Source organism: Bombina bombina, chromosome 4, assembly GCF_027579735.1.
Source record: "Bombina bombina isolate aBomBom1 chromosome 4, aBomBom1.pri, whole genome shotgun sequence".
Taxonomy (NCBI): Eukaryota; Metazoa; Chordata; class Amphibia; order Anura; family Bombinatoridae; genus Bombina; species Bombina bombina.
The window spans coordinates 587,496,589-587,553,875 of NC_069502.1; the positions used below are offsets into that span (position 1 = coordinate 587,496,589).

The window sequence follows — 57,287 nt, forward strand, 5'->3', positions numbered from 1 at the left end:
CCATAAATCAATAGCATATAAAAAAAAAAATATATTAGAAGTTTATGTTCATAGAAGTAGGTATTTTCTTTTAATTAACAGACCTTCTAAAGCGTACCCCCTATCCCAATATCTATAAGGAAAAAGATCAATACAGATGCTCCTTTAAAACTGCTGGAGATTGTTGATCTAAAATCACTACTCTGTAAATACCATCTATCTCATGATTCTAGTACCTTTGTATTAATATGGAACACACCGACATCCTAGTACCTTCTGTCTTCTATCTAGCCCTTTAAACATTTCTAAGTGCTGGATTTATTATTAGGTAAGGTGGGCAACTGCATAGGGACAGATTTTCTTTGAGTAATAATACCTGGGTGGTGAAGTGATAAGTCACCAGATATTCTGTGTTTTGCACATCAGACTGCTCTGGACAATCAGTGACTATATTCAGGAATGTAAAAACACTTTATTTATACAGATATATCTTTGTAGGCTAATGGTACTTGGAGAACAATCTAGTTGTGACATCGCCTAGCACTGTCTAGTTACACCAGCAGTGTAAATTCATTCCTGGGCCTAACTACCACAAAGTTCTTCCTATAACTGTCTTTTGCAAACGTCATTTTGTACATTGTCCAACCAGAACCGTTGTCAACCTCTTTGTACAGCAACATAGAGATTTATTGCCAAAACTGTAAGGGGATTTGTGTAAAGCCTTCACGTTATATAGCTCAGTTTATCTATTGTTAAGATGTATTATTTTTGCCTATATATTTTCAAAATGATCAAGCTTAGCGCATGCACTATAAACTATATCTCACTTCTGAAAATGATCACTATTTAAATACCCCTTACCACATTATCATCAGCTTGTTAGAATAAATAACATTTTTATGTCTTCTGCGTCATTTCATATTGAACCTGCCTTAGTTTTTGTCAGATGTTACACAGCGAGTTTCAAAATGTGTCTTAAGAGAACAATAATTAATTTGCTGAATATATTGTTTAATTTTTGGGGAACAAAAACATGCATAAATAAATTGACACACAAAACAAGTTCACATATGTATGAATAAATAATGTATAAGATGAACATTACCTTTTTATGGTCTTTACCCGGCACCACATACAATTTAAAAATAAACCAATGTGGCCCTTTACCAAGCGATATCATATACATATATAATTCGGGTGACATATTTTGTCTTAATTCCCAAGATGTATGACATACTACATATATTTCACAGCAACAGTGTAACGTCACACCGTCATTTAACCTTACATGTATATTGCACAAGTCAAGTATTTTTACATTAGATGGAACACTCTGTGTTACACCTGAATATCTATTCTATTATCTTTTGGATTTTACAAAATGGCAGCAATAGGCACTTTGCATAATATGCAAAAGAGAACTATTTTAAATCTGGAAATATATTTCTACTTAAACTATATATTTGGAATGGGTTGTTTGAATCATTCTCCTGCACACTTTTTTCTGGTGTTAGAGATGTTTGCAAATAAAACATACCAGAGGCCAGTAAATAGGTTAAAATAATTAAAAGCTTTTAGGGGAAGGGTGGACACTCCCTATATATATATATAAAAGTTCCTATAACTAGCTTTGGTGAACCATTTAGTGGCACTACTATTAAAAAGGGACAGTAAACACCATGAGGTTTTTCTTTAAAAATGTTTAGTCAATCCTAGCAAAATAGCTTTTCAATATTCTTTCATTATTTATTTTGTCCCCTTTTCATTTAATTTAGCTCTGCTACATATCTTTCCCTAAGTGGCTTTAACTGATGAGAACTGCAAAAAAATCCACTTTATACTACATTATTACCATGGCTAGCCTTGTCTGCATACTGAAGCCCAGATTGTTTTCAAATAAGGCAAGCGGTGGGTAGAATTTACCTATTGAAAATATTCCAGCAAAGAAAAGGTTAATTTCTTTTAAAATGTTTTAGACTGGGCTGATAAGTTATTCTACAGCAATACAACAGAAATGTCTTGTAATTACAATGCGTTTACTGCCTCTTTAATAATGCAGATTTGTTCTCACACTAATTACTAGATCTTTATTGTAAAATCTAACTTGACTGTGACAAAATGAACAAATATGCACCTTTCCTCAGTGAAAGTGATGATCACTATTAGGAATTCAACAAACGGGAAACTCCAATATGGAGGCAGGATAGTCTCTGCTGGCACGTGCACAACAGCCCTTCACACTTCACTATGCAGGGATCATCATCAGACTTGTTCACACAGAAGATTCTGCAGAGTGAGGCTGCTCCTTGTCATCATGTGACCCCATATCTGGAGCCTGCTCCTCAGCCCCGGCCTTCACCGCATGCAATGCATAGTTTATGCTTGTGTCACCAATCCAGCTCCAGTTGCCTGACAGTGGGTTGAACAGCATTCCCCTCAGTGTGTCTACCACAAAGCCATCTGAGGGTAAAGGAAGATGAATTAATACCTATTGTACGGATTGCCTCACTCACTAGGATTTATGCATTACGTTAGGTTTTTAAGTTAAGATACCTAGAAATAATGGCTAAAGTAACTGAAGCTTTACATAACCAGCACACAAATCCCCAGTATATACAACATGCGACCAAGAAGATAAAGGACAATGTTACTTCTCTTTGGAGCTTATGTGTATAAGTGGCAGAATGCAAATCAATTACACTGTGCTCTCGTTTGATTAGCTAGCAGGATTGGTTGTGGTACATTGTTTTTTTTACATTGCATGCTCAGTCTGAATGATGAAAGTTTAATTTTTATTTTCATGTCTCTTTAAAGGCCAATTGCACTTCCTGTTCTCTTCAAAATCTAAATTAGAGAGCTTTAACATAAACCTTTTACGCAAAAATATATTGCGTAAATACTGCTCTTTCATGCGCATTATAGATTTGTTGTTTGTTTTTTTTCTGTCCCTTTAATTCTTTAAAGGAAATTACTGCTACATGAAACCATTCTTCTTTTTCCCCCCATCAATTAAGCACATAAATAGACCTATAGAACTAGGTGTAAACCTCCATTTAAAGGGACAGTCAACACCAGAATTGTTGTTGTTTAAAAAGATAGATAATCCCTTTATTACCCATTCCCCAGTTTTGCAAAACCAACACTTATATTAATACACTTTTTACTTCTGTGACAAACTTGTATCTAAGCATCTTCTGACCGCCCCCAATCACATGACTTTTAGTTATCTATTGACTTGCATTTTAGCCAATTAGTGCAGTGTCTGCCACTAGCCACGGGCGTGATCACAATGCTATCTATATGGCCTACATGAGCTTGCTCTCCCCTGCTGTGAAAAGTACATAAAATAGAGGCAGTCTTCAAGGACTTAGAAATTATCATATGCGCCTCCCTAGGTTTGCTTTCAACTAGAATACCAAGAGAACAAAGCAAAATTGTTGCTAAAAGTAAATTGGAAAGTGGTTTAAAATTACATGCCCTATTGGAAAAATGAAAGGTTTTTTTGGACTTGACTATCCCTTTAATACTTGAATTGAACTAGTTTTACTGCCCTAGGGGATCAAGGAATGTTACACTTATTTAAGAACTGCTAGCACTATGTGCAGAATTATATAACTTTATTTTGTAGGTATTACTGCCCCTTTAAGCCGTTATATAGTTTTGTTTTTTTTAATATTTTTTATTTTTATTAAGATATGTGAAATACATATACAATAATATAGATAACACAATAATGCCAGAGAGCTATTATCAACAGAGAGTCCATTACACGAAAGGTGTTTCAGCGAACCCAGTCTATGGTTTACAACAACCCTAAGCCCATTAGCTAGGTAGGGTCCAGCGTCCTTAGTTAGCATCAAGAAAGAAATGTTTATGCTCAATGACAATGTAAGGTTATGACAAATGTAAAACAGCAAGCATGTAACAGAGTCATTGTAAAACACCAGAATTAGCATGTGGTATACAAACTTATCTCAAACAAGTAGCAGTAAAATCTATAAATACTTCAGTATCTGCAATCGACCAATGGTTATTGATCGAAGAGGGATTATCGAATGTCAAGGTATCGCTGAGTGAAGAAAAGAGAAAGGAGGAGGAAAAAAAAAAAAGGGTGGGGGAAGGGGTGAGGAGAGAGGGAAAGCAGCCGCAGGGACATAATTGGTACATGGCATGTCCATGTGGTACAGAGAATTGTTTAGTCTGGGGTGTTATATATATTCGTGGTACAGTGCTGAATTGCTTTCTGCCATAGGGGACTGATTATCGGACAAGTCCACCATATGTGTAGTGGAGTGCCCAACGTGTCGCAGCCTCTCCAGCATTTGGGAGAGTTCGTGTGTGAGATTTTGAACAAGCGGACAGGCGTCATGTGCCATTGTGGTAATACTTTGAAAAACAACTCAGATGGACCGCATTTTTGGTTAAGTGAATCGCAGATTTCCACAACAATGGTTCGTGTGTCATATCAAGGGAGGATTCCCAGTGTTTTACCGGTGGAGACTTATAGAAAAGTGGGGGATGCAGAATATCCTGGTATGAGAGCAACTTTTTGAGGGAGATTTTTTAATCCCACCTCATTTCCCACTTAGTTCTAGGTCTCAACGGGCCCTTATCAAAACCCCAAGACCGGAGAAAACTCTGTAATCTCCAGAATTCAAAGTGTAGGAGTAAAGGCGGGTTAAATCTCTGGATAAAGGTTTGGCAGGTGATTAGATGATTACCTTCATAGAGGTCTACAATATTAGCAATGCCTAAGTCAGACCAGAGAGATGGACGAGTATCTGGTAATTCAAGAAGCAGCCCCTTTATCTTATGGGATGGAGACGGATGTGGAGCAATGGTAGACAATTTATGGATCTTATCCCAGAATTTCAGGTTTGAAGTTATAATGGGATTTAATAGTAGAGCTTGTGGTCTGGAGTGTTTTGGTAACCAAATCAAGTCCCCCAAGGAGTACCCCAGCGGGAGTGAAGCCTGCTCTATCTCTGCCCATCTACTTTACGTAGATATACCCCATTGCGTTACCTGAGATAGCCTAGCAGCCTCGTGGTAGTGGAGTATATTAGGAGCTGTCGCCCCCTCCAGACAATATGGGTAGCTGCAAGGTACTGGTAGCAATTCTAGGGACTTTATTACGCCAGATTAATTTATTGCACTCTTGTTGAAATTTGCTGATCAAGGACTTAGGGATTGGGATAGGTAAAGATCTAAAAAGATAGGTCAATCTGGGGAGGAGACATCTTGAAAGTCGCTATTCGCCCCATCCAGGATAGCGATGGAACATTCCATGCCTCCGTGGACGCTGCGATATCGGACAACAGAGGAGAGAAGTTCATGGCAATTATGGTTGAAATATTGTGCGACAGGTAGATACCAAGATGTTTAATGTGTGATGTGGACCAATGGAATTTATACGCACTCTTGAAAGTGGAGAGGGTGTCCTCAGGTATATGGATGGCATACGCTTCTGTTTTAGAAACATTAAGTTTGTAATAGCTGACTAATGCAAATCTCTCAAGCAGAGAGAAGAGGTGGGGCAGGGAGGCGACAGGGTCTGAAATCAGTACCGTCAGGTCATCTGCAAAAAGGGCTGTGGTCTGGGTTGTGTGATGTAGTTCAACGCCTACTATTTGGGGAGAGGAACGAATGGCTGTAGCTAATGGTTCCATGATGAGAGTGAATATTAGGGGTGACAGAGGGCACCCCTGTCTGGTTCCATTGGTGATTGAGAAAGGTTCAGAGCAGAATTCCAGTCCCTTAACTGTTGCAGAGGAGTTAGAATAGAAGGCCACTACGGAGGTAACGAATGGGGCTGGGAAGCCAAACCGTCAGAGGACAGTGAACATATATTCCCAGTTCACCATGTTGAAGGCCTTTTCAGCGTCCAACAACAGGGTAACACAGGGTAGGCTCAGTCTATGGGTCTCGAAATAGATATTCAATAACCTTCTAGTATTATCGGGTCCCTGGTGTCCCACCGTAAAACCCACTTGATCACTATTAATTAAGGATGGCAGGAGAAGGTTAAGGCGCAAGGCCAAAATTTTGGTGTAAAGCTTAACATCGAGATTTAATAGTGAGATCGGCCTGTAGCTTGTGCATTCAGTGGGATCTTTCCCTTGTTTGGGAAGTGTAATAATGGTTGCCTGTAGAAATTCTGCAGGGAAGGTGCTGTGGGAGCTTGCTAAGGTAAAAAAATCGTAGTAGAAAAAAGGTATAAGCTGTTTCTGAATTTTTTTATAAAAAAGGATCCAGGACTTCCGGTGGGCGGCGCACCAAGATGGCAGCAATAGACTGAAGCTCTGAAACATCTTGTCAGTAATAAGCCTTATGATAGCCTGAATCTATAGCCATCCACACCTCTCTTGACAAATCTGTGTCCGAGAACCTTTGTGGATAGAGACAACACCACCCTCTCTCCCACGGAAGGCATTTTACAAGATATTGGGGAGAAGCGGTCCAAGATGGATTCCCTACTTAAAGAATTAACCACCATCCTCTCACCGCAGCTGGATAACCTTATGAGGTCTTATCTTACACTTTGCGAAGCGATCCGGTCTGCTCAGAAACCCCCCGCGTTGCCAGGTGTCACCCCTGTACTTGCCGGGGAGATTCCTCAACCTCTATGTGCCTCACGTACCTGTACCCCTGGGGAGGCTGCGGGGCCGGAGTGCGACCAGCTTATCCCGGATCAAGGCATGGCTCCATTTCACCCCTCCAACACACCCGCTCAGCTGGATGACAGCCCTCACAACAATCCACTATGCAGCGCCGTGGGGAAGCAGCCGGACTGTACCTCTGAAAAAGAGCGCTCTCTGACACTCCATGGTTTCGACATAAAGAGCATGAGTCTTACCTTACTGAGAAAGGGCAGGCCGCAACACTTCCACAGCGCAGGGGGACTCTTGCCAATGCAGGGAGATGACTCTACACCGCGACTCAGGGAAGGCGTTGGCTGATCTATTAGGTTACTAACAGAGCAGAGCTTACTGCTTCCCCTATGCTTGTCGGTACTCTGGATCACTGATGCCCATTGACTAGGCTGTAAGCTACACAGGCCGAGCAAGCTATTGGGGTGACTATGTCATGTACACAGCATTCAGCAGATCTGACTATGGGTTAAATGCTGGGAACTGTGTATTATTGATTTAACTGATTTTGTCTAATGCACTTATACTTTTCCTTTCCCATACCCCTGTTTACACAGAGATGCCTGGTGTGTAGTTTTATTTTATTGGTCTACTGCACACTTAACGGAACACTACTCTGGGTGATCTAGGGTGTTAAAAATCATAAATGCTGCTCTCCTCAGCACTTCAGTACAGTATTCATTTGCCAGCGCCTGATTATATCTTTCTAGAAAGCACCATGACTAGAAATACATGAAATTAGAGCAGCTTTTTATTAGTGACGGCAGAACTGGCTTTGTAATCCTTCTGCATGTTCTCTTGCATCAGCTATATAGTTGAACACTCTACTATTATAACCATTGAAACATCTAGGACTAAATTGGGATTCTGCAACCTGTTAAATTGGGATTCTGCAACCTGCTATGAATGCTGAAATTCTAGATAACTGTGTGAATGGGATTGGTTGTTTGTTATGCCTTGTTTGACTGATTAATTTGTTTGCTCGGTTTGTGTGTTTGTATTTGTTGTAAGTTAAAAAAGATCCATTAAGGGCAGATTGGTATGGCATTGGGGTGTCAGTCTGTTTTTCTTAGGTTTAAGAGATGTTTGTCTAATCTTCTTGTGGCCCATCTTGTACTTTCCCTCTCTCATTCCCCCACCTGTACTCTCCCTATATCATCCCCCTGCTAAAACAGAAATGCTCTGTGTGCAGCATTATTTTATTTTGTTTTCTAAGCAAGTTGTTTGTTCTACGCTCAACGGACCATTGCTTCGGGTAAACTGGAGTGTGGGCGTCACATACGCTGTTCTCCTCAGCACTTAGACGTAAAGTTTATTTGTCAGCACCTGACTATACTTTCTAGAGAATATCGCTATTAGACACACAAAAAAATTAGAACAGCCTTTTATTAGTGGCGTGACGTCAGATTCCTCCATGTATCTTCTGAATATTCTCTTGTATCACCTATATAGTTGAGAACCCTAATATCGTAGCCAACGGCAAGTAATTAACTCCCTCTGCAAAGCTGTAGTTAGCTTAATCTTGGTTAGCATATATAAGTATGCTCCTACATAACACCGTAACTCCTTATGCTTATATCATTCTACATTAGCCCCTGCTTGAGAGACTGTATGGGGGAAATATCTCATACTATAACTGTGTTGTTCTTGCCCTAATTACATTTTATCTTGTGTTTGAATGAGTCAAATTGTTTCTTTTGCCAGGGTCAGAAAATTATTAATTTTAAACGGGTATGCTGCTCAGGTGGTAGGGCATTAGATATATACCCAGCCGGGTTGCACATGTACTGCTTTGTTACACTGCCCCCTAACATTGGCAGATGCCTTTTGAACTAAATCAATACTTTGCAATCTATTTTAATTATATGAAGCGACACAGTGTTTTTAGAACTGGGCTGGTAGCATAGATATTATAATGGTTGTATATGGCCCACCTACATGGAAAATTACCCAGCCCCTCACTGTGCTACCTCATACCCTGGGGGAATCTATTGGTAATACGGACCTGAACATTAGGCTTAGTCGGGCGGCTACGAGTGCTAAAACTTTAGTTAACTCTGTGGATTGGACTGGTTGTTTGCTATGTCTGGTTTGATTGACGGATTTGTTGGTTTGGTTTGTGTGTTATTAGTGGGTGTTTAGAGGGTTCGGGGTTTAGTTGGGGACGAAAATATAAAATGAGAGAGCTGAACATATGTAGATAACAGGACTGTAAATTGTTATAGGTACCCGGGTTATTTGTCATGTATTGATCTCCTGAATTTCTGTTATGCCCTGAACAATGTTACCTCTAAGTAGATTGTGTGACTACTGTATCTTTGGATGTAATCCTTGAGGGATCGAATAGCCGTCTTAACCTCAGGAGGTGGAGATTGGGTCTTGCAGAGACTCTGTTTCTGACAAAGAGGGAAGATTAAGGTTGGCAAGGAAGTCATTTATGGTGTCAGGAGCTGGGGAGGGGGGGTCGCGTTATCTTGTGCCAGATTGTAGAGAGAGATCAATAAAAGTCAGCAAAAGCTGTACCTATAACTCTTGGGTTGGTGATATGTTGGCCCTTTACTCGCAGAGAGTGAATGCGGGCCGCTGCTGTCCGTTGTCGTAGTTACCTATCAGCTTTATTGCCCTTATAGTAATATATCTCCTTAAGCCTGAGAAGTTTGTCAGCTGTTCGTTCAGTTTCCAGCTGGACTATCCTTAACTTAAGGCCTGCGAGCTGCCTAGAGAGTCGAGGTGTAGGGTCAGTTTTATTAAAAGTGGACAATTTACGAAGATTCACCAGCAGTTGAGCTAGAGTCTCCCCTTTGCGTTTCTTTTGTGGCGCTGCTATTTTGATAAAGGATCCCCGTATGTAGGCCTTCAACGAGGCCCATAAAGTGAAATCATCTACCGCACCAGTATCATTTACCTCAAAAAACTCCGCCAAATCTCTAGCAATGGAAACAGCAGTATTCGGATCGGAGAAGATGGTCGACGGGAGCCGCCATGTCGGGGAACATTGTAGTTCCAGTGGTGATTTTAAAGTTATATGGACGGGGTCATGATCTGACCAAGGACACTGAGGAATCCATGATCTGGATACACAATCCAAAAGTCTTGGTTCGCAAAAGAAGAAATCTATTCTCGAGTAGGAGCGGTGGACCGACGAAAAACATAATTTATGCTTACCTGATAAATTTATTTCTCTTGTAGTGTATCCAGTCCACGGATCATCCATTACTTATGGAATATATTCTCCTTCCCAACAGGAAGCTGCAAGAGTCCACCCACAGCAAAGCTGCTATATAGCTCCTCCCCTAACTGCCATATTCAGTCATTCGACCGAAAACATGCAGAGAAAGGAAAAACCATAGGGTGCAGTGGTGACTGTAGTTCAAATGAAAAAATTACCTGCCTTAAAGTGACAGGGCGGGCCGTGGACTGGATACACTACAAGAGAAATACATTTATCAGGTAAGCATAAATTATGTTTTCTCTTGTTAAGTGTATCCAGTCCACGGATCATCCATTACTTATGGAATACCAATACCAAAGCTAAAGTACACGGATAATGGGAGGGACAAGGCAGGTACTTAAACGGAAGTTACCACTGCCTGTAAAAAACCCTTTCTCCCAAAAATAGCCTCCGAAGAAGCAAGGTATCAAATTTGTTAAATTTGAAAAGTATGAAGCGCAGACCAAGACTCCGTCTTGTAAATCTGTTCAACAGAAGCCACATTTAAAAAAAGGCCCAAGTGAAAACCACAGCTCTAGTAGAATGAGCTGTAATCCCATCAGGAGGCTGCTGTCCAGCAGTCTCATAAGCTAAATGAATTATGCTTTTTAACCAAAAAGACAGAGAGGCTGCTGCTGAAGTCTTTTGACCTCTCCTCTGTCCAGAATAGACAACAAACAAGGTGAACGTTTGATGAAAACTGTAGTAGCTTGTAAGTAAAACTTTAAAGCACAAACCACGTCCAATATTGTGTAATAGACGTTCCTTCTTTGAGGAAGGATTAGGATACAAGCATGGAACAACTATCTCTTGAGTGATGTACTTGTTAGATACCACCTTAGGAAAAAACCCAGGTTGGTACGCAGGACTACCTTATCCGTACGAAGGACCAGATAAGGAGAATCACATTGTAACACAGATAACTTGGAGACTCTACGAGTCGAGGAATTAGCTACCCAAAAGGAACTTTCCAAGATAAAGATTGATATCTATGGAACAAAAAAGGTTCAAACGGAACTTCTTGAAGAACCTTAAGAATCAGGTTTAAGCTCCATGGCGGAGCAACAGTTTTAAACACAGGCTTGGATCTAACCAAAGCCTGACCAAATGCCTGAACGTCTAGAATACCTGCCAGACATTTGTGCAAAAAAATAGACAGAGTAAAAATCTGTCCCCTTTTAAGGAATTAGCTGACAACCCTTTTCTCAAAAACATCTTGGAGAAAAGATAATATCCTGGGAATCCAGACTTTACTCCATGAGTAACCCTTGGATTCATAACAATCAGATATTTACACCATATCTATGTTCAATTTTCCTAGAGACAGGCTTTCATGTCTGTATTAAGGTATCAATGACTGACTCGGAGAAGCCATGCTTTGATAACATCAAGCGTTCAGTCTCCAGGCAGTCCATCTCAGATTGATTCTATTTAGATGGTTGAAAGGACCCTGAGGTAGAGGGACCTGTCTCAGAAGCAGAGACCGTGATGGAAAGGATGACATGTCCACCAGATCTGCATACCAGGTCCTGCGTGGCTACGCAGGCGCTGTCAAAAACACCAAAGCCCTCTCCTGCTTGGTCTTGACCTCCGGAGGAAATCCCACTCCCCCGGAAGAAAAGTCTGACGACTTAGAAAATCCACCTCCCAGTTCTCAACACCTGGGATATGGATAGCTAATAGACAAGAGTGAGTCTCTGTCCAGTGAATTATTGTAAGACTTCTAACATCGCTAGGGAACTTCTGTTCCCCCTTGATGGCTGATGTAAGCCACAGTCGTGTATATTGTCCGACTGAGTATGATGTACCTCAGAGTTGCTAACTGAAGCCAAGTCTGAAGAGCATGGAATATCACTCCCAGTTCCAGAATATTTATTAGAAGGAGGGTCTCCTCCTAAGTCCACTATCCCTGAGCCTTCAGGGAGTTTCAGACTGCATCCCAACCTAAAAGGCTGGCATCTATTGTAACAATTGTCCCATCTGACCTGCGGAAGGTCATACCCTTGGACAGATGGACCCGACATAGTCACCAGAGAAGAGAATCTCTGGTCTCTTGGTCCAGGTTTAACAGGGGGACAAATCTGTGTAATCCCCGTTCCTCTGACTGAGCATGCATAGTTGCAGCGGTCTGAAATGTAGACGTGCAAACGGTACTATGTCCCTTGCCGCTACCATTAAGCCGATTTCATTCATGTACTGAGCCACCGAAGGGCGCGGATGGGATGAAAAAACACGGCAGAAATTTAGAAACTTTGACAACCTGGACTCCGTCAGGTAAATTTTCATTTCTACAGAATCTATCAGAGTCCCTAGGAGGGAAACCCTTGAGATTGGGGATAGAGAACTCTTTCCTTGTTCACTTTCCACCCATGTGATCTCAGAAATGCCAGTACTACGTCCGTATGAGACTGGGCAATTTGGATGTTTGACGCCTGTATCAGGATGTCGTCTAAATAAGGGGCCACTTCTATGCCCCGCGGTCTAAGGACCGCCAAAGCGACCCCAGAACCTCCATAAAGATTCTTGGGGCTGTAGATATCCCAAAGGAAAGAGCTACAAACTGGTAATGCCTGTCTAGAAAGGCAAACCTGAAAAACGATGGTGATCTTTATGCATCACAATGTGAGGATAAGCATCCTTCAAATCCATTGTAGTCCTCTATTGACTCTCCTGGATCATAGTTAAGATGGTACAAATAGTTTCCATCTTAAATGACGGAATTCTGAGGAATTTGTTTAAGATCTTTAGATCCAAAATAGGTCTGAAGGTTCCCTCTCCTTGGGAACCACAAACAGATTTGAGTAAAAACTCTGTCCCTGTTCCTCTCTTGGAACTGGATGGATCTCGTACACAATGTAAGAATGCCTCCTTCTTTATCTGGTTTGCAGATAATTGTGAAAGGCGAAATCTCCCCTTTTTTTGGGGGGGAATCTTTGAAATCCAGAAGATATCTCTGGGATATAAATTCCAATGCCTAGGGATCCTGGGCATCTCTTGCCCACGTCTGGGCAAAGAATGAAAGTCTGCCCCCTATAGGATCCGTTACCGGATAGGGGTCCGTTCCTTCATGCTGCCTTAGAGGCAGCAGCAGGCTCCTTGGCCTGCTTATCTTTGTTCCAGGTCCGATTGTCTCCAGACCGCCTTGGACTGAGCAAAAATTCCCTCTTGTTTTGCCTTAGAGGAAGAGGATGCCACACCTGCCCTGAAGTTTTTAAAAAGGTACGAAAATTAGACTTTTTTTTTTTTTTTTTTTGCCCTTGATTTAGACCTATCCTGAGGAAGGGCATGACCTTTTCCTCCAGTGATATAAGCAATAATCTCCTTCAAACCAGGCCCGAATAGGGTCTGCCCCTTGAAGGGAAGTTAAGTAGCTTATTTATTAAAGTCACGACAGCTGACCATGATATAAGCCATAGCGCTCTGCGCGCCAGTATAGTAAAAAACAGAATTCTTAGCCGTTAGTCTAGTCAAATGAACAAGGCATCAGAAAACAAAGGAATTGGCTAGCATAAGCTTGTCAAATATATTCATCCAATGGAGTCGCTTAACTGTAAAGCCTCATCAAGAGACTCAACCCAGAACGCCGCAGCAGCAGTGACAGAAGCAATGTATGCAAGGGGCTGCAGGATAAAACCCTGTTGAATAAACATTTTTTATCCATTGGATCTAAAAAGCACAACTGTCCTCGTCAGAGGTAGTGGTACGCTTAGCTAGAGTAGAAACTCTTCTCTCCACCTTAGGAACTGTCTGCCAGAAGTCCCGTGTGGTGGTAACTATTAGAAAACATTCTTCTAAAAAATAGGAGGGGAAGAGAACGGCACACCTGGTCTATCCCATTCCTTATTAAAAAAATTTTAGTAAACCTCTTTAGGTATTGGAAAAACATCAGTACACACCGGCACTGCATATTATTTATCCAGTCTACACAATTTCTCTGGCCCTGCGATTGTACACATTCATTCAGAGCAGCCAAAGCCTCCCTGAGCAACAAGTGGAGGTTCTCAAGCATAAATTTTAAATGTAGAAATATCAGAATCAGGTTAAATCATCTTCCCTGAGTCAAAAAAAAAAAAATCACCCACAGACTAAGCATATTGTGAGGTAGTATCATACATGGTTCTTAAAGCGTCTGTATGCTCTGTATCTACCCCCAGAGCTAACTGCTTTCCTTTAATTTCAGGTAGTCTGACTAATACTGCTGCCAGAATATTATTCACCACCTTTGCCATGTCTTGTAAAATAAACGCTATGGGCGCCCTTGATGTACTTGGCGCCATTTGAGCGTGAGTCCCTGAAGCCGGAGTCGAAGGGTCTGACACGTGGGGAGAGTTAGTCGGCATAACTACCCCCACGACAGAATCCTCTGGTGATAATGTTTTTAAAGACAAAAAATGATCTTTATTGTTTAACATGAAATCAGTACATCTGGTACACATTCTAAGATGGGGTTCCACCATGGCTTTAAAACATAATGAACACAGAGCTTCCTCTATGTCAGACATGTTAGAACAGACTAATAATGAGACTAGTAAGCTTGGAAAACACTTTAAATCAAGTTAACAAGCAAATATATAAAACGTTACTGTGCCTTTAAGAGAAACAAATTTTGTCAAAATTTGAAAAACAGTGAAAAAAAGGCAGCAAAACAAACAAAATTTTTACAGTACATGTAATAAGGTAACAGAGCATTGCACCCACTTGCAAATGGATGATTAACCCCTTAATGCAAAAAACAGATAAAAAAAAACAAAAAACGACAGACGTTTTTAAAAACAGACACAACAAACTGCCACAGCCAACAGTGGGAAGCTTCAGTTAACTGTTTCTATGCAAAATTTAAGCCAGCCATGTGGAAAAAACTTAGGCCCCAATAAGTTTTATCACCAAACATATGTTAAAAAACGATTAAACATGCCAGCAAACGTTTTAAAACACATTTTTACAAGAGTATGTATCTCTATTAATAAGCCTGATACCAGTCGCTATGGCTGCATTTAAGGCTTTACTTACATTACTTCGGTATCAGCAGTATTTTCTTAGTCAATTCCATTCCTAGAAAAATATTTTACTGCACATACCTTATCTGCAGGAAAACCTGCACGCCATTCCCCCTCTGAAGTACCTCACTCCTCAAAATGTGTGAGAACAGCAAATGGATCTTAGTTACGTCTGCTAAGATCATAGAAAAACGCAGGCAGATTCTTCTTCCAAATACTGCCTGAGATAAACAGCACACTCCGGTGCCATTTAAAAATAACAAACTTTTGATTGAAGAATAAACTAAGTAGAAAGCACCACAGACTCTCACGACCTCCTATCTATGTTGAGGCTTGCAAGAGAATGACTGAATATGGCAGTTAGGGGAGGAGCTATATAGCAGCTTTGCTGTGGGTGGACTCTTGCAGCTTCCTGTTGGGAAGGAGAATATATTCCATAAGTAATGGATGATCCGTGGACTGGATACACTTAACAAGAGAAAGTAGGTATAGTCGCGTGAGGACGCGTTGAGAGCACGCCAAATATCGAACAGATTAAACTGGGACATGAGAGTCTTGAATTTGTGCGAAAGATCAGCCAAAGCCTCATCAGATTTGCGGGATTTATTAGATTTCTTGTCAAGCCGGGGATCGCAAAGAGTGTTGAAATCCCCTGCGATGAGAAGAAAACCTTGGCGCATGCACTCCAGTTTATTCAGGAATTTGCGTAACACTCTAATGTGCTGTTTGTTAGGGCCATAATACGAAGCCAGAGTATAAACAACTCCAAGTCGGCAAATGAGGATAAAGGTATCTACCTTGTGGGTTGGCTTCAACATGAATGTTTTCATAAGCAATATCTTTGTGGATAAGGATAGCAGCCCCTTTCGATTTTTGAGAAAAGCTTGCCGCCTCCACAACTGGGAACTTGGATTGGATGGGAATTTTGGTACCCCTTAACCAGTGGCTTTCTTGTAAAAAAAAAAAAAAAAAAAAAAAAAAAACAGGTGGGCCCTGCTTGGTCGGGAAATTCATCCCCCTAATATTTTGAGTAATACAACTGTATGGCAAGAGGGTTCTATATAAGGCTACTAAAAGGGGGAGGAAAAAAAAAAGAAAAAAAAAAAAAAAGGAGGAGAGAGAAAAGTCAGAGAGGGAGGAAGAGTCAGCGGTCACTCAGCGAGAGTGAAGATAATCGTATTTGTGCGTTATTTGGTAAGATTGTGCGGTACTTGAGGAAGATAAACCTCGTTGGTAGCCTCCAAAATGTAATTCAGAGTACTTTGAAGGGGGGGAAGAGAACAGAAACCAACAAGAGTTGGTAGCTAGATGATAGCAGAAACTATGAAAACAACAACAGAAAAAGAAGTGTGTGGGGGGGGGAAGCCATTGGGCCACAAAACAAATTAGAAGACACAAATCAATCTACATCAATAGGAGACAGAAAGGGAAAAAAAAAAAAAAAAAAAACACACCACACAACACACGAGACAAACACAAGATAGACCAAACAGACAAAACGAACAATAAAATGAAAACCAGACCGGACGACATGGGACTCACATAAAACACAGCAGGGAATTATAAAGAAAAGGACATGTTATATTGAGAGGTATATGGGGTCAATATATCAACAATTGGAAGAGTGGAGCAATCATAGGCATAGAAGTAAGTAGCATTTTATCTGCATATAACTCGGCTCACAGAGCACAATAACAATCGAACAGTAGATGTATATCAGTAAGAAAATTCTGTATGTATGGCCTGACAAACAAGTAAACTTTAACACAATAACAGTCAAACAGTAGATATACATTAGTAAAATAATGCTGGTACATGAACATGACCCACCAAAAACATATGTCCTTTGTTGAGATTCCACATGAGCGGAACTGTCACGCCTTAGTGGCATCAGAGCTAGGACAGTATAAACATTGGTTGATGAAACTAAAGGGATAACCAACAATTCCTGCCATTTCCCCTAGTCCTGGTGTGGCCAGGAGTGCAGCCAGTAAGTGGGCAAGGCCCAGTAAGGGATATAGATATATAAGGGCCTTAGAGTAGAAGTACTGGGTCAATGTATTAGAGTATGGGAGAAACAGTATCACTCTATTTATGGGGTTAGAGGTCACTTTGAGTTTGAGGGGTCAGTACACCCATAACCGCTAGTGGCCATAGAACTAAGGCAGTAGGGGCATAGGTGCTCTACTAACTCCTAAGGAGAACTAATCTAGGTAGACCCACCTCTAGTATCAGACTATCTCTCCGTAGATCCAGGGCCTAATTTAACATACGTAGTGGAAGAGAGACCTGGTCTATGGGAAAGTAGTTCTAAGAGCAAAAAAAAAAAAAACACCCACACACACACACACCGTCTCAGCATAACAGTAACACAGGATATATGGAAACCATACAGTTGTGGGTATCTTACACTCTATTGAGATACCATGGGTATATTGAACAGTTGACAGACATGTTACCCTTGGCATCTTCACTCATTCAGCCATCTCCTTCTTCCCGTGCTGGACTTGTGCCATCAGAAGCATTAGAGGCCCCCCAGTGGAGGCGGGACCGATTGTGGGGCTGATGGATCTAGTGGAATCTGTGAGGAGCTATGTGGCGGTACCTGAGAGTCCCATAGTTTAATGAGACCCTGGCTCTGGTCCAGAGTAGTGATGGTATGCTGTTGCGGGTCCTGAGAAACTTTGTAAAGTCCCCAAATGATTTCCGTTGTTGGAGTGTACGGAAGGTGAGATCCGCAAATACATCAATGTTCTGAAACTGAGCAGGAAAGGTTGGTTTAGAGAGAGATGCTCTCACCAACCTCTCTTTATACGTGTAGAAATGCAATCTCAAAATGACGTCCCTAGGTTTATCAGATGACAAACTTCTGGGGCGCAAAGCCCTGTGGGCCCTATCAATAAGGCCTTCATTTGAGTTGGAAGGAGGAGCCAAACATCCAAAATACTCCATTAGGAACGATAGCAGGTCACCAGGGGCCACACTTTCCGGGATTCCCCGCAACCACACCATATCCACCATTTTATCTTCCAGAATGGTTAGTTGCTCTGCTAGATCTTGAGCATATGATAAGACATTGGCCTGGTCTACTGCCATATCCTCTTGCTTCCTTTCCACAGTATCCAGCCATTCTGAAGTAGAGGTAAGGGCTCTCCGCAAATTCGGCTAGAGAGGCAGTAATTTGGGTTTGGAAAGAGGAGGCATGTGCCTCTAATAATGATTTGAGAGAGTCTAGTATAAAGGCAGGGGTCACATTTAGTGGAGCAGCATCTTGCAGTGTTTGGAAGGTTGTGGCGATGGTATCAGTTGCAGATTGAGACATGGTTAGACCGTCCTGGGAGTCCTTTAGTGTGGAGAGAGGTACGGGATTAAAGTGGTCTGCCACTGTCCTTTTAGGCCCCACAGCTGACGATTTGGGCCTTCTCTTGTTAGGGTGCACCATTGAAACAGGGCCTTCACCAGGCACCAAAACACCAGATAGTGGTAATGGAGTAGGTTCCAATCAAACAGAGTAAGAGAGTGAGTCGGTGAGAAACACACACATAAAAAAAACGAAAGAAAACTCAGTGGCTCGTGGCCCCCCCCCCACCCACCCACCATCAGCACAATTAGAACCACATTTCTTGGGGAAGTAGAGTCATGTAGCCTGCTCTGTATGTAATGAGATCTCAGTATGTTGCAGTCCTGATTAGATGTAGTTATACTGCACCCTGGATAATCTACTGTGTCTTTGGTGTCTCCTGTATCTAAATTGAGAAGCTCAACAGCCAGGCACAATGGGGGGGGGGGGGGGGGGAAGAGGGGGCCCCTTCAAATTATGCAGATCCCAGCCACTATAGAGGGTAGATGCTTGATAGAGGCAGTTTCTTGCTTGTAGATCTATCTAATTGTAATAACAGAGGTTTCTCTCCTGGGGGAAGTGCTCCTTTTGAGCTATGTAAGGGAAAAGGAGGTGGGATATGACCCGTGGGAAAAATGGAAGAAGAGAGACTTGTCACCCCCTTCTCGGCAGAGTGTAGGAGAGGGGAGAAATAATGCTAAAGAAGTGCCTGAAAGTACTTAAAGGGACACTGAACACAGTTTTTTTCTTTCGCGATTCAGATAGAGCATGAAATTTTAAGCAACTTTCTAATTTACTCCTATTATCAAATTTTCTTGGTATCTTTATTTGAAATGCAAAAATGTAAGTTTAGATGCCGGCGCATTTTTGGTGAATAACCTGGGTTGTCCTTGCCGATTGGTCAATACATTCATCCACCAATAAAAAAGTGCTGTCCAGAGGTCTGAACCAATAAAAAAAAAGCTTAGATGTCTTCTTTTTCAAATAAAGATAGCAAGAGAACGTAGAAAAATTGATAATAGGAGTAAATTAGAAAGTTGTTTAAAATTGCTTTTGTATAGGGGATTAGATGGCGTTGACTGGAGTTTAGGCCACAGACAGGTATGGAGCTATATGATATAGTACATGAGGCTGCTGGTGTTTGTAGATTGCAGCTTAGGTGTCTAATGGCCCACAAGGAGATGTCCAGGTTCTATGACCGTATCTGTACAGACCCCCAGGAAGTGAATGTTTATACGGACAAGTTCAGAGAACTTCAGCTCCCAATTTGCCACTCTTATTGCCACGGTGTGACGTCGGCCGCTTAATAAAGTGCCCTGTTGTGACTTATTCCCTAGAGGAGTATATATGGAAAAAAGGGGGGGGGGGAGATCACTCCCTGTACCTTAGCTTTGTGTTCGTGTGGTAGTATTACCTCTGTCTCGGCTTCCTGTTGCGTAGATATAGTGCTGGATGCAGAGCTGGGCTAGCCGCTGGAACCAGGAACCTCCCGACTGATGAACTGTCCGTCTTTAGCATCCAGAGCAATCCAGAGCTGAGCCCTGACTCGCCGGATCGGTAATCAATAGAATGCTGTTCTAGCTGCTCCCAGAAAGAAGATGGGCCAAGATGGCGGCCGTTCGCGCGACTCCATTGGCGCAGAGGTTTCACCAGTCCTTCTCTCAAGCCTCGGTAAGCGGCCGTAGATATCCACGGGAGATCCTTCCCGCAATCAGAGTGTTGATGCTGAGGGATCAATGGATGGCTGACAATTGGAACGATAGTAGGTCAGATTTTCTTGGCTTATGGGAAGATGCAGGTCAGTGGCAGCCGTTGTGCTTGCGAAGAGATCCCCCTCCTGTTCAGGTCTCAGGGTTATTTGCCCTACAGCTGCGATTGCTCCGGAGCGGAGCGCCGACCCTCCTGGGCTGTTAGGTGGTACCAGGACTGCCTGTGTTACTGTCAGTTGTGGCGCACGGCCTGAGTGCCTTGAGCACTGAACACTGGTAGGCAGCCCAAGCCAGCCACATTCAGCTGCAAAGTGCTCCAACGGGCTGATGTGTCGGCACAAAAAAGTGTTGACCCATCAAAAAGTATCAGATAGGGCAACGGAACCAAGTTTCTGAGAGAATAAAAGCTAATTATAACTGTTTTTAGGTAGTGTTCTTGCAGAGCTCTTTTCTCGTGCTGCCGCTTAGATTGGCGGTCAAGTCAAGCTGAAGTAAGCTGGCTGCAGGTTTCTACACAAGGATACAGGTAATGTACTAGATGTTCTCTATTTCAGACTGTGACAAATGACTGTAGGCTGCAATGTATCCACATAAAACAGAATTCATCGTCCGTACAGGACACTCTACACAATAATAGTGACGCTGCACTCCCTGTATCCCGGGCAGTTACACACCTGTTGCTCTTCACATGCCAGAAAATCAAGATTAAGCGATTATTAAAATATTTTTTATCTACACAAATATGGCAGCAGCCTGTGCTCCTTCACCAGCAGCAGATTTTTAGAGACAACAGCATTTTGCATCCGACGATTGCACAGAGCAGAAGAAATTGACCATTTTTTTTAGTTCTAAAAAGCACCTGCAAGTTACCACTGTTTAGATTAGGAGTAAAAATACTTGCTTGATTCAAGCAGTCGCTCTAGTTCCTCAGGAGGGATAAACTTCTCCCAGTCGTGAGTGCCCTCTGGAACAATACCCATTATTTTCTCAGCAAATACAATTCCTAGAGCATAGGAGACCTTGGTTTTGTTGATTGTGGTAATAAAAAGGGAACCACCTGGCTTTTAAAAGAGAATAAAAATGACTCATGTTAGTATGCAGTTTTACCTCATAGCCATTAAAGTCTGGTTTACACATTTTTAAGCAATATAAAGCTGTATCAAAAAGGGATAACAACCAAAACTTATCTTTCATGATTAAAATAGAACATACAATTGTAAGCAACTTTCCGGTTTACTTCTATGATCAAAATGTCTTTGTTTTCTTGTTATCCTTTGTTGAAAATCAGGAAGGTAAGTTCAGGAGTGTGCATGTGTCTGCAGTACTATATGGCAACATTTTGCAATAATGTGCTACATTAGCAAGAGCACTAGATGGCAGCACTGTTCCCTGTCATGTAGTGCTCCAGACGTGCACACTATCTATCTAGATATTTCTTTAAAGAATAACATGAGAAAAAAAAACAAATTTGATAATAAAATTACATTTGAAACTTTGTTAAAGGGACATAATACTCATATGCTAAATCACTTGAAACTGATGCAGTATAACTGTAAAAAGCTGACAGGAAAATACACCTGAGAATCTTTATGTAAAAAAGGAAGATATTTTACCTCACAATTGCCTCTGCTCACCAGAGTAAGTTCTGTGTAAAAAGCTATACTCAGCTGCCCTGGAATGAGCTTTACCTAGCAGCAATCAGAAATCTAACTATTACTGATGAGTTCTAATAAGAGGGTGTGCAGTAATGATTTCTGGATTTGCTGCATTCACCCCATTTGAAGCAAAGAGTTTGAGATGTTGCATATCTTACCCAGAATCCTCTTGTGCATTGGTAACGATGTATATGGAGTTTTAATTGGCAAAGGCAAGTGGGGATACTTGCCTAGATGTGCTAATTGCCTATGCAATAATTTATATTGATTTACTTTTGCGATATGGAGGATTTTAATCACCACCATAATTTTAATGAAAAGACACACAAAATCTGGAAGTTTTAGTCATCTTTGCTTGTAAGTTTTTTTTGTTTTTATATGTTGTTTGACTATAATAATAATCTATTTCGCTTAGCAGTCATCCACAAAAAATAAAAAAAAAAAAAACGAAAAAAATTAAAGACATCCAAGATAAGTTTTTCCCTGTTTGCCTATATGTGTATAACCCTTTGTGGAGGTTAGAGAATATAATATTTGCATTCAAATGTACTTTTAATTTGTTCTATACATCCAGCAAAGTCTGTTTGGTTGCTGCAAGGATAAACCAGTCTCATGTATCTACCATTGACTGGTTTCCTGTTAAAAAGCTACAATGTGACTTTACCTAGGAGTTTAACCCTCTGTGGGGGTTAAACACATAGACATTGTTCACATAATTTGTGTAAACTTTTAGCCAGATTGTTAAAGGGACACGAAACCTAAAAATTTTCTTTCATTATTCAGGTAGAGAATACAATTTTAAACAACATTCCAATTTACTTCCCCACTCTTATCTCTACTCTTTCCTCAAACCCAAAATGTCTGTTCTCCACATTCAATACTCTTCTCCGCCCACCCCCACCTCCCACAACTTTTCTCTCAGCCCACGATTTTGCCAGCTACTTCAACAACAAAATCGACTCCATCAGAAATGAAATCATCTCTCAACATACTACCGGTCTCCTTCCCCCTCAAAAGCTCACAATCATCCAAAACCCACATAGCCATAAATTTAGCTATTTTGCCCCTGTTACAGAGGATGAAGTTTCTGCCCTTATACTATCCTCTCACCTCACTACCTGTCCCCTCGACCCCATCCCCTCAAAACTACTCCCCTCCCTCTCTTCTACCCTTACCCCTATACTCTCACACATCTTCAACCTCTCCTTCAGCACTGGTATAGTTCCCACATCTCTTAAGCATGCATTAGTCACACCTATTCTCAAAAAACCTTCTCTCAATTCAACCTCCCCATCCAACTACCGCCCTATTTCCTTACTAACTCTTGCCTCAAAGCTTCTTGAAAAGCTAGTATATGCACGTCTATCCCATTTCCTTACACTAAACTCCCTCCTTGACCAACTGCAATCTGGATTTCGCTCCCTTCACTCAACAGAGACAGCAATTGTTAAGGTTACCAACAACCTACTTATAGCAAAATCAAAAGGCCACTTCTTTCTACTTATCCTCCTTGATCTGTCTGCAGCCTTTGATACTGTCGACCACCCTCTTTTGCTCCACACCCTCCAATCCTTCGGCATCTGTGACACAGCTCTCTCTTGGTTCTCTTCCCATTTGTCTAACCGTACCTTTAGTGTAGCCTTCTCTGGGGCATCCTCTGCCCCGTTTCCTCTTTCTGTTGGGGTACCGCAAGGCTCTGTCCTTGGTCCCCTTCTCTTCTCAATCTACACGTCCTCACTGGGTTACTTAATAATATAATATATAATTTGTATGAAGAGGATACCCAAATCTACCTCTCTGCACCAGAACTACCTCATTCCTTGCTAACCCGTGTCACTAAGTGCCTCTCTCATATCTCATCTTGGATGTCCTCTCACTACCTCAAGCTAAATCTCTCCAAAACTGAGCTCCTTATTTTCCCCCCTTCTTCCCAGATCTCCACCCCCCATGTCTCTAAAACTGATGATAACTCCATCATTACCCCAACCTCACATGCCCGATGTCTTGGGGTCACACTGGATCTTTCTTTCACTCCTCACATTCAGTCCTTGGCTAAAGCCTGACGATTCCACCTTAAAAACCGTTGCTAAAATTAGACATTTCCTTACACAAGACACAACAAAGATTTTAACACTGTCTCATCCTTTCCCGCCTCGACTACTGCAACTCTATCGTCTCTGGTCTCCCTAGCTGCCGCCTAGCTCCTTTACAATCCATAATGAATGCCTCTGCCAGGCTCATCTTCCTTGCACATCGCTCTTCATCTGCTGCACCTCTCTGCCAATCCCTTCACTGGCTTCCTCTTGCCTCCAGGATTAAACACAAAATTCTCACTCTGACACACAAAGCCCTCAATTGCACTGCTCCCCCCTACATCTCAGACCTTGTCTCCAGATACTCTCCCTCCCGTCCCCTTCGCTCATGATCTCCTACTCTCCTCCTCTCTTGTTACCTCCTCACATTCCCGTCTTCAAGATTTCTCCAGATTGGCTCCCATCTTATGGAACTCTCTGCCTCGCTCCACAAGAATCTCCCCTAGTTTTAAAAGCTTCAAGTGCTCCCTGAAGACTCTACAATTCAGGGACGCTTACAACCTACACTAATCTTCCTATCTCCACTGCTATCCCCTAAAACCCCATAGCATGTAAGCCTATGAGCCCAGCTGTTTGTAATTCATCTTCATAAGAGCCGACTACAACAGTGCAACTCTCGGCAGGACCCTCTCTCCCCATTTGATACCTGTAATTGTTTTTATATACCACCTATGTTCATAGCGCTGCAGAACCTGTTGGCGCTCTACAAATACTGGATGATGATGATATTATTTAAAAAAAAAATAAAAAAATTTATATATATATATATATATATATATATATATATATATATATATATATATATATATATATATATATATATATATATATATATATATATATATATCTTTAAAACACCATTTCATCATCTAACAAACGAAATATGCATATTCAAGTCAACATAATTCTTAATTATTGATATGATTTTATTGAATAGGTGAGTTTCACATTTTGAAATACAAGTCGTAAAAGGCATTTTTACACTTTTGCTTTAGAATGTCCCTGTAACTTTGTATATAAAACGCTACTTATGAAGGTGTATTTTTCAAAATACCTTTTTATATCATTGACTATAATTTTTAAAATTTGATTTATTATTTACTTGTACATATTTTCTGTAATCCATAACTGAGCAAATAGACAGAGCTTTGTAATGCAATCAAACAGTAATACACACATTTTCTAGACCTAAATGAAATGCTAAGCAGAACGACATTCCATTCTTTTGTTCAATAGAATAATTGGGTTGGTATCAGATATAACTAGAGAAACAGCAACACCATTCAAATGTAAAATTAGACTGAAGCAAGGATCATAACGTACCTTTAAAACTTCATAGCAACTTTGAATAAAAGATTCCACATCAATGACATGCTCTAAAACTTCTGATGCCACAACTGCATCAAAGCTTCCCACAGCTGCCTCTACGAGTTCCTCTAGTGAGCATGCTTTGTACTGAACCATTTTGTCAAGGACTGGATCAAAAGACTTATGCTGGCTTGCTATTTTTATATTGTCCTCCAGAGGATCAACTCCAGTCACGGTTGCTCCTAGTCTACCTAATGGCTAAAGAAAATAAGTTTGGTAAAGGGCCAAAGCAAAACATTTTATCTCTATATCCATCGCTTACTGCAGAGTACCAGTAGGATTATTTTTCTCTTTGAGCTATACTACACACTTTTCTATATACAGAAAAAATGCAATTTTTTGTTAAAGCGTCAGGTATTTCATCAATATGAATTTCCCTTTCCTATAAATCCAGTTGACTTGTACATAAATCTGGCCATTAAATGCACAAGCAGAAATAAACGTTACCAAGAGATGTTTTTTTGTATTCTGCTTTATCAATTAAAACTCTTGCTATTTTTCTATTGCTGATCCAAGAGCAAAAGCTGCTTTTTTTTTTTTTTTTTAAATGTCCTTTTAAAAAATACATAAAATACCACAAATTTGGAAAAATAAAATATATTTTTACAGGATAAACAAACAAAATAACAAATGGTACGTTTAATTATGCTGCAAAATGGCAGCTTCTGTGTGAAAAATAGACTATTATAAAAAAATAAAATAATCAAAAGCAGCTAATTAAATTTGAATCAACAGCAGAAAGTTCTATATCTTGGCCTAATACATAGATAATGCTTACCAGATGAAATCCCCTCCTAGAATAGGGCATGGACAGAAATAACTACACGTATTTTACCTATATGAAGACAGTTTCACTCCCTCATCCCTTACTCCTAGACTGTCATAGGATAAAAGGGATGGGGACCATAGTAAGAATGATATAGGTATTATGCCCTACTTAGCTAATGCTTACCAGAATAGGTGAATACCAAGCAGTACCTCTTGATATAAGGGTGGGCACAAAATGAAAGAAAATACAAAACTGAAGTAGAAATACATTTGTTTCAAAAACAATATTTAAAAAATTCCTTGCTAAAATCAAAGACTAAAAAAAATCAATAGCAAGAAAATCTCTTAAAATATTAACATAACAAAACATCCAAGTTAGTGACATATTAATTGTCCAAAACCTTAAAGAAGTCCCCTAAGAGTTTCCAGACAAACATCTATATACATACTGTACAGTATATATGTCAAAAAGCATGCAACAGGAAAACTAGTGGCACTAAGTAAAAAATAATCAGTGTTGTAACAAATGACTGAATCATTAGTAATCCTGGAGCCACAAAGCTTAAAAAGGGACACTCAAGTAAAATTAATCTTTTATGATTCAGACAGAGAATGCAGTTTTAAGACACTTTCCAATTTACTTCCATTATCAAATTTTGCACACAATATTTTTATATACATAGTTTCTGGGGAACAAAATCCTACTGATCATGTGCATAAGCTCACAGGGTATACATATACTAGTCTGTGATTAATTCAGAGTAGGTATTAAATCATTATCTTATTATGCACTTGTTAATTATACAATTCTACTGCATTGAGTGATCCTTTAAGAAGAAAAAGTTGGAAAATTTACCACAAAATATAGTATCAAGTATAAACCTATGAGAGAAAAAAAGCATATATGGCACTATAAAATTTACACCGAACTATGAATGTAAAATACACGTTTCTAAAACAAAGTATTGCAAGAAAGAATACGAATGAAAAATAGCCTTGTTAACTGGGAAAAACTGCATAACGAGTTAATATATACAGAAGCAATAAATATGAAAGGATTAAAAAGAATGCAATTCATTAAAAACAGTCGGTTTAAGTAGGTCTGGCCATAATCCAGCTGCACAAATGTGGATGACAAAGTGACCTCTTACACAAAATAAATTAGCGAAGATGGACAGGAATAAATAGAGCAAAAAGCAATCAGAAAAAGATAAGTAAAGTAAAAAAAAAAAAAAAAAAAAAGGCCCGCAATCTGAAGAAAATCAAATTAATGAGCAAACAATAGCTACTATCAGACATTTTGACCTGCTCCCCAGCAAATAAAGAGCTATAGAGAAATGCCATAAAAAAACAAAAAAATTAAAGCACATGTATGGCATGACAGCAGGCTCAGGTATAATAGCGTAGTACAGCGCAAACAACGTCTCAGTATCTCTGTGCATCTGTCAACAGTAAATTCAGCATTACAATCTATGAGCCTTCCAATTTAAAAAGGTTTAATGCCCATACAGCATGACTCGACGCCGGATCATGGCATGAGGTTAATATAACAGCGCCCTATGGAAGATTCCAATCAAGAACGGCCAGCCTGAGAAGGAATGCCTCATGCTTCCTCACCTGGTGAGCAGGCAGAGATAATGTAAGCAGACCGGTGGGATAATATAGCATAAAAAGCCTCCACCTAGACTTACTTGAAATAGGTCCAGAGAGGGAACCCAGCTCTGTCATTGACAGAACTAGGAATGAGGAAGTGAAGTCATCTTCATATAGATAAAAGGGGAGTGGTCATTTCTGTCCATGCCCCTTCTGGGAGAGGATCTCATCTGGTTTTTAGTTAGGTAGGGGCCAAGATAAACAAATCTTTGCAATTTTTCTATTGTTCTATACCATATATTCACTATGAAAGGAAAAAACACTCCAATACGGGCATTGACAAACTGAAACTACAGCTACATATGTTTGTATAGGCATGTAGGTGTATGTAGTATAATAAAAAGTCAGCAGCAACATTTTTAGAACCATGGCACACAGAATTTGTTGAGCACTCTTACATATTAACAAATAAGTTCAATATAATAGGTTGTCTTTTTTTTTGCTGCACCCACTGTAGTGAATCTAAGCTTGTATGTATAGTAATATATAGATAAAAACAAATATGTATCACATGTATGTACTATAAAAGGGAGATGATATATTGTTTATAAACACATCAGTCCTTAGGTTACTCCAAAACTTGTTTAATATGTAATTTCATGCCTCTATATAACTTATACATTTGTCTGTTGGCAATAATGCAAGAGTACTACCATACAGTTTTACATTTTATACTACCTTTAATCAATAGCAAACTGTACCAACTTGAAAAAAAACATTCTAAAGAGCAATGTGGGTGTTTTAATAGGTTGAAGAACTCATTTAAAAGGGCAATAACAGTCAAAAAATGACATGCTCTAATTCTCATTTTAAGACTAGCGACCCTGCACTTCTATGTATTTAACAATCGCAAAGTGGTTCAACAAACAGTAGAAGTACCACTCAGGACCCATAGAGCACTACTAGTCCCGAGAGGAAACTTCCAATGACTCAATCAGCAATGGTAGTTATACAGCTGCTGTATGGATCAGTGGGAGTTTCTGCTCAGGACTTGCAGTGCTCTTGGTATTCTCTGTTGAAAGCTAAACCTAGGTAGGCTCATATGCTATATCTTTAAGTAAAAACCATAGAATAATACGTGAGCTAATATGAAAGCTCAGTCATTAATCGTTAGTGACCCTATTGTGAAAAAATTCCAGTCCTGTATGTTATGCAGGAAATGATGTGTACCTATGATTATAATAAGTGAAAAAAACGTGTGGGTAAAATAATAATAATCACTAACCTCAATTTAGGTCTCTTTGTTTACCCCGCAGTACACCAACCTAATTTATTCTAGCATACTGGCTACCTGGTATGATAGTATCCAGCAACTTACAATCAGCCCTATAATTTCTAGCTGTGTTTTTTTTTTTGTTTTTTTTTTTAAATGTATCCCCTTTTAAAAATACCTAATAAAGTTTATAAAAATTTTTTTTACGTATACCTACCTATAATTATTACACAAACTTTGTGGGATTTGAGTGCTAAGGTGTATTCATTCTGTGCAGTGCAACTATATCTTAGTTGCTTCTGTTGAAATGTATGCTTAATACACACCACCTCTGGGCTAATTCATATCCTGTATAAGGCCAATTGGAATTAATTCTAGGCCCGTCCCTCTTATTACCATATACTAGTAGTGCCATCACTCTCTCATTCTATCCTCTCCTTCAGGACATGCTCTAAAGAATTGTCATTTTTTTACTATTAGAACCCTTTAATATCATTGCATTCCAAAACCTTTAATCCTAGCAGATTCATCGGATTCTTTATACACATACACTTTCATTTTTATCTCTGCATCACATTTATCTAGTAATTGTAACTAATACAGGGACATTTATAGTCAACGATCTTGTATTTCTTTGCTTGCTTGTCTTTCCTTACCTCAGAGAGCAGCCCTCCACCACAGCCAACATCTAGAAGTCTCACACCTGATAAAGGACACCCGGCATCAGGATTATAATTCTTGCTCATTAGAATGTCCCTAGGAAAAGACAGCAAATGTCTTGTAAGTAAACAAGATTTATACATGCCGATAACTAGATAAGTGTATTTGTTAGTTTCGTTCACTACCGAATGCAGAGGCTCCTTGCAGCATTCGGCTCTTTTTGGAGACAAAATTATTCTTGTGAAAGAAAAAGGAGCTGAAAGCCACAAGCGGCTGCCTTCTTTCACATTTGGCAGCGAACGAAACTGGCGAATGTCCATATCTACTGATAACTCCCTTTACGTTTCAAGCAACAGCATTCCTAATAGATCAAATATTAGATCCACCAAATGGTACTGAAAACTGAACAAGAACTTTTGACCTTATATTGAGTGCAATCAGCTATTACCTGATTTATATTTAGATAAATCAATATATTGACACTTAACATAGAACCATATCAGTAATAAATGATGCTGAACCATAACGTAACAGGTGGAACTTAAGAAGCTGCAGAAACAAATTTAGATCCCACGAAGGAACTGCTATAGATTTGGTCATCTTAAGAAACTACTTAATGGAAAAAAATTACACTTGACAATCAAAGAATTAGCCGCTGCTAGGATTTGAACTACTGCGATTAGAAGTGGATTAAGGATGTGGAGGAGCTCCAGTATGTAGTTCCTAACCTTAGAATAGCTATTCTTTTTTTAATGTTTATTTATGTTGTTAATCTTTACTGGTTACTCTGTAGTCGAGATTGCACATCGTCTTTGCCAGGGGAAGCTGTCCATTGTCATATATTAAACAAATATACATACACAGTGACAAATTAACAACACACCCCCAAAGGTAATATGATCATAACATGTTAAACAACAACAATATTTTTACAAGACATGATTTTAAAAGTAACAAAATAATTTTTTCTTTTATGTGAAGTCAAAATATTTTATTAAAAAAAAAAAAAAAAAAAAAAAAAAAAAAGGGAAAAAAAATATTTACCATTGCAAGGTTGTGAAATCTTAATCATCTATCTTTAAAAACTAATGAGCAGGCATTACCGTATGAAGGGCACACGGACATCATTCATAGCATGGAGAGCAGAATAAACCCCTTCCTCATCCCACCACTTCATGGACCAAGTCTGGAATTTCTTCATTTCCATAGGATCCACTGACTGTGATGTAGAATACATTCTTCTAAAAAGGACAACGGATATAAATAGGCATTGGTTTACAATGAGAACGCCAAAACATAACAACATAATAGAATTATAAAATAGAATAAAATAAATTTCTTACCTTAAAGGAACAGAACAATTGAGCATTTATTAAAATTATATAGAGTGAAGAGTGGGATTTTAAAGGTAAGAGGCGATTTACTAATTGTGCACATACTGCACAATAATGTTAGGAAAAACAAAGTACTGTTTAAAAAAATAAAGTAATTTTTAATATGCATTACATTATAAATCACTGCCCTGCTGAATATTTGAATACAAGATAAATGCTTTTAAATCCATTTTCAGTTGTGCAACTACAACTGCTGATTGGGTCACTATTTCCATAGGGGACCTGCATTTCACTGCGCCCCCGAGCAGCACTTGAACGAAAGGAACGCCGTGCTATTAGAACTAAACCAAGAAAACCCCTAAAGGGACACTGAACCCAATTTTTTTCTTTTGTGATTCAGAAAGAGCATGCCATTTTAAGCAACTTTCTAATTTACTCCTATTATCAATTTTTCTTCGTTCACTTGCTATCTGCCCTGAGGAAGCCCCGTCTTTAAACCGACAATGATGGTGAAACGATCGTAGGCATTGGATCGATCATTCACGTGACCTACCCGGAAGTGATGACATGGTTGTACATGCCATGTGGATTTCGGCGTGCAGAGCGCACCGAGTAACAGCTTGTGGATTCGTAAGAGCTTTGTGAGCAAGCATTTCAGCAGGGAGTTGACGGCTCATGCGGATTACAATTACATATCCTGAACTCAGATAAGTGTATCAGCAACTACATTTGCTATTATCTGGAAACTAACTGAAATTTGCAACAACCGCTAAGTGTGGAGGGTCAGCCTGGTTTGACCTAGATTGCATTTAAACGGATGTGTTGCTTGTGAACTGCTGCTACCTGGTGTGTTGTCTATAAGGACATATATGTATTAGCAATTACCTGCTGTTATATACTTGATGAGACATATGTGTGATCATTCAAAATGCTATTTATTAGGTTTCTCACCATACTTAGATCCCAGGATTGATTCTGCCTGGTAATTTCTTGGGTACCAAGCGCAGTAGGGTGTAGTATGTTTGAGGTACCTCTGAATGATACGCATTTCCATATGCTTAATGTTTGAAGTTTTGCTCATTGAGTTTGGCTGTTACGATTTTTTTCTACTGTGTGCTAGCTGACCAGTATTAATATTCTGTCACACTTAGATCCCACAACGTTACCTGCCTGATATTATTCCCTATATAACTTTGGGAATCATGTGCAGATAGGGTGTAGTGTGTTTAGAATATTTATAAAATAATTTGCATATTTCATGCTAATTTGTTTAGGTGTGCACACCTCTAGGGGGGAATTTTATGTTACGTGATGGTAAACATATATCATATCCTGATTGTTAGTGCTATATGGATTAGAGATGAAACTCCACTATTAAATCTATTGAATTGTTTACAAAAGAGTGCTTGACTCCCTATCTTTTATTGAATTGTATGTTCTATTATTTTCTAAAAGTTTCTTGTTGAGAGTGTGAGAGTCAAAAGGTGTCAAACCTAGCAATAGCACAACAATGTGAATATATATATATATAAAGTAATACTGTGAAACAGTCATATACTACACAGAAAGGAGCATTAAAAAGAGTGTTTAATTTGTAATAACACAAGGAGTTTATAAATAACAACCCAATGGATCAACTCACAATTCCTATCATAGTGCACTATGAATATTTTCTCACCAGCTGGAAAATCATATAGACTAAATAAACAATTCGCTCAACACAAATAATTGTGAATAAAAATAATTTCTAAATTATATAAGGCCTGTTCAAATTCACAGGGCAATCCTGAAAGTTCCAATTCTATGGTGTAGGAGAGAATCCAAAAAGTTCCTTATAACATATATGATAGACTGAGTGAAATAGGCCTCAGTTGAATCAAGATGGCTCCGTAGCAATAATAATCTCGGATGCAACTTGATATTACTATTACTGTTCATGTCAGCAGAATCCGCCGTAGCGGTAAATATTAGCCAGTCCTTAGCAATCAACAGCAAACACTGTGTGAAGTAGCGTGTTCCGCCGTAGCGGTGTATACTTGCGATTACTAGAGAGCCCCACTGTCGCACCACCTAGGTCCCTTCTGTCAGTATTACGATAGAGGCAATGAAAATCCTAGGGTGCTCCTCTCTTTGACTGTTAAACTGCTCCGTAAACCAGTTATCTGTGGTTGCTTTCTCGGCCTCCAGGTCACTTCAGTCATCAGTTACTGCTCTGTAAACCTTTGCCTCTCTGTGTCCAAACAACACTCCTGCCAGCTACGCGTGTTTCCCCCCCTAAGGCTATGGGGCTTCTTCCGGCTCCAAATTCTAATCAGTCTGATGACTGAAGTGACCTGGAGGCCGAGAAAGCAACCGCAGATAACTGGTTTACGGAGCAGTTTAACAGCCAAAGAGAGGAGCACCCTAGGATTTTCATTACCTGTATCGTAATACTGACAGAAGGGACCTAGGTGGTGCGACAGTGGGACTCTCTAGTAATCGCAAGTATTCACCGCTAAGGCGGAACACGCTACTTCACACAGTGTTTGCTGTTGATTGCTAAGGACTGGCTAATATTTACCGCTACGGCGGATTCTGCTGACATGAACAGTAATAGTAACCATACTGCAGGTTGTTAGTAATATCAAGTTGCATCCGAGATTATTATTGCTACGGAGCCATCTTGATTCAACTGAGGCCTATTTCACTCAGTCTATCATATATGTTATAAGGAACTTTTTGGATTCTCTCCTACACCATAGAATTGGAACTTTCAGGATTGCCCTGTGAATTTGAACAGGCCTTATATAATTTAGAAATTATTTTTATTCACAATTATTTGTGTTGAGCGAATTGTTTATTTAGTCTATATGATTTTCCAGCTGGTGAGAAAATATTCATAGTGCACTATGATAGGAATTGTGAGTTGATCCATTGGGTTGTTATTTATAAACTCCTTGTGTTATTACAAATTAAACACTCTTTTTAATGCTCCTTTCTGTGTAGTATATGACTGTTTCACAGTATTACTTTATATATATTCACATTGTTGTGCTATTGCGAGGTTTGACACTTTTTAGGATGCATATACATTTATATCGATAGGGATTGGTTAGTGCTGGACAGGAATAGCTTTGTATTTTTCTTGCAGAATATAGTTTAAGTTTACTACTTTCCCCTTGCACCAGTGACCTGATAGGTACTCATATATTCAGATCACTGTCACCACCCCTTTTATTGGTAGCACTGACAACATCTCCTTTACATAGAGAGAGATATCTATTTCTTCTTTATTTTCAAGCTCTAATTTTTAAACACAGCATTTTGGATTCCACTCACGCGCTACACTCATACTAATAGTTCTCTCTGTGCTATCTTTTAAAAGTATAGGTCGTGCAAAAAAAAAAAAAAAAAAAGAAGAATTGTCCATCCACTTGCAATACCAGATTTTGTGTTATTCTTTGCGTGAGGTTGAGTGCAAGAGAACACACCCGGAGGTAGTGAATTTGCCCCACTGATCATCTAGACCAGGGTTCAGCAACCTTGGGCCCCCAGATGTTTTGGAACTACATTTCCCATGATGCTCAGACACTCTTTAGGCTGTCTGAGCATCATGGGATATGTAGTTCCAAAACATCTGGGGTCCCAAGGTTGCTGACCCCTGATCTAGACCTTAATGGGGAATTTACAAAGATTTCTGCACTTTACTAATGAATACATTAGTCTAATTTTTTAAAAAAAAATATTTCAAGTAATTAAATTTCATGTAAGTAAAAAAAAATAAGCACAACAAACAAAACATTTCTATTTTTCATGCTCATATTTAACACATTATTAATATTTTGTAGCATATCCCTCAAAATATTGCACTAAATTTATAAAACTGAACTTACAAACATGGATCATTGGGTTTTTTGAAGAATAAAGCAAAGAAAAAACAAACAAACAAAAAAAAAACACCTTACATTTTTCTTCTTGCTGCTACTTCAGTCATTGGATAATATCTCAGATTTACAGCTGTTGATAGACATGTGGCTGCATGAAAAGAAAATGTTTGGTTAGGACAGGGGTTGACTATTTCAAGCTTAGGAACCAGCAAGAAAGAGGAGCCAGACACGTATAACACAGAGGGTAGACATACAATTCTAGGAGCCATGGCTTCTGGTAAGCTGCAAGCAATGTGCCAGGATTTAAAGATGAATCAAAATCAAAACTTTTTCTCCCATAATCCATATGCATAATAAAATATCATGTGAGATCACGTGTGTTCTGTCAGTTTTTGTTACCCTCTCAATGTACATGTGCATTTTACGTCAATGCATTCCACATATGTTGTAAAAAAAATGTGTGGAATGCGGTGATGTATGTGCGCATACAGGTAGCAAAATTCAACAGGTAGATATTGACGCTTTGTCTGCTCATGTGCGCCCTTCATATGTAAATAAAATTAACTAAACCGTTTCTACAACAGTAATAGTTACAGTTAATGAATTAAACTTTAATTGTGATGACATGGAGCTGCATATTACTGTTGGAGAAACAGCTTATTTAATTTTCTTTACATTGGAGGGTGTATGCGGCGCGCATGAGCAAACAAAGCGTCAATATTTGCTATCTACAGGTCATGAGTGCACATACGTCACCGCATTTCACACATGCTTTACAAAATATGTAGAATGCTGTGACCAGTGTTACCTCTAAGGGCAGTTTTTGTGAGTGACAGCTGTGAAACAGTTAATAAGGGAATAACACCTTGCAGTCTGCATTGTGTATAGTTTGCTAATTGCTCTAATTAACTGTTGCACTGCTGGGCCACTCACAAAACTGGCCTTAGAGGGAACACTGGCTGTGACGTAATACGCACTGAGAGAGTAGCAAAATCCGTCAGGGAGCAAAAATAGACAGAACACCTGTTCAAGACATTGTGCTGCCTGGGTCCAAGATTGAAATAACATCCCTCAACTCTCCACCAACTATAATACAAACCTAACCAGATATAGCTAGAAGATGGACATGAAAAGTTTTTCCCAACAATGATAATATAATGCAGCTAAGTGGGAAGAAATGAAATTTCTCCGAAAGAGGTACAATTTATGGCACTATGTGACAAAAGAAAGGCCATAGTTGATAAATTATGGTTCCTAAAGTGAGGCCCAACTTTCCTTTCATAAAAAGTCATAACTCATATCCCATATAATTATAAGCCCTATACAACCTGCTTCCTCTCCGGCCCTCTGCATCAGGGGTGTTCATCTTTTTAACCCAGTATCTGTAATGATTATTCACTAGGTGTGCTGTGAGGAAATGGAAGGTATTCTATGATAATAGGTATTCTGTTAATACATACTTTGTGCTTTTTTGTTTATAAAAAAAATGTGCGGGTACTCATTAATTATTAATTGATATACTGTGCTCAGTAACTTTGTGAAAAGAAAAAAAGGGACAAAGTTATTTACAATGCCTGATATATTTTGCTGCACGCTCTTGTGAAAACTATAGTATTTACATGACGACTGCAAATATTACATGTTATGAGATGGCAGAGGCGGTGGTACTCTGTAACGATGGAGGATCCCCACAAAAAAAGCCCTGTATACGTCTATAAAGATAGATGTCAAATTAACAATACTTTAACAACGTATGTATCATTGCATATGTTGGTCCCACAAATAGTTATAAATTAGCCAACTATAGACATAAGGGCAGGGGCATAATTACAGGAGTCTCAGATGAGACTAGGTTCACACCTCATGGAAGCTAATCTGGCTCAGCAGTCAGTAGTGGTATTGCAGGGCCAGAGATCTATTGCGGGCCCATGATCATTTTGACAAATAGATTATTATTGTTAATATACTTAAAAAGGACAGTCTAGTCAAAATTAAACTTTTGATTCCAATAGGGCATGCAATGTTAAACAACTTTCCTATTTACTTTTATCATCAAATTTGCTTTGCTCTCTTGGTATTCTTTGTGGAAAGCTGAACCTAGGTGGACTCATATGCTAATTTCTAAGTCGTTGAACTGTATCTTAGCTCAGTACATTGACGGTCACAGTTAGATACTACTAGTTCATGTGTGTCAGAAAGCACTGTGCTCACATCAGTGGAGTTGTTTATGAGTCAGTACTGATTGGCTACAATGCATGTCTGTTAAAAGACCTGAGGTAAGAGGGCAACCTGCAGAGGCTTAGATACAAGGCAATCACAGAGTGTTAAAAAACTGAAGCATGGGTAATAAAGGGATTATCTATCTTTTAAATAACAAGGTGTAGACTGTCCCTTTAAGATGGCCTTTCATAACATTTTAATTTCTTAAAGAGGCTGACAATAAAAAATATCTAAATTGTTTTGAAACATATTTATATTATTGAACTTTAATGAATAAGTGTTCTCAACATATCATTTGTCTATTTTCTGTATAATAGACAAACAGCAGAGTAATTAAACCATTAAAAACAAATCTCAAAAAATGAAATCTACCTGGTGAAGGGGCATGACTTTAAAATGTGTAATGTATAAAAGTCTGGACATATTTTACAGAGACTACGTTTTCCCCAGTTTGAAATGCAAGCCTCTATTTTATGCATATTGATATGAGTATTTGATATCGGCATATTTTTCTGCAATACCCTTTATGGTTTGCAGTACATTTTTTATATTTTATTTATACTTTTATAGTAAATTATTTTTCGTATTTGTATTTTGGAGCAGGTAAATATTTGTATTTGTTTTCTCGTTGTATTGTTTATTATAGATGCCTAACTTTTTTCTCCTACTGATAGTAAGGCAAACTAATTTAATGTCTAATTATGTTTTCACATTGTGGCACTCTTGCTCCTTAATCTCATTAAATGATATACATTTTAAATGCCACCAGGAGCACTAATGCCATAGGTTAGCTATTATTTATAATTGTAATAAGTGTTTGTTTAATCAACAATAATAAAAAAAATAATAGATGAAATCATATTTCAAAACATTATGAACTAATATTATTGGCTATGTGAAAAAATATTTATATTCAAATTCTTTAGGGAGTTATCGATAATGAATCCATAAACCATAATTTATTACTTTCCCTTTGGCAATGTATAATTCAGGGAAATTAAAAGGATATTAAACAGTATGAGACTAATATAAAATATTAAATTATGTGTAGATACAAAACTATGCAATATACTTTTATTATTTATTCTGTACCTTCCTGTATTTAAAGTGATGGTAAATCCTAGCGTTTGTGAAACGCTAGGATTTACCATTGGAACAAATAAAGGGGACTTTCAGTCATGAAGTATAAAATACTTCATGCTGAAAGCTCCTTTATTTGTTTGCAGCGTTCGCCACCCTGTGCTGCTAAGCCCACGGCAGAACGCTATTTGGCTGAGAGGTGACGTTTCCACCTCTTAACTAATAGCCCTCCCTTTACAGCGCTTTGTGGAGATGAAGTTCAACCTCTAAAGATTTTGAAACAGTGCTGTACTTATCGTATGATTACATTTTGTTATGCGCAGTTCACTCCGTTTGTAGCATTACAGTGCAATCTGTGTCTCAGTGTTGTAGTCTGGCAAATTTTACTACACTAATTGTCACTATTTTACAGGTAAAGTTTTTATTGAATATTAATTCAATACTGTACTATGCTATTGTTAAACTAAACTTTATTGCACCCCTAATATGTGTTAGTTCAAACATATTTTTAAACACACTGGCAAGTGAAAGAAAGCTAAAACCGTGATTTTTTTAATTTAAAGGGACAGTCTAGGCCAAAATAAACTTTCATGATTCAGATGGAGCATGTAATTTTAAACAATTTTCCAATTTACTTTTATCACCAATTTTGCTTTGTTCTCTTGGTATTCTTAGTTGAAAGCTTAACCTAGGAGGTTAATATGCTAATTTCTTAGACCTTGAAGCCCACCTCTTTTCAGATTGCAGTTCAATAGTTTTTCACCACTAGAGGGTGTTAGTTCACGTATTTCATATAGATAACACTGTGCTCGTGAAGTTATCTGGGAGCAGGCACTGATTGGCTAGACTGCAAGTCTGTCAAAAGAACTGAAAAAAGGGGCAGTTTGCAGAGGCTTAGATACAAGATAATCACAGAGGTTAAAAGTATATTATTATAACTGTGTTGGTTATGCAAAACTGGGGAATGGGTAATAAAGGGATTATCTATCTTTTAAAACAATAAAAATTCTGGTGTAGACTGTCCCTTTAAAGTGGTTTTCACTTTACAGCAGGGCACCAGTCCATAGCCCACTGTATGAGTGAGGTGTGTGTGTATATATATATATATATATATATATATATATATATATACACACACACACACAAAAGAAAGTCTTGCACTCACTGGATTCTTTAATGTGCTTTATTTTGCATAAATTATATAAACATATCCGGATATGTTTAAATAATTTGTGCACAATAAAACACATTAAAGAATCCAGTGATTCCAAACCTTTCTTTTGGATTTATTACAGATTTCAAACTGCACCTTGGTTGCTGCCTGGACTGTGGAAATGCACTTTGCAGGACATATATATATATATATATATATATATATATATATATATATATATATATATATATATATATACTTACCATAATTTTTAGAGATGAAACTGGGACCACCTGGTGCGGTGCCAGTGGGGGTGTGGTCAGGAGCATGGTCAAGGGGGCGTGGCAATTACCGGTCCTTTTAAAGTAGTAGCTTTTATGTGTGTAATGTTTCATGGATACTCTACCCTTCCTCAGTCAAACAAGTGAATCACACAGTTTAAATATACCATAACACCACCCCCTAGTGAAAAAGGCACCATTACGTTGTCATGGCAAATAAGTTATTAATCTAAATCTCAGATTCTAAATAATGCCAAACATCAAGCATAATTATCACTTTCATAATTATCAATTTCATAATTATCAATTTCACAATTTAATATCTGCAGTGTAATATGTGTTTTATGTGTCTAATTAAGGAACAGAGCCAAATACTGATAAAGCATAAATACAATATTGAATGAAAGTAAAAAAGAAACACGTAAGTACCTGCTAAAGCTGTTTAAGAGGCTACTCTATACCATAATGCAGGAAGATTATAGCCAAAATGCTATCCTGCATGAAGTAAAGCAAGATCCAGGCCAAAAATCCTTCCTGTCTGTACTTCCTAGTCATACCCATATGATTCCCCTAAAGGTGTATTATCGGCAATGTCACCAGGGGTCGGGGGGTGTTAAATTCTTAGAAAAATAAACAAAGTAGTACTACAAAATTAAAAAAACTCTATGCTGCTCACTCAGCCTGCATTACTAAATGTAAACTTTAAAGGACACAAACGTTAAGCTAAGCAGGGCTGTATGTAACAAAGTACCAGCATGCAACTATGCTGGAGAGCCACAGTCCAGTCATTTTGAATAATGTGTCTGGGTTTCAGGTGGTCTGAAACCCGGACACATGATTTGAAATCTGGAGGTGGCAACCCTACTGGGACAGAATGAACAACTGGGTGGGACACTGGGACAGCGCCTCCAAACCGGGACAATCCCAGTAAAAGTGGGACTTCTGGTAAGCCTATATATATATATATATATATATATATATATATATATATATATATATATATATATATATATATATTACAATTATTTTGAAAATATTTACATTACTATAACATAACATACTGTAAATTGTCTGTGGCCCTTACTTAACTCAAATAATTGTGGTCCACTTGAAATCAGTGTTCTCAGTCCACATAAAAATGTACAGAATTAGTTACTGAAATGAAATCACAAACTGAGTTCATGTGAATAAGCAAGTTATGTTGCTCTTTTGGTGTAAAGAGCTCCTACAAGAGTGAATTGCTGGATATAGTGTATGCCCTTCCGGTCTAAATGGCAGTGACAATATAAATAGAAAATTTATTACAGTGACTGTCGTTATTACCTGAAATGTAAACTTTCTGCTCGCTCCTGAGAGCCCTAAGGACAGGCAAAGCAAATAAACAACGAAGCTGCAAGGCCATGTTGGAAGTACACAGCCACAGTGTCTTTTACAAGGAAACAGTGCTCTTTCACCTCCCCATAGCAATCAGCACAGAAGCCCTCCCTTGTTCTCTTAAGGTGGATTAGTTTGATTTTGGCTTAGTCAGTAAATTTAACCATATATATTTTTATTAATTAGTAGCTGAATATGACTGCTTAGTTATGCAATAATAGAAGGCAACGGTTTATTTGATAAAATCGCCCTCTATACTAAATTATATATATGCAGGATTTTTTTTAATTTCCACCTTAACTAAATAAAGGAGAAGGAGATGAAAGCCGAGAGAGGAGGGATTTAGTAGCTGCTGGAGTCTGAGTGACTGTAAATTTCCCCGGAAACTAAAAACGTACCAGCATAACAGATGTAATAAGTATTATGCTGGACTGGTCACTTACAATGCTTTTTATGTTAGTCTTTCTTGTATATTTTTTACCAGCATTAGAAACTTATATTCTATTGCTACAGAATAGATAAAGTCATCCATGAGCTAATTAAACCTCCAATATGTCAGATGCAGGTATTTGCAGTGTGTATTTTTGGAGTAGGTGGGAGTTAACTATGTTTTTGGCGCCCACCCATTATCACAAACTTTTAAGCGTTGGACTGTATATAACATACTATTTGGATCCTGTGCTCCAGAGAGAATATAGTGTTATAGTGCTGTACTATGTTTTTGTGATACGTATATCCTTTTATTTTAATGAGAGGGTATCTTATTTTATGTGTTTGTTATGAAATGTGGGTAAAATCTTAGTTTAGCGTTCTAAATTATTTTCTCAGATGAGGGCTACCAACAATGCTGCAGTGTTTGTGTCTCCAGGAACAAAAAGGGGAGTCATATTTTGGGGTGTAAAATCCCTATTTTCCCCAAAGACTTTCCCCTGCCAGCTCTGCTCACTCACATGGATGCATTGTATTAAACCCTACAGCTTTTTATACATTTGTAACTGTTTACTGTACACAGACACTTACAGCAGCTTTGTCAGTAACAACTGTACAAACTGCTGAGGAAATAATGTTCACACAGCCTTAAAGGGCAGGATAGCACCTGGTCACACAGTCTTAAAGGGACAGACAAAAAAAACACACAGCCTTGAAAGGGTCAACCAGCACCACACGCACACAGTCTTAAAGGGACAGATTGCGGTAATGTTCATGCAGCGCAACCTTAAAGGGCAGCACAACACCTGAGCACAGAGCCTTAAAGGGACAGATCACCGTAATGTGCACTCAGTGCAACCTTAAAGGGCAGCTCAACACCTGCACACAGAGCCTTAAAGGGACAGATCACCATAATGTACATGCAGCGCAACCTTAAAGGGCAGCTCGACACCTGCGCACACAGCCTTAAAGGGACAGATCACTGTAATGTGCACACAGCGCAACCTTAAAGGGCAGCTCGACACCTGCGCACACAGCCTTAAAGGGACAGATCACTGTAATGTGCACACAGCGCAACCTTAAAGGGCAGCTCGACACCTGCGCACAGAGCCTTAAAGGGACAGATTACTGTAATGTGCACGCAGCGTAACCTTAAAGGGCAGCTCGGCACCTGCTCACAGTCTTAAAGGGGCAGGCACACACAACCTTTTAGTGAGTTTACACGCACAGTTTTAAAGGGAGCGATAGTATGCATCCCCATGTGATGCACGCAACCTTAAAGGGACGCTCTGTCACAACGGGACAGTGGCACGTGCACGCACACAAACACACAGAGCACTCTCAGCCTTTAAAAGGACAACTTGCACCACACGCATACAGCCTAAAAGGGACAGATCACCATAATATTCACGCAGCGCAACCTTAAAGGGAAGCTCGGCACTTGCGCACACAGTCTTTAAGGTACAGGCACACACAACCTTTAGTGGTTAAACGCAGACAGTTTTAAAGAGAGCGATAGTATGCATCCACACACAAAGCACAGCGCCTTAAAGGGACACTGTCTTAAAGGGACAGGGGCACATGCACAGCCTTTAAAAGGACAACTTGCACCATAACCACACAGTGTTAACGGAACAGCTCACACCATGCAACCTAGCGCAGACTTAAAGGGGCAGGCACACACAACCTTTAGTGGGTAAAGTCACACCACACGCACACAGTCTTAAAGGGAGCGATAACAGTATACATCCACACGCAACACACACAGCTTTAAAGGAACATCTCACACAATGCTCAGTCTTTAAGGGGCAGGCACACAGGCTTTTAAAGTGACAGTCTACACCAACATTTTTTTTATTTAAAAAGATAGATAATCCCTTTATTACCCATTCCCTGTTTTTGCATAACCAACACAGTTATATTAATATACTTTTTACCTCTGTGATTAACTTGTATCTAAGCCTTTGCAGACAACCTCCTTATCTAAGTGCCTTTGACAGACATGCAGTGTAGTCAATCAGAGAAGACTCCCAAATAACTTCACGGGAGTGAGCACAATGTTATCTATATGACACATGTGAACTAGCACAGTCTAACTGTGAAAAACTTTCAAAATGCTCTGAGCTAGGAGGCGGTTTTCAACTGTTTAGAAATCAGTTTGAGCCTAGCTAGGTTTAGCTTTTCAAAAACACCACTATGGGAACAAAGCAAATTTGATGATAAAATTATATTGGAAACTTGTTTAAAATTGCATACCCTATCTGAATCATGAAAGTTTAGTTTTGACTAGACTGTCCCTTTAAGCACACACAAATGCACACAGCCTTAAAGGGGCACCCAGTATTAAACGCAGACTTTAAAGGGGGAGCTCACACCACACACACACAGTTTTAATGGTACAGGTGCACAAACACAGCACACACAGCCTTAACAGCACAGATCACGTTACGCTTGCACAGTCTTAAAGGCACGGACACCCTCACACAATGCACATAGTCCTTAAAGTGATAGTAAACTTTTCCCCTTTGTCTAAACAAATCTGGAATGTTATAGATATTTTAGAAGGAGTTTAATTCTTCAGTTGTTATGAAGATGCGCTATAACTTACTTTTTAATGTAGCGCTGAAATTCAAATACCCTGCCCTCTGGCCACAAACTTGAAAAGTAATACTTTTATTGAACTAACAGTTTGAAATATTTTCCAATCATCTCTCTAAAACAAAGGTGCTGTATGACTAGAGGGCTGATTGGGGAACCGTTCAAACTGTTAGCTCAACAACAAAAAAACACACACACTCACAGACTAAATGCACAGCTCATGGCTTTGTGTGAATGCCATAAAATCTCTATAACTCTTTTTATGATTGCCTTGAGCCATCTCTAAGGGGTCGATTTACTAAAGTGCGGACGGACATGATACAATGTAGCGTATCATGTCCGCCGCACATCGATAAATGCTGACAGCGTATGCTGTCAGCATTTATCATTGCACAAGCAATTTTTGTGAACTGCTTGTGCAATGCCGCCCCCTGCAGATTCACAGCCAATCGGCCGCTAGCAGGGGGTGTCAATCAGCCTGGTCGTATAGGATCGGGCGTATTGAAGACCGCAGCCTCAGAGGCAGCAGATCAGTTATGGAGCAGCTGTCTTTAGACCGCTGCTTCATAACTGCCGTTTCTGGTGAGCCTGAAGGCTTGCGCGGAAACAGGGGGCATCAAGCTCCATACGTAACTTGATAATTCGGCCCCAAAGTCTGTGTGTACCATAAACCATTTATTTAAAGCATTTAAGGCTGTGCGTGAATGCCATGAGCTGTCCTTTTAAAGCTGTGTGTGTGAACATTGTGACACCTGTACCATTAAAACTGTGTGTGTGTGGTGTGCGCTCCCCCTTTAAAGTCTGCGTTTGTGTCTGTCACTTTAATACTGGGTGCCCTTTAAGGCTGTGTGCATTTGGGTGTGCTTAAAAGCCTGTGTGCCTTAAAGACTGAGCATTGTGTGAGATGTTTTTTTAAGGCTGTGTGCGTTGCGTGTGGATGTATACTGTTATCGCTCCCTTTAAGACTGTGTGCGTGTGGTGTGACTTTACCCACTAAAGGTTGTCTGTGCCTGCCCCTTTAAGACTGTGTGAGCAGGTGGTGAGCTGCCCTTTATGGCTGCGCTAGGTGTGCATGGTGTGAGCTGTTCCGTTAACACTTTGTGGTTATAGTGCAAGTTGTCCTTTTAAAGACTGTGCACATGCCCCTGTCCCTTTAAGACAGAGTGTCCCTTTAAGGCGCTGTGCTTTGCGTGTGGATGCATATTATCGCTCTCTTTAAAACTGTCTGCGTTTAACCACTAAAGGTTGCGTGTGCCTGTACCTTAAAGACTGTGTGCGCAGGTGCCGAGCTGCCCTTTAAGATTGCGCTGCGTGAATATTACGGTGATCTGTCCCTTTTAGGCTGCATGCGTGTGGTGCAAGTTGTCCTTTTAAAGGCTGAGAGTGCTCTGTGTGTTTGTTTGCGTGCACGTGCCACTATCCCATTAAGACAGAGCGTCACTTTAAGGCTTGTGCATCACATGGGGATGCATACTATCGCTCCCTTTAAAACTGTGCGTGTAAACTCACTAAAAGGTTGTGTGTGCCTGCCCCTTTAAGACTGTGAGCAGGTGCCGAGCTGCCCTTTAAGGTTATGCTGCGTGCAAATTGCAGTGATCTTTCCCTTTAAGGCTCTGTGTGCAGGTGTTGAGCTGCCCTTTAAGGTTGCTCTGCATGCACATTACGGTGATCTGTCCCTTTAAGGCTCTGTGCGCAGGTGTCGAGCTGCCCTTTAAGGTTGCACTGCGTCCACATTACGGTGATTTGTCCCTTTAAGGCTGTGTGTGCAGGTGTCGAGCTGCCCTTTAAGGTTGCGCTGCGTGCACATTACAGTGATCTGTCCCTTTAAGGCTGTGTGCGCGAGTGTCGAGCTCGCCTTTAAGGTTGCACTGCGTCCACATTACGGTGATCTGCCCCTTTAAGCCTCTATGTGCAGGTGTTGAGCTGCCCTTTAAGGTTGCGCTGCGTGCACATTACGGTGATCTATCCCTTTAAGGCTGTGTGCGCAGGTGTCGAGCTGCCATTTAAGGTTGCACTGCGTCCACATTACGGTGATCTGTCCCTTTAAGGCTCTGTGCGCAGGTGTCAAGCTGCCCTTTAAGGTTGCGCTGCGTATACATTATGGTGATCTGTCCCTTTAAGGCTCTGTGCGCAAGTGTCGAGCTGCCGTTTAAGGTTGCGCTGCATGCACATTACGGTGCTCTGTCCCTTTAAGGCTCTGTGCGCAGGTGTCGAGCTGCCCTTTAAGGTTGCGCTGCGTGCACATTACAGTGATCTGTCTCTTTAAGGCTGTGTGCGCGGGTGTTGAGCTAATGAGCTGCCCTTTATGGTTGCGCTGCATCCACATTACGGTGATCTGTCCCTTTAAGCCTCTGTACGCAGGTGTTGAGCTGCCCTTTTAGGTTGCGCTGCGTGCACATTACGGTGATTTGTCCCTTTAAGGCTGTGTGTGCAGGTGTCGAGCTGCCCTTTAAGGTTGCGCTGCATGCACATTACGGTGATCTGTCCCTTTAAGGCTGTGTGCGCAGGTGTCGAACTGCCCTTTAAGGTTGCACTGCATGCACATTATGGTGATCTGTCCCTTTAAGGCTCTGTGCGCAGGTGTCGAGCTACCATTTAAGGTTGCGCTGCATATACATTACGGTGACCAGTCCCTTTAAGGCTCTGTGCGCAGGTGTCGAGCTGCCCTTTAAGGTTGCGCTGCGTGCACCTTACAGTGATCTGTCCCTTTAAGGCTCTGCGCAGGTGTCGAGCTGCTCTTTAAGGCTGCGCTGCGTGCACATTACAGTGATCTGTCCCTTTAAGCCTCTGTGCGCAGGTGTTGAGCTGCCCTTTAAGGTTGCGCTGCGTGCACATTACGGTGATTTGTCCCTTTAAGGCTGTGTGCGCCAGTGTCGAGCTGCCCTTTAAGGTTGCGCTGCATGCACATTACGGTGATCTGTCCCTTTAAGGCTCTGTGCACAGGTGTCGAGCTGCCCTTTAAGGTTGCACTGCGTGTACATTACCGTGATCTGTCCCTTTAAGGCTCTGTGCACAGGTGTCGAGCTGCCCTTTAAGGTTGGCTGCGTATACATTACGGTGATCTAAAATAGAAAAAGAAGTTCGATCCCAATATCCGTAATGTAAAAAACAGCCTTTATTTTCCAAATTTTAAAATACAAACATGATACACACACAAAAGGAGTATCAGGTTTTACGCGTTTCGGCTGGTGCCGTACTCATAAACCTGATTAGGCACAGGTGAGTGCCCGCTTAAAAAGGTAACAGAAGAGATGGTTATTGGTTGGTGTTCAACACACCCCTATTAACCATCAAAGTACTGAGAGCACACAATCAATTAATTATATCACACTTTAGATAAAATGGGAAAATGGGAATAAACATAGAAAATTATATACATGTATTTAAGGTCTGGTGTTAAGTAACAAGATAGAAGGGTGATGAATGGCCAGTACATACAGGTTTAGATCCACATGTATGCTGCAAAGCATATTTTGAATATTTTGAATATAGGAAAAAACATAATTTATGTAAGAACTTACCTGATAAATTCATTTCTTTCATATTAGCAAGAGTCCATGAGCTAGTGACGTATGGGATATACATTCCTACCAGGAGGGGCAAAGTTTCCCAAACCTCAAAATGCCTATAAATACACCCCTCACCACACCCACAAATCAGTTTAACGAATAGCCAAGAAGTGGGGTGATAAGAAAAAAGTGCGAAAGCATAAAAAATAAGGAATTGGAATAATTGTGCTTTATACAAAAAAATCATAACCACCACAAAAAAAGGGGTGGGCCTCATGGACTCTTGCTAATATGAAAGAAATGAATTTATCAGGTAAGTTCTTACATAAATTATGTTTTCTTTCATGTAATTAGCAAGAGTCCATGAGCTAGTGACGTATGGGATAATGACTACCCAAGATGTGGATCTTTCCACGCAAGAGTCACTAGAGAGGGAGGGATAAAATAAAGACAGCCAATTCCTGCTGAAAATAATCCACACCCAAAATAAAGTTTAAATGAAAACATAAGCAGAAGATTCAAACTGAAACAGCTGCCTGAAGTACTTTTCTACCAAAAACTGCTTCAGAAGAAGAAAACACATCAAAATGGTAGAATTTAGTAAAAGTATGCAAAGAGGACCAAGTTGCTGCTTTGCAAATCTGATCAACCGAAGCTTCATTCCTAAACGCCCAGGAAGTAGAAACTGACCTAGTAGAATGAGCTGTAATCCTTTGAGGCGGAGTTTTACCCGACTCGACATAAGCATGATGAAATAAAGATTTCAACCAGGATGCCAAAGAAATGGCAGAGGCCTTCTGACCTTTCCTAGAACCGGAAAAGATAACAAATAGACTAGAAGTCTTTCGGAAAGTCTTAGTAGCTTCAACATAATATTTCAAAGCTCTAACCACATCCAAAGAATGCAATGATTTCTCCTTTGAATTCTTAGGATTAGGACATAATGAAGGAAACACAATCTCTCTACAAATGTTGTTGGAATTCACAACCTTAGGTAAAAATTCAAAAGAAGTTCGTAACACCGCCTTATCCTGATGAAAAATCAAAAAAGGAGACTCACAAGAAAGAGCAGATAATTTAGAAACTCTTCTGGCAGAAGAGATGGCCAAAAGGAACAAAACTTTCCAAGAAAGTAATTTAATATCCAATGAATGCATAGGTTCAAACGGAGGAGCTTGAAGAGCCCCCAGAACCAAATTCAAACTCCAAGGAGGAGAAATTGACTTAATAACAGGTTTTATACGCACCAAAGCTTGTACAAAACAATGAATATCAGGAAGATTAGCAATCTTTCTGTGAAAAAGAACAGAAAGAGCAGAGATTTGTCCTTTCAAGGAACTTGCAGACAAACCTTTATCCAAACCATCCTGAAGAAACTGTAAAATTCTTGGAATTCTAAAAGAATGCCAGGAAAAATGATGAAAAAGACACCAAGAAATATAAGTCTTCCAGACTCTATAATATATCTCCCTAGATACAGATTTACGAGCCTGTAACATAGTATTAATCACAGAGTCAGAGAAACCTCTTTGACTAAGAATCAAGCGTTCAATCTCCATACCTTTAAATTTAAGGATTTGAGATCCTGATGGAAAAAAGGACCTTGCGACAGAAGGTCTGGTCTTAACGGAAGAGTCCACGGTTGGCAAGAGGCCATCCGGACAAGATCCGCATACCAAAACCTGTGAGGCCATGCTGCCAGCAGAACAAACGAGCATTCCTTCAGAATTTTGGAGATCACTCTTGGAAGAAGAACTAGAGGCTGAAAGATATAGGCAGGATGATACTTCCAAGGAAGTGACAATGCATCCACTGCTTCCGCTTGAGGATCCCTGGATCTGGACAGATACCTGGGAAGTTTCTTGTTTAGATGAGAGGCCATCAGATCTATTTCTGGAAGCCCCCACATTTGAACAATCTGAAAAAATACCTCTAGGTGAAGAGACCATTCGCCCGGATGCAACGTTTGGCGACTGAGATAATCCGCTTCCCAATTGTCTATACCTGGGATATGAACCGCAGAAACTAGACAGGAGCTGGATTCCGCCCAAACCAGAATTCGAGATACTTCTTTCATAGCTAGAGGACTGTGAGTCCCTCCTTGATGATTGATGTATGCTACAGTTGTGACATTGTCTGTCTGAAAACAAATGAACGATTCTCTCTTCAGAAGAGGCCAAGACTGAAGAGCTCTGAAAATTGCACGGAGTTCCAAAATATTGATCGGTAATCTCACCTCCTGAGATTCCCAAACCCCTTGTGCCGTCAGAGACCCCCACACAGCTCCCCAACCTGTAAGACTTGCATCTGTTGAAATTACAGTCCAGGTCGGAAGAACAAAAGAAGCCCCCTGAATTAAACGATGGTGATCTGTCCACCACGTCAGAGAGTGTCGTACAATCGGTTTTAAAGATATTAATTGAGATATCTTTGTGTAATCCCTGCACCATTGGTTCAGCATACAGAGCTGAAGAGGTCGCATGTGAAAACGAGCAAAGGGGATCGCGTCCGATGCAGCAGTCATAAGACCTAGAATTTCCATGCATAAGGCTACCGAAGGGAATGATTGTGACTGAAGGTTTCGACAAGCTGATATCAATGTTAGACGTATCTTGTCTGTCAAAGATAGAGTCATGGACACTGAATCTATCTGGAAACCCAAAAAGGTTACCCTTGTCTGAGGAATCAATGAACTTTTTAGTAAATTGATCCTCCAACCATGATCTTGAAGAAACAACACAAGTCGATTCGTATGAGATTCTGCTAAATGTAAAGACTGAGCAAGTACCAAGATATCGTCCAAATAAGGAAATACCACAAAACCCTGTTCTCTGATTACAGACAGAAGGGCACCGAGAACCTTTGTAAAAATTCTTGGAGCTGTTGCTAGACCAAACGGTAGAGCCACAAACTGGTAATGCTTGTCTAGGAAAGAGAATCTCAGAAACTGAAAGTGATCTGGATGAATCGGAATATGCAGATATGCATCCTGTAAATCTATTGTAGACATATAATGCCCTTGCTGAACAAAAGGCAGGATAGTCCTTACAGTTACCATTTTGAATGTTGGTATCCTTACATAACGATTCAATATCTTTAGATCCAGAACTGGTCTGAAGGAATTCTCCTTCTTTGGTACAATGAAGAGATTTGAATAAAACCCCAGCCCCCGTTCCAGAACTGGAACTGGCATAATTACTCCAGCCAACTCTAGATCTGAAACACATTTCAGAAATGCTTGAGCCTTTGCTGGATTTACTGGGACACGGGAAAGAAAAAATCTCTTTGCAGGAGGTCTTATTTTGAAGCCAATTCTGTACCCTTCTGAAACAATGTTCTGAATCCAAAGATTGTGAACGGATTTGATCCAAATTTCTTTGAAAAAACGTAATCTGCCCCCTACCAGCTGAGCTGGAATGAGGGCCGCACCTTCATGTGGACTTAGAAGCTGGCTTTGATTTTCTAGAAGGCTTGGATTTATTCCAGACTGGAGATGGTTTCCAAACTGATACCGCTCCTGAGGATGAAGGATCAGGTTTCTGTTCCTTGTTGTGACGAAAGGAACGAAAACGATTATTAGACCTGAATTTACCTTTAGATTTTTTATCCTGTGGTAAAAAAGTTCCTTTCCCTCCAGTAACAGTTGAAATAATAGAATCCAACTGAGAACCAAATAATTTATTACCCTGGAAAGAAAGGGAAAGCAGAGTAGACTTAGAAGACATATCAGCATTCCAAGTTTTAAGCCATAAAGCTCTTCTAGCTAAAATAGCTAAAGACATATACCTGACATCAACCCTAATGATATCAAAGATGGCATCACAAATAAAATTATTAGCATGTTGAAGAAGAATAATAATGCTATGAGAAGTATGATCTGTTACTTGTTGCGCTAAAGCTTCCAACCAAAAAGTTGAAGCTGCAGCAACATCCGCCAAAGATATAGCAGGTCTAAGAAGATTACCTGAACACAAATAGGCTTTTCTTAGAAATGATTCAATTTTCCTATCTAAAGGATCCTTAAAGGAAGTACCATCTGCCGTAGGAATCGTAGTACGCTTAGCAAGAGTAGAGACAGCCCCATCAACCTTAGGGATTTTGTCCCAAAACTCTAATCTGTCAGATGGCACAGGATATAATTGCTTAAAACGTTTAGAAGGAGTAAATGAATTACCCAAATTATTCCATTCCCTGGAAATTACTTCAGAAATAGCACTAGGAACAGGAAAAACTTCTGGAATAACTACAGGAAATTTAAAAACCTTATCTAAACGTTTAGATTTAGAATCAAGAGGACCAGAATCCTCAATTTCTAAAGCAATTAGAACTTCTTTAAGTAAAGAACGAATAAATTCCATTTTAAATAAATATGAAGATTTATCAGCATCAACCTCTGAGACAGAATCCTCTGAACCAGAAGAACCATTATCAGAATCAGAATGATGATGTTCATTTAAAAATTCATCTGAACAATGAGAAGTTTTAAAAGATTTTTTATGTTTACTAGAAGGAGGAATAACAGACAAAGCCTTCTTAATGGATTCAGAAACACAATCTCTTATGTTATCAGGAACACTCTGAGTATTAGATGTTGACGGAACAGCAACAGGTAATGGAACTTTACTAAAGGAAATTTTATCTGCATTAACAAGTTTGTCATGACATTCAATACAAACAACAGCTGGAGGAACAGATACCAAAGGTTTACAGCAGATACACTTAGCTTTGGTAGCTCCAGCACCAGGCAGCGATTTTCCTGAAGTATCTTCTGACTCAGTTGCAACGTGGGACATCTTGCAATATGTAATAGAAAAAACAACATATAAAGCAAAATAGATCAAATTCCTTAAATGACAGTTTCAGGAATGGGAAAAAATGCCAGTGAACAAGCTTCTAGCAACCAGAAGCAATAAATAATGAGACTTAAATAATGTGGAGACAAAAGTGACGCCCATATTTTTTTAGCGCCAAATAAGACGCCCACATTATTTGGCGCCTAAATGCTTTTGGCGCCAAAAATGACGCCACATCCGGAACACCGACACTTTTGACGCAAAAAAACGTCAAAAAATGACGCAACTTCCGGCGACACGTATGACGCCGGAAACAGAAAAAATTTTTGCGCCAAAAAAGTCTGCGCCAAGAATGACGCAATAAAATGAAGCATTTTCAGCCCCCGCGAGCCTAAGAGCCCACAGGGAAAAAGTCAAATTTTTAAGGTAAGAAAAAATGATTGATTCAAATGCATTATCCCAAATATGAAACTGACTGTCTGAAAATAAGGAATGTTGAACATCCTGAGTCAAGGCAAATAAATGTTTGAATACATATATTTAGAACTTTATTAAAAAAAGTGCCCAACCATAGCTTAGAGTGTCACAGAAAATAAGACTTACTTACCCCAGGACACTCATCTACATGTTGTAGAAAGCCAAACCAGTACTGAAACGAGAATCAGCAGAGGTAATGGTATATATAAGAGTATATCGTCGATCTGAAAAGGGAGGTAAGAGATGAATCTCTACGACCGATAACAGAGAACCTATGAAATAGACCCCGTAGAAGGAGATCATTGCATTCAAATAGGCAATACTCTCCTCACATCCCTCTGACATTCACTGCACGCTGAGAGGAAAACCGGGCTCCAACCTGCTGCGGAGCGCATATCAACGTAGAATCTAGCACAAACTTCACCACCTCCATAGGAGGCAAAGTTTGTAAAACTGATTTGTGGGTGTGGTGAGGGGTGTATTTATAGGCATTTTGAGGTTTGGGAAACTTTGCCCCTCCTGGTAGGAATGTATATCCCATACGTCACTAGCTCATGGACTCTTGCTAATTACATGAAAGAAACAAGCATGTTATTGCTATGTTGCAGAACGAAAAGGCATATTAGATGACAAAACAAAAATGTAGGAATAATAAAACAACATTAAGTGCATGTACATATGACAAACTAGACCCATTGGTATTTAGGAACAATGGGTACATTCTATTCCAACATTGTTTTGAACATAAGCCACTGTATAAGAAACACAGGATCAAAATGGGATAATAAATATCAAGGTAGCTTTGCTGACCATTTTGTTTAAACTTACACTGATTATTTATAAACAAGCCCTTTTATTTAATATTTAAACAATTTTGAATAATCAAACAGAAGAAGATAATACATAACTCTTCTCATGTCCCTATAAGATTATAAATCAATTGTTCAGATTAGTGCATATTATTTTAAAGAAAATATATTATATTAGTGTAGTGCTGGTGTTTTTATTCTGAGCTAGCCCTCTCGTGAAAGATTTATCCTATATTCTAAAGATATTAGTTTGTAAGAGGTGTGCCGGACCATGAAGCCAATCATTATTTCCAATGGTTTATGATATCAAACTCAGAATTAAATCCACGTGGTATATGAGTGTTTAGCTTCATGATCCAGTACACCTCTTGCCTGGCCAAAATTTCATCCTTGTTCCCTCCTCTGGGAGGCAAATTGATGGTTTCAATGCCTCGCCATCTGAAAGATTTGGTGTCCTTGCCGTGCACCTCAATAAAGTGTCGTGAGAGTGCTGAACATGGTTTATCATATTTGATATAACCAAGATGCTCTCTAATCCTTGTCCGGGCTTCCCTACTTGTCATTCCAACATACTGTTTGGAGTGTTCCTCACACTCTATGAGGTACACGACATAGACACTTGAGCATTTAATGCATCCCTTGGACAAAAACTTGTCCCCGGTTGAGCATAAAAAAAAGTCTTTGCCTTCAACAACGGTGTCGCAGGCCTTACACCTGTGGTCCCCATATTTGTAAGTGCCATTGACTTGTAACCAGGAACTTTTCTTCCCTTTTTTAGATGTGTGGGTGAGTCCTCAATATTACCTATAGGATTTCGTATGTCACAGAGAAATCACTCCTTGATTACGGTATACATGTTTGACAAGGGTTCTATTCTGATTACCGCCAAAGACTGTCACATATGAGGCTGTGAATACGCCTATTATACATTAATCAGCTAACAAGGGTTAATACACAGTATTATTCTTTTTCTCATTATTACGGTGATCTGTCCCTTTAAGGCTCTGTGCGCAGGTGTCAAGCTGCACTTTAAGGTTGCGCTGCATGAACATTACCGCGATCTGTCCCTTTAAGACTGTGTGCGTCTGGTGCTAGTTTGTACAGTTATTACTGACAAAGCTGCTTTACAGTAAACGGTTACAAATATATAAAAACCTGTAGGCTGAGGGTTTGATACAATGTATCCATGTGGGTGAGCAGAGCTGGCTGGCTGTGGAAAGTCTATGGGGAAAACACAGATTTTACACCCCAAAATATGACTCCCCTTTTTGTTCCTGGAGACACAAACACTGCAGCATTGTTGGTAGCCCTCATCTGGACCCCCACGCCAATTTTAGTAGGAAAATAATGAGATATGGCTGTGAAAATCATTTAGAACGCTAAACTAAGATTTTACCGAAATTTGTAACTCAGAGTTATATTTCTTTCATTTTCTTGGCGTTGTAAAGTCATGCCGCTTTATCCTGCCACAGGAAGCCTCAGTAGATATAAGAACTGCAAAGCAGACAAAAAGCATGTTTTGCTTATAAAATGACAGTGACTAGCTGTCTCTGCTCCAGTAACAAGTTTAGATTGGCTCCTCTAAATGGGGGTGTTGTTTGGCTGCTGGAAAAAGACTGCAGTAAACAAGGTGTAAATCCCTTCAAAAAAATATCACATTTACTTAAAGGGACATTATACACTAGATGTTTTTTTGCATAAATGTTTTGTAGATGACCCATTTACATAATCCATCTGGGTGTGTTTTTGCAACAATGTATAGTTTTGCTGATTTTTAAATAACATTGTGCTGATTTTCAGACTCCTAACAAAGCCCCAAAGTTTTAGTTGTATTTTGATGTATACAGATTTTAGACTGCTTCTATTTGTATAATGGGTCTTTTCATATACGGGGGAGGGGGGAGGTTCTGCTCTCAGCCCCTTTCAGTGGGTGTCCCAGGCTCATCTCCTTTACTTTTATCATCAATTTTGCTTTGTTCTCTTGGTATTCGTAGTTGAAAGCTAAACCTAGGTAGGCTCATATATTAATTTCTTAGCCCCTGAAGGCCGCCTCCTGTCTGAATGCATTTTGATATTTTTTCACCATTAGAGGGCATTAGTTCATGTATGCCATATAGATATTGTACTGTCGCCTGTGAAGTTAACTAGGAGCACTGATTGGCTAAAATGCAAATCTATCAAAAGAACTGAAATAAGGGGGCAGTCTGCAGAGGCTTAGATACAAGGTAATCACAGAGGTAAAAAGTGTATTAATATAACTGTGTTGGTTATGCAAAACTGGGGAATGGGTAATAAAGGGATTATCTATCTTTTTAAATAACAAAAATTCTGGTATTCACTATCCCTTTAAATTGGAAGCTTCTATGTTATTTTTTGAATGGTTTTACACTGGATTTTTTTTATCATTATCTGTGCATATTATTCTTTATAGTAGTGTCTATTACATGCAATTAAATGAACTGGTGTATACTGCCCCTTTAATGTGTTCATTTATTACACAACTTCAGAAAATCTTGTAATTACAAGCTTTATTGACCCTGTAATAGGAACCCTTTCAACAAAGCAATATCTCCCAATACCCATTGGTTGCTACCCAACACAAACAGTCCCACTGCAAAACCCCTAAACAATATACCAATTGGTCCCACTAAATTAAAACTCCCTTCACTTTCAAATCATAAATACCCTCAAAACTTTAATGACAATTTAACACCTTCATGCCGGTGTTCTAAAATAAGTCTCGACATAAGAATGCGGGACCTGCGTCACTTTTGGTGACGTGACATCAGCAGTTGGAGGTGTGTGGCGCTCACTGCGAATGCGCAAGTGGCTCAACCTCTCAAAATCAGCTGTTTCAGTTGCAGCAAAGGGTTGAGGAGTTATATGGAGATTAGCCTTTATTGCGCATGCCCTCCCAACACACTCAGCGCATGCGCACGGCATCAGAGGATCCAGGATTAATACAGGCGAGTTGCCTTCAGTGCGCATTTGCGTGGTGACGTACAATGGGGGTAAAAAAAAACATACAATTTGAAATAATATTAAAAAATATGTGAATACAAAATTATCAACACTTAAAGGGCCCTAATACCCAAATGTTTAAACACTTGAAAGTGATGCAGTATAGCTGTAAAAAGCTGACTAGAAAATATCTCCTGAACATCTCTATGTAAAAAAGAAAGATATTTTACCTCAAAAGTTCCTCAGTAGCCACATCCCATTGTAAAGGATTTCTAAACAGCATTTTAGTGTGTCTGTCCTGGGACAGCTTAGGGGATGAGCCTCGTACACTCTCATGTTATTTCCCTATTCAGCTTACTATCGGCTAGATTTGGAGTTCGGCGGTAGATGGGTTGCTAACGCCACGCGTGTTTTATGTCTAACGCACGTCATTGTTTGACTCCGGTATTTAGAGTTCAAAACAGACCATCTAACGATGCTCCTAACGCGTGTATGTCACACGCGTAATACTGCCCGCGTAAGACAGTCTCCCATAGAGATCAATGGGAAAGGAAAAAAATAGCTTTTTTCACCTAACACTCGATCTCGCAAGAATACGCACAGCTCGGTCATATGACGCATACCACATCATGCACAACAATAACACGCCGCAAATGTCACAACAACAATCAATCAACAAAGCACACAAGCATTACACATTCACAAGCGGGGGGATTTGAAATAAAATTTAATACGGGGAATACGCATATACTTTAAGATGCGGAAAATTGCAAAATAACAACAAGGAATAAAAAATATATACATACACTAGAAAAATAATCGCATTCAATATAACTATATATTAGGACAAACATACATATACAACACTTCACTAAGAACACACCATCGCAAATTCACATTTAAAAAGAATACTATTGGACAATGTTAGAGAAAACGACCACTATGACATCATCGCATTCTACACATTCCACAAATACTAACTCAAAATGAGCATGCGCAAATTCACACACCTAATACACATTGCACTAATATTAATTGCTAATAAAGCACACCTGAACACTAAATACAAGGGAAATTGGTACATCATTAAACATTTACACAGGGTAT

The 57,287-nt window shown here is 39.6% G+C and overlaps 1 protein-coding gene across 1 annotated transcript; it reads right to left on the reverse strand.

The window, feature by feature from the left end:
• Positions 1–969: 969 nt before the first annotated feature.
• Positions 970–40,706, reverse strand: COQ3 (coenzyme Q3, methyltransferase). Its single transcript, XM_053710566.1, has 7 exons — positions 40,554–40,706; positions 34,575–34,644; positions 30,400–30,537; positions 29,293–29,392; positions 24,958–25,200; positions 20,788–20,947; positions 970–2,439 (listed from the first exon to the last, which is right to left on the reverse strand). The coding sequence occupies exons 1-7, from the start codon at positions 40,630–40,632 to the stop codon at positions 2,252–2,254; spliced, it is 978 nt and encodes a 325-aa protein (XP_053566541.1). The 5' UTR covers positions 40,633–40,706; the 3' UTR covers positions 970–2,251.
• Between the last annotated feature and the right edge of the window lie 16,581 nt (positions 40,707–57,287).

Coding starts and splice junctions, on each gene's coding strand:
- COQ3 (XM_053710566.1), bottom strand. CDS start 40,632: ATGGCCTTGCAGCTTCGTTGTTTATTTGCTTTGCCTGTCCTTAGGGCT. Junction 25,201..29,292: donor GTGGAGGGCTGCTCTCTGAG/GTAAGGAAAGAC, acceptor TATTTTCTTTAG/CCATTAGGTAGACTAGGAGC. Junction 2,440..20,787: donor AGAGCGACTGCTTGAATCAA/GCAAGTATTTTT, acceptor CTTTACCCTCAG/ATGGCTTTGTGGTAGACACA.